This window comes from Ochotona princeps, chromosome 22, assembly GCF_030435755.1.
Source record: "Ochotona princeps isolate mOchPri1 chromosome 22, mOchPri1.hap1, whole genome shotgun sequence".
Classification (NCBI taxonomy): domain Eukaryota; kingdom Metazoa; phylum Chordata; class Mammalia; order Lagomorpha; family Ochotonidae; genus Ochotona; species Ochotona princeps.
This window is the reverse complement of record NC_080853.1, coordinates 10,894,347-10,960,810: the sequence shown is the minus strand read 5'-3', so window position 1 is coordinate 10,960,810 and position 66,464 is coordinate 10,894,347. Positions and strand designations below refer to the sequence as shown.

General features: G+C 53.4%; 1 protein-coding gene across 1 annotated transcript; it reads right to left on the bottom strand.

The window, feature by feature from the left end:
- Positions 1-8,282: 8,282 nt before the first annotated feature.
- Positions 8,283-64,873, bottom strand: JPH2 (junctophilin 2). Its single transcript, XM_004585820.2, has 6 exons — positions 64,030-64,873; positions 41,738-42,527; positions 13,278-13,396; positions 10,557-11,272; positions 9,847-9,941; positions 8,283-8,581 (listed from the first exon to the last, which is right to left on the bottom strand). Exons 1-5 carry the CDS (start codon positions 64,406-64,408, stop codon positions 9,861-9,863), a joined length of 2,085 nt encoding a protein of 694 aa, XP_004585877.2. The 5' UTR covers positions 64,409-64,873; the 3' UTR covers positions 8,283-8,581; positions 9,847-9,860.
- Between the last annotated feature and the right edge of the window lie 1,591 nt (positions 64,874-66,464).

Genomic DNA, 66,464 nt, shown 5'->3' with positions numbered 1-66,464 from the left:
CTCCAGTTATGAATCGCTGCCAGTTTTGCTCGATGAGGTCGTCCACTGATTGATATGGTCCATTTAATTTTAACTTTAAAAAAAAATTAATTGAAGTACAACTTGAAATTCTAATCCTTTAAGTGGACAGATTAAAGAGTTTTGATATTCATATGTGTCGCTTCCCTCCCACGGAAGATCTAGAACATTCTCTTCCCCCCAAGGTTTCCTCACACTCCTGCCCTCACTGCCCTAAGCCCCACCACTCTGGTTTATGTCACTAGAGCTGGGCTTTTCCTCTTCTAGAATTCTCCGTCCATGTTCTGAATGCGCTACATTCACCAAGCACCAGGGCTGTGAAGGCAGCCCTGAGCCACCTGGTTCCCTGCAAGGTCTTCATTCCTGCGTCGGCGTGGAGAGAACGCAGCTGAGTGTGGGATTTGGCTTGTTTGTTGTTTCTGTTTTCCATTTTCATCCTCCCTCGAGAGAGGCAGCACTGGTAGTTTTTGGCAATGGCGCTGCAGGCTGCATGAACAATTCTGCACAAGTCTTTTGGGACATATGTTTTCCTTTATTTTGGGTGCAGACGTAGGCGTGAAAGCGCTGGATCGCAGAGTAGAATATGTTTCACTTCAGCAAAAAGTGCTCTAGCGTCTGGCAAAGTGGGTGAACAATCTGCCCAACGACTTTTAAGCCAGAAGCCAGAACCAGGACCCCCTGAAATCCTGTTAGCACTCTCCACTGGGCTGCAGGACAGGGACTGGCGGGTGAGCCCCAGAAGGAAGGGAGGGGCCAGTGGCTGCTGCCCTCCTGCTCAGGCGCCCTCTGCAGGCAGCCATGATGCCCAGCAAGGTGCCATTGTGAAGAAGGTGACCCAGGGTTTCTGGGTCTCCTGCAACAGGTGTGGCTGGGAGGGAGGAGGGATCGATCTCTCAGGGTTCTGTTTTCAATGTGTACCCCAGATCTGAGGGAGCAAACGCCTGAGCTCACCAGTGTGGCCAAGACCCCCACAGGCAGCCCCAGTCTGGTCTGTGTCAGAACCCTTCTCTGCACCTGAGGCTGGTAGCTTGAAACAGCTCCCTATACTCATGAGGGTTGCTACTGCTCCCAAAGATGAGGGGGGGAGGGATAAGGACACCTGAGCTGATATGGACTGGGACACCTGTGGGGTGACAGGCAGCCCTAGCGGCCTGGGACACCTGTGGGGTGATGGGTGACCCTAGTGGCCTGGGACACCTCTGGGGTGATGGGCGGCTCTAGTGGCCTGGGACACCTGTGAGGTGACGGGTGGCCCTAGTGGCCTGGGACACCTCTGGGGGACGGGCAGCCCTAGCGGCCTGGGACACCTGTGGGGTGACGGGTGACCCTAGTGGCCTGGGACACCTCTGGGGGACGGGCGGCTCTAGTGGCCTGGGACACCTGTGAGGTGACGGGCGGCCCTAGTGGCCTGGGACACCTGTGAGGTGACGGGCGGCCCTAGTGGCCTGGGACACCTCTGGGGGACGGGCAGCCCTAGTGGCCTGGGACACCTCTGGGGGACGGGCGGCCCTAGTGGCCTGGGACACCTGTGGGGGACGGGCGGCCCTAGTGGCCTGTCTCTGGGGCCAGCTTTGGCTTGCTCATGGCATGGTGGTGTTGGAGAGCTAGGACTTCCTATGTGTTATGGGAGGATGCATTGAGTCTCCTCCAAGTTCATGTCCATCGGGAACCTCAGAATATGATCTGACCTGAAAAAGAGGGAATGACCCAAAAGAAGGTCATCTAGGGTGAGGGCAAACTCCAAGTCCACTGCCAAGTGTCTGTCCTTCAGAGAAGACCAGAGGGCACACAGATGGAGATGGGCAGGAGGCTCCGGGCAGAAGGAGGCCAAGCGTGGCCAGTAGCCACCAGCAGCCGGGACAGAAACCCAGCCAGGATTATCCCTCAAAGCTCCCAGAAGGAACCAACCCAGCCATGGCTTGGTGGCCAGCTGTCCCACCTCCGCAGCCAGAGCATGCGTGGTGGAGTCTGGGTTCCCAGTACCACTGCTGCCCTGCCCCACTCACATTGGGGCTGTCCACGCCAGGAGCTCAGGATGCCTGACAGGGCTTGCTCCTGCATGGCTAGAAGGACATTGTTTGGGACATATCAGGGTGTTTCTTCTTGAAAAGATGTGTGCTTGCATGCATTTATTTAGAAGGCATGGCAACAGGGAAAGAGACAGAGAGAAACCCACAGGTCTTCCATCTGCTGATTCATTCCCCAAAGGACCAAAGCCAGAGCCAGGAACTGCATAGAGCTTTTGCATGTTGACACAGGAGTCCAAGCACTTGGGACATCTTCCACTGCCTCTGCGGGTGCATCAGCAGAGAGCAGATTTGGAAACAGAGCAGACAGGGCATGGACAAGCACTCTGACATACAAGGCCAGTGGCACAAATGGCAACTTGACCCATTGTGCCACAATACCAGCCCCACGCCATCTTCAACCAAACTTCTGGCCTCCACCCCACCTCCTTAGTGCCAGCAGCACACATACCACCCTCAGTGCCAGACAGGACAACTGAAAGTGTCCCCAGATAGTGGTCCGTGTCCCCTGAGAAGCAAAACTAACCCAGTATTGAAAACCACTGGGTTGGGCCTGGAGGCGTGGCCTAGCAGCTGGGGTCATCGCCTTGGAAGCCCCAGGATCCCATGTGGGCGCCGGTTCTAGTCCCGGCGGCTCCACTTCCCATCCAGCTCCCTGCCTGTGGCCTGGGAAACCAGGAGAGGACGGCCCAAGGCTTTGGGACCCTGCACCCGCGTGGGACACCCGGAGGAGGTTCCAGGTTCCCGGCTTCGGATCGGCGCGCATCGGCCCGTTGCGGCTCACTTGGGGAGTGAATCATCGGACGGAAGATCTTCCTCTCTGTCTCTCCTCCTCTCTGTATATCCAGCTTTCCAATAACAATAAAATCTTTAAAAAAAAAAAAAAAAGAAAAGAAAACCACTGGGTTAAAATAGTTCATCAGACCAGCCTGCATTTTACTAGACAAAACTGCAGAGGTATGTGGAAAGCGGCCAGCTCCTTGAGGGTCATGATGGGGCAGGCCGTCCCCCATAGGATGCCTCTAACTTGGCTTGAGACCTGCAAGCTTGCCCGGCTAAGATCACAAGACATGGCTCTTGTAGCTCTGAGCCCTGGTTCCAGCACCTTTGGCGGCCCATCCATCACAGATCAGAGCTGGAGAATCCAAACCAAAGTACAGGGGTGCTGTACTTTGCAGGGATGCTGCAAAGTGGCCCGAGGCCGTGGTGTGCCCTGGATGGTCTTTGGATTCCAACAAGTAAGACTCGGTGCCTAGATGCCCACTGCAGAATCATCTCCAGACCCCTGGTAGGCATGGGCTGACTTGTACAAATACCAAAGGTCAGGACCTCGGCTCAGATCCCATGTGATCCCAGGGCAGCACAGAAGAGCCTCTGTCTACTCAGTGCGAGCTGACAGCCTAGCTATGCCACAAGTTTGACACGGCAGTTTCCCCAACCCCCATGCCACCCATAATCCAACTCTGAATCTGCCCCTCATGGCTGTTGAGGATGTGAGGCCCCTAGGATGTAGGTAGCTGTGTGTGCAGCTCATGGGTTGCTGGCTTCCAGAACCTTGTACATGCCCTGGGCAGTTGGTACAGCAGTGAAGACTGCTTCGGAGGCCCGCATTCCCCACCAGAGTGGCTGGGTCCAAGCCCAGTGACCACTTCCTGGGAAGTGGCACATGATGGCCCTGGCACTTCAGTGCCTGCCACCCAGGTGAAAGACCCAGATGGAACTCCAGGATCCTAGCTTCAGCCTGGCTCAGCGCCTGGGATGTCTCAAGCATTTGAGGAGCTCACCAACAGATAGGAGCTCGCCCACGACTCTGCCCCTTAAATAAATGTTAAAATAACGGGACAGGTTTGCATGCACTTGTTTCCAATTGAATTTTCACAAGGAGCCCTCTGCTATCCCCGCCCTGGGACTGGACACGGCAGGGTCACTACCCTGGGAGGCCCCATGTCCCTTTTGCATCGAAGGCTCCATGCCTCTTTCCACTCCACCCCCACAACTGCCACTCTGACTTTTATCATTCTAAGTTGAACATGCCCTTTCTGTAGCTTTATATAAATAGACTCTCCTATTGTTCTTTTGAGTCTGGCTTATTTTTTTCAAACTCATTTTTTGAGATTCATTTTCATAGTCAGGCCTATGAGTCATTTGTCGTGTGTGATAGGACAAAAACACCAGATTGATTAATCTGCTGTGAGGATGCTGGAGGCTCAGGTCTACACCCCAGTGCCTGGCCCACCATGACCTCTCCTTCTTCTCCCCTGTCTCTGGCCATGACTGAGGTCACTCAGCCACCCCTTTCTCCAGGGCTGCCTTTGGCTGGCCACACTGGGTTAAATAAGACAATGCTGGAGGGGTAGTAGGTGCTTGGTGCAGATGTTAAAATGCACAGGTGTCCTGTTGGAGTGCCTGGGGTTCAGAGGTGACGGCTCCAGCTGCTGGATCCCACAACCCGGGGGGCAAGCAGGATTAGGCTCCTGGCTGCAGACTCAGGGCCTGCCAAGCACAGGCCTTTGTGGAAGTGAGCTAGCCCATGGGCACTTGGGTGTCTTTCTGTCTGTAGCTCTCAGATAACACGAGTTTTAAAGAAAACAACTAAAAGAAGAGGTACCTTGTTCCTCACAGCCATTGAGCTCCAGGACAGGCAGGGATTCCAGGGGCTCCTCCATTTCCAGCAACCTGAGCCCCTGAAGAGCCATCTCTCGAATTCAGGTCCAGGCTCCTTCATCCTAAGTGCTCGGAACCCGAAGTGTTCTAGACGCAAGATCCTTTTCTCCTCTTTGGGGATACATTGCATATACATAATGAGAATATTTTAACAGGAAGACCCAACTCTAAATGTGGGATCCACTTACATTTCTCAGACATCTAACACACACAGCTAATCCTATACGACATTGCTTGCAATTCTGCTCATGGTGTGGAATTTTCCACCCGGATGTCACATCAGGGATTGAGACAGTTCTGATCATGGAGCTTTTTGAATTTCAGATTTTGGCTTGGGGACACTTATTCTGTTCAAACAGAATGATGGGTCAAACAACTTTTATGTTTCTCTGAAATATTTTAGGCAACTAAACAGCAAAGGGAATATGATTAGTCTCCAGGTATTTAGCCCAACAGGTGGCACACTGCTGGCTCAGGCTCCTGGCTCCAGCTGCCTACCAACACAGACCCCAGGACACAGCAGCGAGAGCTCAGCTTCTGGGTGCCTGCCACTCACATGGAAGTCCTGATCCCAGCTCTGGCCATGGCCTTGGGGCAGTGAGATAGCAGACAGGAACTCCCTGATCTCTCTTCCTCTACTTCTCAAATAAAGAAAACATGATACCATTTCTGTGCCTTAAAATAATCTGCAAGTATGTAAATATCCACAATTAATGTACAATGTGGCTGTGCCTATTTTAAAACTTTCTGTAAACCTCCCGTACCATGTACTTCATTCCCTAATCAGCAGTTTTTCAGATGCATTTGCCGTTGATCTCTGTAGCTTATTCTCATCATTGTAAGAATTGCGAGAATTCTTGTGCACGATGAGGAGAGTACTAAATGCAGTGCTTTCGACGTTAGCTGTCATTACTACCAGTGTTATGCTTTTAAATTTTTAGATAGTTATTGGAAAGAGAGAGCTTCCATTTGCTGGTTCACACCCCAAAAGGCTCAATGATTGAGGATACGCCAAGCAGAAGCCAGGAGCCTGGAACACCTTCCTGCAGCCAGGACATGACAGTGGACAAGTCCAACTTCCCAGAGCTGCTGGCCATCTAGAAGGAAGACAAGGCAAGGCCAGGGAGCGTGCTGGTCCCCACCCACCAGGGAGCGTGGACTCCAACCCACCTCACCTGTCTGAGTCCAATCCCGGGGCTATGGGGCCATTTCCAAGCACCTGCGGGGATTCTAATGTGGGCATCCCGAGCATGCGCACATGTGTGTGCACATACACACACACGCATGTACATGCACACCAACGTACACACACACAGCCAGCCTGCTCCCCTGCCCACCACGCTGGCTGCCTAGCCCCTCCCCATCTGTGAATTTTATTAAATCTCTGCAAATTACAACACTCGCCTTGTCCCCACTCCCCACACCCCTCCCCCTCCTGGGTTCCCCCAAGCCCACCCTTCCCCCTGGGGAGGGCAGGGGTGGTCCCTGGGTCATTCCAGGGTCATGAAAACTTTGGTTTATCTCTTAGAATTTGGCCCATAAGGGAGACCGTGGGGCGAGGATCATAGTTTCCTTGGCATAAATGGAAACTGAGGCACAGAGGGAGGGAGAGAACCCAGAGAACACATGGCAAGTCAGAGGAGTCACTGGGGAGAGAGCCGGGGTTCACAGTAAGTCAGCGGCATCACTTGGGAGAGCCAGGCTCCTGACAGCCAGATCACTCTTGGGGGCAGCTGAACTGGAGCCTCCCGATGGGCAAGGACCTCCTCCCCTCCACCCCCCTCCTTGAATGAGGGCTTCGGAAGGACTTTAATGGCCACAATCTAGAGAACTGCTCTCCCACTCACCCTGGATTGCTGTGGGTGTGGCCTTGGGAAGACCCTGCTCTTCTAAGTTCTTGGCGGGAGGGTACAGCAGGTGGATCCCCTTCTAATCGAGACCTGATGTGTCTGGACCACCAGTGCTTGAGTCACCCCCCAGCCCTTGGGGTCTTTGGCTGAGAGTCCCGTGGCTGGACAGAGACGCAGAGACCAGCGCCCCACTGCCTTCCACAGCAGGGCATTCTGCAAGCTGCAGCGTGGATCAGGCATCTCTATATCCTTGGGAGGAGGGCACTGCAATGATGCCCATCTTATAAAGAGACTGAGGTTCAGAAAACTGAAGACAGTGGCTGGACCATGACCGAGGCCCCCAGGGACAGGGTGCAAGTTGGTGGTGGGTGGCGGGGGTGAGGGAGGAGTTCCATGTCAAAGGGCAGGCTCTGGCTTCCACTGTAAACAGTATAGACTGTTCTGGAACTCTGCTTTAGAATTTCAGACTTACAGGAGGCAGGACCCAGCATGCCCCAGCCTCCTGGCTGCCCTCCTCCTGCCCGTGCCCTGTTCTGGGCCCCCAAACAGCCACTGAAGCCCAGCCTGAGCCCGTCAGCAGATGCGGGTTTATTATCGCCATGACTGCAGCAGCTGGAACCTTATCCAGTGCCAGTCCCAAAGCGTGGCCAGGAGCTCTGGCAGCCCGAGAGCCTGGCCCTGCATGGGACCCAACGAAGCAAACTGGAGCGTGTGCCCTGGAGCTGGGGCTTGGGAGGCAGAGAGCCCCGAACAGGACCCCAACCCTAACCACCCCACTCCCTGGGCTTCGGCAGCAGCCCAGGCACAGAGGCAGAGCGGGCCGGGCTGGCAGCCATGGGGGCTCTGCAGACGTCTCACAGCAGAAACACAGTCCAGAAGTCCATCCCAGCCACGGGCCCCCAGCAAGTGGGAGGCTGGACAGGAGGATCTCCACGCAGGGAGTGGGAAAGCTGTGGTCCAGGTCCCAGCGCTGGCCTGAGGAAGGTGCAGCCACCATCTGCAGCCTCCAAGGTCCCAAGCAAGTCAGGCCACGTGGCAGCAGCTCCTCTGGGCCACCATCGCCACCTCCTGTCTCATTATGGAGGGACCCAGAAGCCCTTTCCCTCCAGCCTCCTGGGACCCAGAACAATAGCACTCAGCCCCTGCCCCTCCCCAACACCTGAGGAACCAGAGACCCCATGTGAGACCAAACATTTGTAAGTGAGGGACATGCATGATCACCTTTTGCCAAGCAAACCCGAGGGGTTTAGTGCCACACAAACTACACCCGGCTGGATCGCTAGACTGCTCCTCTCTTCTTGGGAAATCTCCCTAGCACCCAGCCTGAGGTGGGCACCTGCCTCAGGGCACCACAGTGATCTTGTTGTGCTGGGCTCATGCATGGTGACACCAAGTCTGCAGTCTCATGCTTAGAGGCCACCAGAAAAGCGCCCCAACATTTCTCCCAACACTCCTCAGCCCTGGTGCCAGACACCTGGCCCCCAGCTTCCAGGCTGAAGTTTCCTGCTTCTGGCAGTGGAAGGTCAGGGAGCACTCTATCCTTGGCCGGTCCTGCTGAGCCTCACCCAGATGTCCGTCAGCCAGGGGCATGGTGCATGCTGGGCCAAGGCTATAGTAGTCTGGGGAGAGGGGGTTCCCTGGCCCACTTCAGTCCCTCTGCTCCCCAGCTTTCCCAGGAGGTCTCAGGTACAGAGGCGAAGGGGTGAAGGAAGGAGGAGGTATATCATGAGCATCTGGGTAACTTGTCTGGAAATACACAAAAGCCCAAGAATGGGTGACCTGGGTCAGGCGGGGGTGGGAGGACAGTGGAGGAGGATGGAGACTGGGACCTCCTGCAGAGTTCTGGCACATTCTATCCTTCAGGATACGGTCACCAAGCAGAGGTGCCACGGGAGGCCTCCTTAAACATTGTGTGGACGCAAGCTGGCCCAGAGTTCCAGGTCCAGAGTTCAGTCCTCCTGGGCCACCGGTGAGGCAAGGTGCAATGATGGTCCTGGCATCCTCAGCAGGCTCCTCCCGGCTCTGCAGAGACAGTGACAAGTTCAGGCTGGGGAGTCCAGGCAGCCAGGACTGACCGGGACAGGCCTCCCAGCCTGAGGGGTAAGCTTCATGCTGGAGCTGTTCTGGGGTGAGGACCCACTGCTACCTCCTGTCCCGCACCCTCAGGACTGTCTTCTGCTCTGACTCTGAAGCTTCACAGCCAAGTTCCCGAGGCCTTTCCCAGCCCCAGGAAACCCATCTCTGTCCCATGCGCTAATGGCACACGCTCCACTCCGTCCCAGGCTGAAGTCATCAGGGCCCTCAGCAGGTGCACTCAGGTCCTCCAGGAAGCAGCAGTGGTACCAGGCTGATGATGTTACTGGGAGGGATCCTAAGCTGGGATCTGGCAGGGGACAGGGCAAGAGGCAGACACCCCACAGGCCCCAGCTGCCAAAACTGGTCCCCGAGCAGGGTTTCACTGGTTTGCCGCACACTTGATCCTAAGACCAGCAAGGGTCACTCTCCTCCAGCCTAACCTAGCCCTTGTCACTGGTCCCCAGCCTCCTCAGACTAAGGGCACAGACGTGGCACCAAGTGACAGGGTAGGGCTGAGGGGTGTGAGGGAAAGGAGCACTCGGAGAAGGTTCCAGCGTCACAGGTGAGCCTGGTCTAGACTGGGGGCCTGGAAGAGGCTATACAGAGACCTGTGACTCAATGCTGCTGTAATAGCCGGACTTTTTCATGATGTGCTTGAAGAGGAAAGTTTGTCCTGGCAGGGTTCACCCAGTGTCTTTGGGCCAGAGCCCCTGCTGCTCCCCCGCAAGCCCAGAAGAGCAGCTGCTCAGTAAATGCTGGCCAATGGAAGGAAAGAATGAGGGAATGATGCCTGCACGTTCACCTGGCAGAGATCAGGTGCTCTACAAACGGCCAGCTGATGGAGGGTGCATGTGTGTGTGTGTGTGCGTGTATATTGCGGAGGGTCTATTCCCTGTCACTCCCACTCTGCCTCCCTGCATCCCCCACTAGTCCCAGGACAGAAGCTGGGTGCACAGCCCACCCATTTCCCCTTCTTCTGTTCCCAGAACACCCAGCGGGGCAGGGAATCATTTCCTGCCAAGGACCATCTGACCCACAGTCTCAGAGTTGTGGGTCCTACAAAACCAGCAACTGAACAATGAGCCGGGCAAGGACGGGGCAGATGGGATTATCGAATTCTGAGTCCCGCCTGCAATTGCCTTGGGACAGCCAGACCAGATGTGCCCCACCCCCGCCCCAGAGGCTCCCACCCAGCCCCTCCATCACCACACCTGGTGAGCAAGGCTCAGGTCAGCAGGTGCACAAAGAGAATGGCCAGGCCAATGTTCAGCAGGATCACCATGCAGATGAGGACGGTGTTGGGCACCTGGAGGAGGGGACAGAGGCTGCCTGAGTCCCCAGGGTTGTGGTGTCATGCCCCCCACACCCCGCCCATCACCTCCAGGCTGGGCCTTTCTAGGAGCAATCTCCATCACAGCCAGAAAGATGCTTAGAAATAATTATCCAGACAGATTCTTCTGGGCCACCGGGACAAGGGCACATCCCGAAACACTCAGCAGGCAGAACAGCCTGGGATCTTCCTGGCTGCCAGCTACTCCCGGAGGCATCACTCTGTCCCACGAAGCCTCCTCTCTGCTGCTGCCAATACCAGCTCCCAGCCACCCACGAGCCAGCAGCCCTGCTGTGCCCTTGCCCCACCCCTAGGAAGCCCTCCCTGTTATACCTGCTGCTGGGGGTACCCAAAGCCCCCTGACTGGGCAGAGGAGGTTCCAGCTGCCCTGTGCTCCAAGAATTGCTCAGGCTGATGGGATACCAGGTGCTCAGGTATTTATCTGGTCCAAGGTGGGAGCACCCTATGTTGTCCCTTAAGCCCAAAATCCTTTATGATCAAGCCAGACTCTGCTACCCACCACCACCAATCACGGACACCCAGTCCTGCCTGCAGCTCATGTTTCCCACCCGCCACAGTTCGCAGCCTCACCTCCTCCACCTCCACCTCCGTCTCTGCCGCCTGCGCCGCCTCCTTCCGGGCTTTCTTTTTGGCCCCGGCCTTGGTCAGCCCTCGGGCCTCAGTCTTACGGGCCTTGGCCTTAGGCTCGGCTTTGGGCACGATGGGCTTGGGCTCCAACTTGGCCGGAGTCTCGGGCGCAGGCTCGGGGTTCCGGAGCGCCGGGGCTTGGCCGGGAGCGGCCGCGGCAGGGGACGGGGGCGCGGAGTCGGGTCCAGCGGCTTCAGGCTGGGGCTCGTCGTCGAAGGGCGGCGGCGCGGACGGTGTGGTGCGCACGGCGTAGCTGTGATAGCCGCGGTACAGGGCCACCTCGGGCTCCCGCGACGGCGCGGGTGGCGCCTGCAGCGCCTCGATGGCCATGTGCTCGCTGGCCGGGCGCGCGGGGCTGCGGCGGCCGGGGCCCGCCGGGGTGGCCGGCCGGCTGCCCTCGCCGCCAGGCTCGCCGTTCCAGGCGCCGGGGCCCAGCAGGCCGTCCGGGGACGCGCCGGGTCGGGGTCGCTTGGGCTGTGGGGGTGTCCCGGCCGGTGACGGGGGGCCGCCCTCCTGCCGAGGGGTCTCGCGCTCGTGCAGCTGCGGGCTGTCGCGGGGCCGCGCGGGGAGACCCGCGGCGCCCCGCTCCGGCGGCTCCAGCAGGCTCTCCGAGTTCTCCAGGATCTCTTGGAGCAGTCTGCGCTTCTGATACTCGGGACCTGCCAGGGGCAAGGCGGGGAGGCTAGGTGGCACAGCCGGGTCGCGGACCGGCTCCTGACTTCTCTGCCTGACCCTCCCTCGCTACACCCAGCGGCACTCGCGCAGCCCAACTGTGGTGTCAGGCTCTGTTCTCATTTCCGGACCCCAACTCACTGACCAGCTCCCCCACCCCAGGTTGTGGCTACTGCGAACCCCCAATTCCTAGAGGCAGGAAGGGGAGAAATAGAGAGCCGAACCGAAGTACCCAAGGTCACACAGCCAAGGGTGGAGCCACACTGCCTGGATGATGCCCATAGGTGTGTTGCTTGCCTCTCCTAACTGGACCTACCTGAGCAACCTGGTACAACCTGGTACAAGCAGGGGCAGCCATGACTCTGACCAGCAGAGGGAGCGCTGTGACCAGAAGTGACCCAGCCCGCGATCCAGGGTGTACCTCAGGTGCCCCTTCCCTGTTCTTGTCGGGAATCCCAAGTGTCTGCCCGCTGCACCCCTGAAACTTCTCGGTTGAGGAAGTTTCCTTCTGGTTTTCGCCCACCCTGCAGTGACAGCCTGAGTCGGAAGGGGCTCTGCCCCCTCACCTCCCTGCCCCACCTAGACCTAGTTCTCCACCTGGCCTCTGCTGGCCACCCCCTGCCTGCACCTGCCCTCTGCTGGCCACCCCCTGCCTGCACCTGCCCTCTGCTGGCCACCCCCTGCCTGCACCTGCCCTCTGCTGGCCACCCCCTGCCTGCACCTGCCCTCTGCTGGCCACCCCCTGCCTGCACCTGCCCTCTGCTGGCCACCCCCTGCCTGCACCTGCCCTCTGCTGGCCACCCCCTGCCTGCACCTGCCCTCTGCTGGCCACCCCCTGCCTGCACCTGCCCTCTGCTGGCCACCCCCTGCCTGCACCTGCCCTCTGCTGGCCACCCCCTGCCTGCACCTGCCCTCTGCTGGCCACCCCCTGCCTGCACCTGCCCTCTGCTGGCCACCCCCTGCCTGCACCTGCCCTCTGCTGGCCACCCCCTGCCTGCACCTGCCCTCTGCTGGCCACCCCCTGCCTGCACCTGCCCTCTCCTCCTCTCAATCCACCTGTCCCACCCAACCTTCCTGGGGCAGCAGTTCTGAGTGTGGCCCTGGCCAAGCCACACCTACAGCCCTTGATCTCCCTGCGGGGTGCACACTCCAGGCTCCCCTCAAACCTGCTGAGTCAGAGACTCAGGGTGCGTGTGCGCTGAACCACACATGTCATGCCTGAGACCCACTGGGCCTGCGCTGGCCTTCGGGATTCCGGTGCAAGTGGCCTCTCCCGAGAGAAGCCTCCCCTAACACTCGCTCTTGTCCTAGCAGGTCAAGAACTTCCCACAAGTTCCCAGGAACTTGTTCCCAGCTCCCAGCACCCAGCACACCTGGGACTGTGCAGGGTTTGTTCCTCACGGCGTTACAGCCAAGAGCAACCTGTGGCCTGGGCATGCAGTCCCGTGCACTGCCCCCCCCTGCAGGGCAAAGCAGGTGCCATCCTTCCTCCCATTTACCAGATCTTTTGAGCTGAGGGTCCTGGAGGTGATAGCATTTGCCCTAGGTCTCATGACTGCGAAGCCCCAGACTCAGGGTTGGATCACCTGTGATCTGGTGCCTCACCCTGTCGCTTTACCGTCCACTGCAATGCTTTCTCTGGCTCTTCAGGATTCTGGGCTTCGCTATGTCCCCCTGGTTGCAGCACATGCCTGATACCCAACACTCAACAAGCCAACAACCAGCAACGGCCTCCAGAGGCTCCTTGGTCCTCTAACCTGGCCTGCTCCATCACCCAGAGCAGAGAGAAGAACCAGGCTGGCCTGCACCAGTCCCAGCACCACTGCCAGCAACCCAGCATGAAGTTGAGATGTGTCTGCCCCACACCTCACATGGCCCATGCCACCCCTGCACCATGCCCCAGAGTGGTGCATGTGAGCAGCACAGCTGACCTACAAGCCAAAGGAAGTCCGCACCCCAAGGCCTGCCCACCCCACACCCGGCCGGTCCTACCTGGCTGGTAGAAGTCCGGAGCCAGCTCCCGGGCCAAGGCGCGGGCGATGTTGGACTCCTGGTTGGCAGCGAGTGCAGCCTGCTCCGCGGCCTCAGCTTTGGCCTTGGCGTGACTTGTCCTACGAAGACAATAGGCAGGGGGCTCAGGACCCAAGGAAGAACCAGCTCCCAGCTCCTCTCCTTGGCCTGCAAGGAAACACTCCACAGAGCATTCCTTCACTCAGACTGCCAAGGAGGACTGAACAATTTTCTTTGAGAGATAGAGAGAGAGAGAGAGAGAGGGGGAGGGAGGGAGAGCGAGCACTCCCATTCACGTGTTCACACCCCAGATACCTGCAGTTATCAGGACTGGGCCAAGTCAAAGCCGGGCACCTGCAACTCAATCCAGGTCTCCCAGATGAGCGACAGGAACCCAGCTACTTGAGCCACCATCGCTGCCTCGCAGGGTCTGCATCAGCAGGAAGATGGAATGAGGAGCTGGGTGTTGGAACCCAGACACCATGATGTGGGATGTGTCTTAACTGCTACACCAAATGCTCACCCCTACAGTGAATTGTTTGTGACCCAAACTGCTGTACCACACTACATTCCCCAGGATCCTCTGCACTTGCACTTCAGCAGGGTCAGGTGTCTGAGTTCTGCTCAGGGAGGGCAGGCAGGGACATATGTAATTCCAGGCCTGGTCCATAACAACACCTCTATCCTCTGCTTTTCCCCAGCTGCTGGCTGAATGCAGAGGAGGCCAAGCCCCAGAATAGGACTTGGAGCCTCTTTTTCCTCACAGGTCCCACATGAGCCCTATGAGCCCCTTCTTGGAATAATGCTTTCAAATGCATAAAAGACAGACTTTCAAAGGGGTATGGATACATCCACACACTGCTACCAAATTGTTTAACAGAACAAACAGGTATGCTCTTTATCAATGCATCAAATAGAATACCTAGCAGGTCTATTAATAACTATTATTTTATTTTTAAGATTTACTTTTGGGCTCAGCATGATAGCCTAATGGCTAAATCCTCACCTTGCATCGCCAGGACCCCATATGGATGCTGGTTCATGTCCTGGCTGCTCCCCTTCCCTTCCTGCTCCCTGGTGGCCTAGGAAAGCAGTCCAGGATGGTCCAAAATCTTGGGACCCTGAACCTGAGTGGGAGACCCTGGCTTGGATTGGCTCAGCTCTGGCTGTGGTGTCCACTTAGGGCGTGAACTAGCACACAGCACAAAGATCTTTCTGTCTCCTTCTCTCTGAATATTGGCCTTTCCAATTAAATATATAACTATATATATATATGATTTATTTATTTGAAAGGAAGCATTACAGAGAGACAGAAAGAGAGATCTTCCATTTGCTGGTTCACTACCCAACTGGCTGTCTAGAGCTGAACTCATCCAAAACCAGAAGCCATGGGCTTTCTGTCTCTTTCTCTCTTTCATTCTGCCTTTTAAATAAATGAATACATCTTTCAAATATTTAATTACAATTAAAATTATGAGATATCTCATGGAGGAAGAATAGAGAATAGCATGAGAATATGTTAATTAATATTTATTGATCTAAAATTAGTATGGATCCATGATATGGTGTGCTAGTCAGGGGATATGACACTTTTAAGTTGCAATCTGCAGGAACACAAACCTTGGGGCTGTGGGAAGTGGATGGGAACAGCTAGTCAGGCAGTGAGGGGAGCATGTGCTAAGGCCTAGGAAGGCCCCAGAGCTTGGTGCCTTGGCAAACTGCAGGGTCAGGTCTGAGTGAGCCCATGTGCTTATCTCTGTGTCCAGCACAGAAGTGGGCCCAGACGGGGGAGCTGACCACCCCATGCTGACCCCTGCTAGGCCTCTGAGACCTCAAGGGACTTCTAGCAGCTTTTTCCTGCTCCACTTGGCTGGGGGTGGTGGTGGTGACAGACTCAGACAGGTACCTACTGAAGGACACACTAGCAGGGACCACAAAGTGCCAACGGCAAGCCAAGGGATTCTCCAAAATGAACTCACCTAATCGCCCCCGGAGCTATGTGATGGAGGGAAGCCGAGCACCATGGGGGAGTGTGAAAGAACGCTGTCCTTGCCCCCTGACTCCCATTCCAGTTACATAACTAGTGACTGAGTGAGGAACCCAACCAAGGCCTTCTGGGCTCCAGGGTTTGGCTCTAAGCACAACAGGATTTCTCTTCCCTTCCATGATGGGTTTGGCGTGAGATGCCCAACCCAGAACTGCCGTCCCATTTCCAAGTCCCTCCCATTACACTACTGCCTCCCGAATGAAGGGGGCATGCAAGAACACGCATAGTCCCACGGCCATGCACTTGTGGGCAGCTGTGAACACAGACACAGCCACGAACACACTCACACACTCTCAGGCACAGAGGCAGCAGAGCGGAGAGGCAGAGCATGGTTTGGGGATCAGTGGCGCAGGATTCCAGTGTTGGCTTTGTCTGGGGATGGTTTAAGATGATTCGGGGGCTCACCGTAGCGACAGAATGTTTGGGGAGGCCAAGAAAGGCCAGGAATCAAGATTAGTCATATTTTAATACAAGAGTTTTTCCCTGGTTGCAGTCAGAGGAGTTTGTTTGCAAAGTAAACAAGTTGATATGAAAAAGAAGGAAGTGGAAAGCACCTCCTAGGAGGGACTCAGGAGATGGGATGTCTTCTGAAAGTGGAGAGAGAGAGAGAGAGAGAGAGACCCTTAGTGTAGCAGTTTTACTAGTCAAATCACTGCCAAAAGAAAAAAAAAACTTGATGAACAAATCATGAACTCTTAGCAACAGACTGGCTTGGAGCCTGAGACTGAGTCGCTTCCTCACCCCACCTCACCCTAGTTCTGACTCCACTGGGAGTACAGGACATGGCTCTCGCCACTCTGTGCCTCAGTTTCTCCTTCTGTCATGTGGAAATGATCCCCGTCCCGTGGCAGGCAGCTCCTGGAAGTGCTCAGCCCATGTGATGATGGTGGTGGTGCCAGTCATGGGAAGAAAACAAGGTGGGTGACTTGGAACCCAAGCCAGGATGGCACCCATGGTGCTGGGCACGTCTCCCTTTCAGCCTTGCCAGTCGCTGCCTGTCAGGCTAAGTCCTTCCAAGCTGCTTCCCTGGGAACCTGAAACCCAGGTGGGGAGGAGGGCCAGCGCCTAGCCAGGCAGCCCTGGCGAAGATGGCCTTTTTTGGTCATGTGAGCTGAATGACGCTCATTTTCAGTGCTTTGGCAAGCCGTGTTGTGGGCCAGTCTCCACCCAGAGTTCTGGACGATACTGGGGGATCAACTGTGGCAGCCAGACTGGGATGTAAGGGGGAGGGAGGGCAGGGGTACTGCATGGCTATAGCATGCACACTTTCTCCTCTCTGCCCACGCTGTCAGCCTGGCCCCACACAAAGCCCCCTTGGCAGCCCCCTTCTGCCAGCCCCTGCCTCTCAGACTTTGGGCAAACTCCCAGTTTCCAGGCTTGCTCATTTCTCCCTCCGCAGCTCCTGTCTCTCCTGCTCTCCCTGCAGCTCCTAAACCTGCCCATCTCCCAGCACCCCTGACAGTCCCTATGAGCCCTCTCCCAGCTGTCCCCGCACACCGTAAGCAGGTAGCACAGGGCCCGGACATTCATGACCTCACCTCTCACTTCAAACTTTTGCCAGGCTTCCTTGCACCCTCAAAATGAAGTCCTGTGGTTCTCCAAGTCCACCTGCCTGCCGGAGGTAGTGTCCATGGGGGACGGCAGGTGCTCAAGGAGCCACGGACAGGCAGAGGTCCTGGTGTCCAGCAGCTGCCATTCTAGTCCAGACCCACTCATTGTGCCGTCCATGCGCCCTGCCCCAGCGCAGCGTCTCCAGCTGGGGGCTTCTCAGATGGGCCCATCCCAGGGCCCCCTCCCACTCTACTGAATCACAGCAGGAGGGGAGAGAGCCCAGGAATCTGTGTGTCCTCAGCCAGGTGCTCAGTGAAGTCTGAGAAGGGAGCAGATGTGTAGCCGTTGGAAAGCCCAGCTCTGTCAGTAGATGCACAGCCGTCAAAAGGCCAGCTCTGCCTGGGGCCGCTCCCTGCCTGCTCAGCTCCCTGAGAGCTCTGGGAGAAGACCCTGCCTGGGAAACATGTCAGCCATTTCTACTGGGACCACCGGCACATCCGGCCTGAGGCATGCAGGCCAGGGTCTCCCAGGACCTCTGCCCCTGCTGGGGGCAGATGGAGAGGGCGGGGAGCAGTAACTAGGGCAAGGGGAGGGGCAGGGAGAAGTCATGCTGCTTGACTGTATTCGGATTAGCTTTCGTCAGCAGGGTTAAAAATAAGGCTAGTGGTTCTGGGAACAGGGCAGAGCCTTCACTCAACAAAACCACTTCTAGGGGCTGGCAATCCAGCCTGACCTGCTTTCCACACCCTTGATGGCCCCACTGCCACCACCAGTCACTGGTACTCCAGAGGACCCCAGAGGGGAACTTGGGGTACTCTCCCTGACTCCAGGCTTTTGCCACAGCTGCTCCCTGCCTGGAATGCTTTTCCTGTCCCTACACACCCCCAGCCTTAAAGGGCCAGCACCTCAGTCCATCTGTTAGATACAAGGTAATGCCTACCATGAGCTCTCCCTCTTTGGACACAGAAGCAAACCCAACATCCAAACATCCATGTGGGGGTTCCCGTTCTAGTGCAGGGAAGCACATGATTTTGAATGGCTGGACAAAATGAAAACAATCTGTTTTGACATGTGAAAGCCACACGGAATTCACACAGCAGTGTCCATATCAGTAAAGTTTTATTGGCACATAGCCATGCTCACTGATACTGTCCAGAACTGAGTTGTTGCCACGGAGACTATGACCAACAAACCCAAAAACATGCACCAGGCCATGACTTACAGAAGAGATGTTCTGACCCCCTGGTCTAATGCACTCATTCAACAAGCATGTCTCTCTCTCTCTCTCTCTCTCTCTTTGCAACAAGCACCTCTTTTGCTATTCTTGTTAACCAGCCTCGATCACCTATCAAGCGCTTGGTACTCAACTCTGCTGCAGTGTCCTTTAGAAATGCATGAGACCTCAGAGAGGTGGGGTTCCACCAGCAAGGCCACACAGCAGCAACCGAAGATGTCCAACTGCTGCTGTCTCCCTTCCAAGCACCAACTCTGGTCCAGGTCCTCCATGTGTCAAGATTAGAGAGGAAGAAGACACAGGAGCTCAGGCTGCGGAGCGCACAGTTTGAAGCGACCCCACCAGGCCAAGCAGGCCAATCCCCACAAGTCCGTGGGTGAAGAGGGGCTCAGAGCAAAGCCTGGCTGGGTTTCTGGGGTGCAGGTTTTGGCTTGACTTTGTAAACCTCAATCTTTTTATCTGTAAAATGGAGGCAAAGCAGCACCCAGCCCAGAGAAACTGTGCAGGAGTGAATAGGTCATAGTCGCATGGCTCCCTGGGGGCTGGGGCACAAAGCATGCTATTTAGTGCTCGTTACATAAAATGAACAACAAGGGACGAGTATGGTGAGGCATGTTAAGCTGTTGCTTGCAGCAGCGGCACTCATAAGGGAACATTGGTTAAAGTCTCAACTGCTCCACTTCCAATCCAGATCCCCGCTAACATGCCTGGGAAAGCAGCAGAAGATGGCCCAAGTGCTTTGGCTCTTGTCACCAACATGAGAGGTCCAAATGGAATTCTTAGCACCTAACTCTAGCTTGGCTCAGATTTGGCTATTGCAGGCCTTTGGGGAGTGAACCAATGGATAAGAGATCTTTGTCTCATTCTCTTTGTCACTCTACCTTTCAGATAAATATATACATTTATATGATATATATACAGCCAGGGGCTGATATGGTGGTGTAGTGGGTAAAGCTGCTGCCTGCAGTACCAGTATCCCATATGGGCACAGGTTCAAGTTCCAACAGCTCTACTTTTGATCCAGTTCCCTACCAATGGCCTAAGAAAGCAGCAGAGGATGGCCCAAGTCCTTGGGTCCCTGTACCCATTTGGGAGACCTGGAGGAAGCTCTTGGTTCCCGGTCTCAGAATAGCCCAACTCTGGCCTTTGTGGCCATTTGAAGCATGAACCAGTAGATCTGTATGTATTAACTTTTTGTTATTAAGTACTAAGTATTTATTAAGATCTCTCTCCCTGTAACTCTGCCTTTCAAATAAATAAATGTGTTGCATCTCACTCAGTTGTTCCTCTTAGAATGAAAAGGAAAATCTTTCCTTAGGAGAGGCCGATGTGGGGCAGAGAGCGCCTGTCTAATCAGTCCACTCCCCTGTCCCCAGCCTTTCTTGGCCTTCTGGGAGCCTGAAGCTGTGGTTACAGCACAGCACTGCCAGGTGTCCTCCTGGGATTGGGGATGTTTCAGATGCCACTGCCCTGCCCTCTCCCAAAATAGGCCCTGATCCCCACACTGGCTGGCCGTGGCCACTTCCCCAGAACAAACAGGATCCCACTCATTAAGACAAGGAATCCCAGCTGGGCTTCCAGGCCTGGCTCAGAGCGCTCTCAGAGAGCAAGTCCCCTCCAGCCCCTGGGACGCAGGCAGGGAGCACCTGACCTGGGATTCCCGTCACCCCCATTCTGCAAGCCTTGCTGAGCCCCTGCTGTGTGAGGCCCTGTGCCAGAGGGGACAGGCAACACAGGCTAGGAAAACCCTCACCAGGGGGGCGGGGCACATGCTCAGCTGTGTCCTAGTCTAAGGATCTGGTCTCAACAACCCCAGCTGCGACATGGGAATAACTCTCTCATGCAAGTACCGGTCCTCTGAAATGAGACAACAGCAAAGTACTCAACATACACTAAGCATGTCACAGAGGCTATGAGCATGCTTAGGAGACTTCCCTCCCAAAATCCCACCCTCTGCAACACACCAGAACATGCCACTAAGCACTGTACCGCCTGTCACCCATGTTGTGGCAGATGGTCAGTGCTTCACCCTGTGTTGGAGCTAACCTTCCTGGTCGAGCCATCTGCACCTGTGGCCTCGCTCAGCAAAGGACAACACCCAGGCTGCTTCCACATTCGAGTTGTGGTGGAGATGGCAGCTGTGGATGTCCACACACACAATGCTGGGTGGACGTAGCATGTCACTCCTTGGGGGTGTGCACATGCGGGTGGAAGGCTTTCCAAAGTGGCCGCACCATTCTGTGACCTATCCAGTAACACAGGAAGGTTCCAGTCTCTTTCCATCCCTGCTGCACCTGTCTCAGGCCTGTCTGGTGTTCGAATGCTGTCTCTACATGACAGTCTGATCTGCATGTCCCTGAGCGCTGAAGATGCTCAGACAGCGGCCACCGTGCATCTTAGTAGAAGTATTTATTAAGACCCTCTGTCCACTTGCATGCATCTGGGATTTGTCTGGGTTGTGGAAGTCCTTGTATGTAGTCTAGATACCAGTCCCCCCTCATAGCAAATCTTTGAAAATAGTTTTCTCGGTCTGTGGGCTTTCACTTTCTTGATAATGCCCTTGAAAACACATAAGTGCCACATTTCAATTAAGCCTGACTGTGTATTTATTCTTCCATCACCCATGCGTTTGGTCACAGAGGCTTCCTCCTACGTTTGCTTCTGTCAGGCTTTCGATTCTTCTGCTTAGACCCAGGGACACTGCTTCTCATAAGATAAAAATGACAAACAACCCACGAACTCACACTGTCCCATAAGGAAGACTTATGGCCATCTCACAGATGGGAAAAGTGAGGACAGAGAGGCAAAGTCACTTACCCATTATTATTATTATTAGGAAAGGACCCTCCCCTGGAAGGCTGTAGAGTCTGGTGGGAAACAAAACAAGGTGAGAGGTCTTGAGAGCTACAGGGCAGAGAAGGTTCATCTGGTGGCTCTAAATTCGTCATTTGCATTTTATAATATAGAGACAAATATACAAGTACATTCTGTTATTCCTATATCTGATATTATAAAGTTACACTATCGGGGCGAGTGTTTGATGCAGGTGAAGACACTGCATGAGATGCCCGCATCCCATACTGCAGGGTCGGGGTTCAAGTCCTAGCTCTGATTTACAATTCTGGCTTCCTACTAATGTGCACCCTGAAAAGTAGCAAATGACGCTTCTAATACTCTCCTCGCAGACTTTCCTGCAGCCTTGATGAAGTGAGGTGTACACAGGAAGTACCCACGAGGTGAGAAGCTGAAGGTGGCCAACAACCAGGAAGGGGCTGAGGCCCTCAGCCTAAAGATGTACAAGAAACTGGATCTTGGGCCCGGCAGCGTGGCCTAGCGGCTAAAGTCCTCGCCTTGAAAGCCCCGGGATCCCATATGGGTGCCGGTTCTAATCCCGGCAGCTCCACTTCCCATCCAGCTCCCTGCTTGTGGCCTGGGAAAGCAGTGGAGGACGGCCCAAAGCTTTGGGACCCTGTACCCGCGTGGGAGACCCGGAAGAGGTTCCTGGTTCCCAGCATCGGATCGGCGCGTACCGGCCCGTTGCAGCTCACTTGGGGAGTGAACCATCGGATGGAAGATCTTCCTCTCTGTCTCTCCTCCTCTCTGTATATCCAGCTTTCCAATAATAATAAAATCTAAAAAAAAAAAAAAAGAAAAGAAACTGGATCTTGCTAACAACCATGTGGGTGAACCGGAAGCAGATCCCTTCTCCTGCTCCACGACCACCACCATCCTCTGTCCCATTGAGCCTTCAGACAGGACCACGACCATGGCTGACCCCTTGACTTCTGTCTCATGCATGATCCTGAGCCATGGGACCCCGCTGAGCCATGCACTGAACTCCCACAAAGGCTGTGGACTTACATAAATGTTGCCTTCATTGGCTACTTTGGGGAAAACTTGTAAGGCAGAGATAGATAACAACTACTGGAGCTGGTATCGGGGCACAGCAGGCTGAACTGTGACGTCAGCATCCCATGTCACAGAGCTAGTTCACGCCCAGCTGCTCTCCTCAAGATTCACTTCCTGTTGATGTGTCTGAGAAGGCACAAGATGGCCCAAGGGCTTGGACCACACTGGTGGGGACGCAGATGCAGTTTTGGGCCCAGGGATCAGTCAATGCAAGATGGCCCAAGACGCCCTCCCAGGCTCACCCAGCAAAGCAAGCGAGGATGTGCTAAAGCTTGGGTCTCCCGGGCTGGTTCAGTCCTCTCTGATGCTCTCCAATGCCTCCTTGGAGCTGGAAGGCTTGCCTGGGAGGTAAAGAGGGACAGAGAAGACACTCAGGATTGGATGTGATGGGGTAGGCACCCCCGCATTGAGGCTGGTGTGGAGGTTCCCCTGGGAAAGACAATGTCCCAGGCAGGAGTCCAAGGGCATTGAGCAGGTGGCAGGGGAAGGGGGCTCTCTGAGGGACCCAGGACAGTTGCTACTTATCGATGAGCCAAGAACACCTCAGCATTGGCCAACTGGCATGGGCGACCTACTGCAGGTTGACAAGAGACTGAGCCTGGATGTTTCCTACGACAGCAGGGCCAGCCTCCCTACTTAGCCCTTCAGACAGGAGTTCCCAACTCCTCACCTGCATCCAAGCTCTCATTTCTACCTGTGGGGCAGTTTCCTTCCTGGGAATTCTTGTCCACACCTCCAAGCCACTTTTTTGTTGAGTGAACTCCTACTCATCCCTCAGGACCCTTCCCCAGGACAGTTCGCCCTGATTGCCAGCTTTCTGCTCATGCAGACCCTCACACTCAGCTGCCGGGTAACACCATCTTCCTTTGATGAGTCTGTGATCCTGTGCCACAAGCCAGAGGCTGGCACACAGCACACCTATTGAATCCACAACTATTCAGGCTCACGAAGTGTTTGTTGGATCAACCTTCTGTTATGTGAGTTGCAAATATTTTGACTGTGAGACTTGCATAGTGCTGGAGGAAATGTCAGAAAGCATCTCATCTAATGGTGGTGATGGAGTGACCAGTGGGGTGCATCAAGGCTCAGGGAGGCCCACTGGTCAGTTTCAATGACCAACCCCTGAAAGTCAGGCATAGTGATGACTATTGCACCACAGACACATCTTAAGGGTTGTGTGTTGTACAACTGACTCCGTTCTTTTTTATTTTTTCTATATATTTACTCACTTACTTGAAAGGCAGAGTTATGGAGAGGAAAGGAGAAGCAGAGACAGACACAGACAGAAAGAGAATGTGTCTATCCACTGGTTTGCTCCCCAATAGGCTGCAACAGCTGCACTTGGGCCAATCCAAAGGTCGGAGCCCAGGTACTTGGGCCATCTTGCACTGCTTTTCTAGGCCATTAGCAAGGAAGTGGATCGGAAGTGGAGCAGCCAGAACTTGAACTGGTGCCCATATGGGATGCTTTAATCACTATACCACAGTGTCGGCCTCGACAGGCCCCTTTCTCAGGGTTCATACTTCCTACAATTCCACTCCAACATCTGATGAGACAGACATGGTCACCATAGCTGTCAGTGGACAGATGACACAATTGGACCCTCCACATTTCACTTATGTGCCCATGGGCACAGACAGTTAGGGATGGGGTTCCAGAAGGTCTGACACACAGCAGATGCTCACAGAAGCTGTGGGCAACTAAGCTGATGCAAGAGAGCTCATGTTCCAGCTAAGAGGAGAGGCTCAAACCTTCTTCTGGGCTTTTGTTCTGCAAAACTGGTGAGCTTTCTGTGGCCTATGACGCAGTGAATGTTTCTCTTTAGGAGACTGGAGACAGGGCAGTAACTCTGGCACCCCCTCCAGAGGACCAGGGCTTGTCAGGATTCCAGGAGGTGGACGGAGTCTGCTGGAATTCTGCTACTTGGCTGCAACCAAGCAGGAGGATGCTGAGTGCTCTGAAGCTCACCCCCACTACCACCATCTTCATCACCATTACTGCCATTACCATCACTGCCATCATCAACATCACCACCACCACCATCACCACCACCACCATCACCACCAACACCATCACCCCACCACCATCACCACTAACACCATCACCACCACCACCATCACCATCATCAACATCACCACCACCACCACCATCACCACCACCACCATCACCACTAACACCATCACTAACATCATCACCATCATCACCATCACCACTAACACCATCACTAACATCACCACCACCATCACCATCACCACTAACACCATCACTAACATCACCACCACCATCACCACTACCATCACTACCACGACCATCACCATCACCATCACTACCACCATCACCACTAACACCATCACTAACATCACCATCACCACCACTACCATGACCATCACCACCACCACCACCACCATCACCATCACCACCATCACCATCACCACCACCGCCATCACCACCACCACCATCACCATCACCACCACCACTATCACCATCACCATCATCACCACCACCACCATCACCACCACCACCATCACCATCACCACCGCCACTATCACCATCACCATCATCACCACCACCACCATCACCACTAACACCATCACTAACATCACCACCACCATCACCACTACCATCACTACCACGACCATCACCACCACCATAACCACCACCACTACCACCATCATCAATACCACCACCATCACCATCATCACCATCACTAGCAGCACCACCACCATCATCAACACCATCACCATCACCACGGTCTCCATCATTAATAAGCAACACTGGCTGAGCACCTGCCACATGCCAGGAAGTATGCTAAAGCATTGTGCTATCTCCTTTAATCCTCAAAATGGTCTCTAAAGTAGATATCACAGTTGATTCCCATCTTACAGGGACAAAAGTAATTCCACCAACTCACATGGAAGAAAACAGAAAATAGCTAGCACTCCCCTGGTGGTTTCCGTCAAAGTAAGAGGATGGATTACTGGTTTGTGTTGGAGTCAGATGACCTGATTTTAAACCACAGCTCCTCCACTTCTAACTCACATGACCTCCACTTCTCCATTTCCTCATCTGTAAAATGGGATCATGAAAGCGCATAGCTAGACCTAGCACTACTGTAAGGATAAAGTGGATTGGACCGTGGCATATATTCATTCTATTGTGGCGAGTGTTTACTGACCACCAAGTGTGTGCCAGGACCCAGGAGGACAACAGTGACTGGTGAGACCCTCCCTTTCCAGAGCTCTCAACCTAGCTTTGCAGCACACCAGCATATTGTGGACACTCCAAGGCGGGAAGCTGCTATTTTTGCTACTATCACTGAGACATTTTTCTTCCCATGCATTCAAGAGCCTGCTGACTTGGCCCTGGAAGCGCCCTGTCCCCGCCCCACCCTGATGTGCTGGCATCTGATAAGGCCTAAGTCAGCAGCCGCCTGCTGCCTAAATAAGGACAAGGCACCCAGGAATGTGACAGCTGAGCCCTCCTGCCCAGTACCGCCCCCGCCTCGGGCCCCTCCCCAGGTAGGAGCTCCCTGAACATTCCAGCGGGCCCCCTTCCCCAGGGTGCCCAGGGTCACGGCTGCTCTGCAGGCCAACAGGGGCACTGGGAAGGAATCTTATGCAACTCCCTTTGTTCTGGCAGGCTGGCATCCCAGCTGCCACAGGCACAGGGAGAAGAAGCCACAAGGAGGGGCCAGCCCATCCCGGAGCCCTGGGAAATTACCTCCCCTGTGGATAAGTGTCTCGGGGCAGCACAGATGGGGCCCCAGGAGGCACCAAGCACGAGGGCTCCACAGCAGATTTCCAGGTTGCCATCCCGTCACAGCCGTCATGCAGGGGGTGACAGCCACCAACCTTGCAGGGCTGGAAGGACTAAGTGACTTGGTGTCTTCCGAGTGCTGACAGCAGTAGGACGCCATGTTCTCAGGCCTTGTCTGGGGACCAGGGACTTGATCATTCAAAGCAGGATATCTGAGAGTAGCCATCACAGCCAGCCTAGGTCAGAAATGTCCCTGGAACCCATGGGTGTTCAGGCATCACAGTCTTGGTCACACCTAGGACTCAGTTGAGACCAAGATAATTATGCCTCTCTTTCCTTTGCTGTCCCTGTAGCACACAGCAGGTGCATTCAGAGCAAGGGGAGTTGAAGTTTTAACAGATGCAATCTTTAGACTTTCCAGAAAGATTAAGAAATCCATACTATGTAAAGCAGATCATGGGTTCCACATTGTAACACAGCAGTCTAAACCACCACCTACCACACCAGCATCTCACAGGAGCCCCAGTTCGGGTCCTGGCTGCTCCATATCCAGCCCACCTCCCTGCTACTACACCTGGGAAGGCAGAGAAAGACGGGCCAAGCACCTGAGCCCCTGCCACCCATATACACAGGAGATCCAGATGGGGTTCTGGCCTACTGACTTTAACTTGGTCCAGTCCCAGCCATTGCAGTAACTTGGGAGAGTGAACCAGTGGATGCAAGATTTCTCTGTTCCTCCATCTCTCAAATTAATAAATGAATCTGGAAGGAAAGAAGGAAGGAAGGAAGGAAGGAAGGAAGGAAGGAAGGAAGGAAGGAAGGAAGGAAGGAAGGAAGGAAGGAAGGAAGGAAGACCGGCTCCCTTAACAAAGCAGCTCTCGGAGTTGGCTGTCTCAGCACCCACCGCCCCTTCCCCTGCTGAGCACAGCACACCTCTCAGCACGGTCCTGGATGGCTGCATGTCCTAGACAACTTGTCGCAAGCTCAGTGAAAGCGTTGAGGAAGCCCAGGAGCACACTTCCACAAGTCTCTCTTCACCCTGTGTGGGACTCTGAGCACCTGTCGGAATCCTGTTTGAAATCCAGAGCATGTGGTTTTACTTGGCACAGTTGATCGTGCTCTGACCACCAGGGGAAAGAGGACAGCAGAGCAGAGAGAGGGGTTTCCCTTGCAAGATCCATGGTACAAAAAGATGTCCACACATCCTCAGGTGCACACACACCTGCACACACACAGCGCTTAAAAGACTGAAGAGAGTTGAACCCACCAACGTTCTGACTGAATGAAGAGAGAGCATGCAGCAGATACCAAAGGACCTAGGCCACCATGTGCACAAGGCATGGCTGACACCAATTCACAGTTCACTAACTCCTCAGCCTTCTCTTCCCAGGCACACATCTTTTGGCTTCTCCACCTCTTTGACAAGAAGGGATGCTCATGTAACTGACCAATGAAACAAGCCTGCGTCCTCACCCAGCCAATGAAAACTTTCCATGGGCACTGCTCCATGTGCTTTCCAGGTTCCTCCTGGCTTAACTCAGGATAGCATGACGACCATGTGCAAAGGTGGCAGAGCCAAGGAGGGAAGGAACCCAGGTCGCTAAACTGTCACTCAGAGAAGAGCTGTCAGCCAAGGAGAGCACGCATTTGGAACTTCACATAAGCAAGTAAGAAGCTGATCTGATGTATGTATCTGTATGGCTGGATGGGTAAGTGGGTGTGTCGCCTGCTGACATAAACCAGTGCAGAGAAGAGGGGTCACAGTGGTCCAGGGGTCCTCCCCCAGGGATCCTCCAGCAAGCTGCAGCATGAGATAAACTCTTTGCCCCAGAAGGACAGAGGGACAGGAGGTGGGAGGCGTGGCTCACCCTGGACACGACTCAGGCAGGCATCCTCTGAATGAGCCGGAAAAGGCCCATGGGCTACCTGGGGTGTGTGTAGCTCTAACCTCAACAGCCACAAACAACATCAAGGGCCTAGGGGAATAGGTTACAACACAGCTAGATAATGGAATACCATTCAGGTGTGAAAGGGGCCCGGTACGATAGTGTAGTGGTTAAAGTCCTTGCCTTGCACGTGCTGGGATCCCATATGGACGTCGGTTCTAATCCCGGCAGCCCCACTTCCCATCCAGCTCCCTGCTTGTGGCCTAGGAAAGCAGTTGAGGACAGCCCAAAACCTTGGGATCCTGCACCCGCGTGGGAGACTCAGAAGAACTCTTAGCTCCTGGCTTTGGATTAGTTCAGCCCCAGCCGTTGCAGCCACTTGGGGAGTGAACCATTGGATGGAAGATCTTTCCTCTCTGCCTCTCTTCTGTATATCTGCCTTTCCAATAAAAATAAATAAATCTTTTTTAAAAAAAAAAAAAGAAAGTAAATGGGGAAAGTTCTGGATTCAGAAAAAACAATGCAGGCATAGCAAAGAGAAAACAGTAGGATTCAAAAGAGCATCGGCAGGCCTGCACGTTGGCTCAATGGCTAAATTCTAGCCTTGCATCGCTAGGATCCCATATGGGCACCAGTTCGTATCCCGGCTGCTCCACTGCCCATCCAGCTCCCTGCTTGTGGCCTGGGAAAGCAGTAGAGGACGCCCAAAGCCTTGGGACCCTTTCCCAGAACAAGCTGGGAGACTGCCCCCTCCGCCTGATGAGTCAGAGACCTGGGGCCCATAGCCAAAGCAAGCCCGCCCAGCGGGGTCAGGGCGCTGGCACCAGGCTCCCGTGACCTTGTGGTAATAACACCTGCTTCCCAGATAGGGTTGCATAAAGCCAGGGCTCAAGCAATGGCATTTCAGCAGTAATGCAACAGGTCAGCGATATGTGGGGACAGGGTCGTGGCATGCCCGGAGCTGGCCTTGCAGAAGGATCTCCATTGTACCCCTCCTCCTAGGGATGGTTCCAGACAGGGCCTCTGCTGGGAGGATGGGGACAGCATGCACAGACAGCTTACTCTGTCCTGGGAGGCTCTGGTCCTTCATTTAGCAGAAAGAACAGCTGCAAGGAAGAAAACCACCACTGCAGGGTGGGCGCTCTGGTGCACTGAGAACGACCACAGCCCACAGAAAAACACTGCTTTGAGTCCCAGCTTCTGTGTCTCTGATCTAGCTCCCCGCTAACATGTCTGGGAAAGCAGCAGAGAATGGCTTAAGTACTGGGGTCCACGTCACCCACGGATAAGAGACCCAGACAGACTTCCTGGGTACCTGGTTTTGATCTGGCCCAGCCCTGACTGTTGCAGGCATTTGGGGAGTGGATCAGCAATTGGAGGATTTCTCTGTCTCTTTCTCCCCCACCCCCGTAACTCTTTCGAACAAACAACTCTTTTAAAAAAGAGAGAAGAAGGAAAATGCCACATGCTCCTGCTGAGTGGTGTGGCCAGTGCTGTGGTCGATGCTTCACGGGGGACCTGGTTCTGGCCCAGCCACAGCCTCCACAATGAGCTTGATCTCCACCACCTTCCACTGAGGCTTAGGAAGCCGCCTTGCCCAAGGAACATGACTATCCGCTCCAAGGCCAGATTCCTGCCATTAACGATGCTCATGGCCCTGCTTCTCCACTCAGAAAACCAAGACTCAAGAAGGGGGCAGCTGATTAAAATGAATGCAATTCTACCACTTGCAACAATATGGTCCCAACTACAGAACATTATGCTCAGTGAAATAAGCCAATCCCAAAAGGACAAATACTATATTTACATTTTTTTGATTTAAAGCAAACTTCATGCAAAATACAAGATCAATAGATATGTAAATACACATGTTTATACATATATTCACCTGGCAGGCCAAGAAGTGAAGACATATTGCAGTATGCATCTCTACTCCTGAATAAAAGGACCTCCAATGAAACTGCTACATATGTCTTGGGCCTGGCGCGGTAACCTAGCATCTAAAGTCCTCACCTTGCAAGCACCAGGATCCCATATGGGTGCCGGTTCTAATCCCGGTGGCCCCACTTCCCATCCAGCTCCCTGCTTGTGGCCTGCGGAGGCAGCTGAGGAAGGCCCAAAGCCTTGGAACCCTGCACCCACGTGGGAGACCTGGAAGAGGCTGCTTCAGGTTCCTGGCTTTGGATTGCTGCAGCTCCAGCGGCTGCAGGCACTTGGGAAGCGAATCAATGGACAGAAGATCTTCTTCTCTGTCTCTTCTCTTCTCTGTATATCTGCCTTTCCGATAAAAATAAAATAAATCTTTAAAATAAATAAATATGTCTTGACAGTAGGAGCCTGGACTTTCTACCATTATCTATACCTACAATATTACGTTACACTTAAATAGCAGAGTGATGGCTTGTCACTGTTGCTGAAGGACTACACTATTGTAATAACATGAGGGAAACAGTGAGAAGAAAGGGGAAGGGTGGAAGGAGAAACCCCTTGGCCTAAGGAAAAAATTTAAATTTAACTGTAAAATTAAAAAAAATAGGGGGGGTAGCTAAAGAGGTTGTGGCCAGAGAAGACTCCGGACGGGAGGCGTAACGTTCCTGTCTCTGCCAGATGTCAGGAGGGGCAGGTGGTAACTACCACTCAGCAATGCCCAGTCCCCCTCCCAGCCCACCCACGAGGGTCCAGCCTTGCTCAGGGACATCACGCATCTGCAGGAAAGCGCAAATCCACAAGGGGACGCTGCGGAGTTCTGCCCTGCACCTGCAGAGGAGGTGAGGGTCTCAGCTGGCATCTTTGGAACTGGAGGACAAAGGCCACTCCATTAGGTCAGCAGGAGTGAAAGACAGACGGCAGTGGGGCCCAGCTCAAAGCCACACACTGCCTCTCTGGTGCAGGGAGCAGCAAAAGTCAGCCTGAGCAAGGCTCTGTGGGCACAGCCAGCATTGATGGAGCCCTAAATGGCAGGGGCCCGTAAGCAGAAGCCCCAGACAGGCAGGAAGTCCCTCTGTTTTTTGCAAATCCACTTTCAAAGCCTCTCACAGAAGTGCACCTGCTAGCGAGGTCAGGAGCTCCTCATGCCTGCAGACAAAGGGGCGGCAACAGACACCAGCTCAGCGAGGGCGATAGGAACTGGTTGGAGCACGTGGCCCTGTGTGCTTTATCACACCTACTTTGAGAGGTGAGGAAAGGAGTCTGGAACGCGTGCCCAGCTATGCACAGGCAGGCGCATCAGCCACGCAGTGACCTGAGAGGAGAATCTGCGGAGGCACAGACAGCAGTTTCCATCCGTGCCAGCCAATGTGACACTGCAGCTGCGAAAGCACCCTTCCCACTTCTGCATCTCCAGTGACCTTAGGTGCACCTGCTCCCGCCTGCCCCATGTGTGCGCCTCCTCTCTTCCTTTCCACTTCCCTCCACTGCGGCCACCCCAGAGTACACAAGCCCAGAGCATCTCCTTGCTTGATCTGACAGTCGCCATACTCCCTGGCACCTCTGAACAACACTTCCAGCCCCTTCACAGCTCTACTTGAGGCATGGAGATAGCAGACATTAGGTGCCACTGTTCAGCCATCGCCAGCTAGGGGCGCCGTTGTCCTGCCTGGGAGGCAGCAGGTGAAGACCCAAGTAGTTGGAGCCCTGCCACTCACACGGGAGACCCACATAGAATCCCTAAACCCAGGCTGTGACCTGGCTTAGCCCTCAGCACTGCAGGAGTGAACCAGCATATGGAAGCTCTGTCCATCTGTCTGTCTCCCAGGAAAGTCCGTGAGACCTATCATGTCCACTTAGAGAAAATGCCATGGGGGAGGGGAAAGGAAAGGCAGCATAGTGGCTCAACAGGTTAATCCTCTACCTGCAAGTATTGGCATCCCATATGGGCACCAGTTCATGTCCCGGCTCCTCTACTTCCCATCCAGCTCCATGCTCGTGACCTGGGAACGCAACAGAGGATGGCCCAAAGCCTTGGGACCCTGTAACCATATGGCAGACCCAGAAGAAGCTCCAAGCTTCTGGCTTTGGATCGACTCAGTTCTGGCCATTGTGGCCATCTGGGGAATGAACCAGCAGATAGATCTTTCTGTCTCTCTTCTCTCTAAAATCTGCCTGCCTAACTTGAATGGGAAAGCTGGGAAGGCAAGATCTTCTGCTTTTCTTTCTCCATGGACCCAGAATACCATTCGCACAAAGCCAGCTCTCACCACAGTTTTGCCAAATGTGTGTGAGGGCTTAATTGAGTAAAACGATGGGTGCCTCTCTCCCAAGGGGTTTCCCAACTGAAGATGATGTAGCCCTGAAGTTTATTACCCATTCTCCCTAAGCTCTACACAGGTGATAGGGGCCTGGCCAGGTGTTGGTGTCTGGGACTAGAGCATCCAGAACACACAACCTGGGGACCTCAGCTAGGAGGAGATGCAGAGATTCCCCAGGACAGAAGCACTCGAGCTGAGTGAGTGGGCGAATGAGCAGGTGTTAGCAAGGGCGGGGTTGAGGAAAACCCTGCAGGAGGAGCAAGGTGCAGGGAGGGCAGCTTCTGGAGGGGCACAGCTATGGGCAACATGGGGTTGGTGGTGCTGGTGGGGGCTGGAGGTGAGCCCAAGAGCAGACATTCTGATCTTAGATCTGACATCACCCCGGCTGTGGCAGACAGCTCCGTGTGCGATCTGACAGGGCTGGCACTGTCAGAGCCAGCCCAGGTGTCCAGAGCCTGCTTGGAGGTTGCGGGAAGCTGCTTTCATTCACCATCACCCCAAGAGCAACTGCCACCTGGAAGTGGGGCCAGGGGGCACTCCAGTCCCAGGGGAGTTATGCGGTGTTCCTGGGACTGGAACCAAGCCCCGCCTTGAGGGCCACCTGGGAGCACCGAGGTCCCAGCTAGATCCCATCCCCAGGGGCCTGCAATGATGCCTCCCCAGCTACTCCCATTTGCCCTGGTTTCTCCTCCTCTCTCATCCACCCCACCCCTGCCTCACCTCCTCCCTCCTGGCATCACCTCCCCAATCAGTCACCAGCAGCCAATCCTTGTCTCAGGCTAAGAGCTGAACGCTGGGGTCAGGGAGAAGAGTGGAGAACCAGGCAGGGACCCTTGCCAGGGATAGTGAAAAGGGCAGGGCTGCAGGCAGGAGAGGCACAGAGAAATGGCTGGAGGCAAGTGCGCTGGCTCCCCACAGGGCCTGAGGCTCCACGGGCAGGAAGGGCTGACATCCAGGCCTTGTCCAGGTCGAGCCGGGCCTGGAGAACCAGCCTCACATGCCACATCCCAAGGCCCAGCCTGGCTCCAAGACCTGCGGCAGAGGGGCTATTTTTAGCAAGCTGGGTGTTTACTTGAAGGATTTGAAGGCTGGCTTTATTTTTAACTCCCTGCCCGACCGCAGGGATTGCTGATACGGACTTAGGAAGTTAAGTGGAAGTTGGATGAGGCTCTGGAAACCCAGGGGAGCTCAACGTATTTGGAAAAGGGGGAGCTTACAAGAGGCACACCGGCGTCACTAAGTCCCACTGGCCTCTAGGTAAGAAGATGAATGATGACAAGAGTGACCATGACTGGGACCGGGCAAGTGCTTCTCTCCCCACCCCCGGCTCAGACCACGCAACTTCTCAGTCCCAGCTGCCTCGTGTACACCACAAGAATCCTGTTCTGACAGCTCAGGAAATTCTTCCAGCCCCAGGCTTCAGGCCCTGGTGTGAGGCAATGTCATCCATGTGCAGATCTACAGAGGCGGGTCTCCAGGGAGGGCAGGTGTCTGTGGCACGGGCCCTTTGATGTTTCAGGTCCAGGCCCCGTAGTTTCACCTCACTCAACAGGAGCAGCAATCTCTGGAGGCAGAGCAGGGACACTGAGCAAGGATGAACTTGGCCCAGGAGTAAGGACCAGGAGTTGGGGTGGGAGAGGGGTATCGAAGATGGTACTGGGACACCACCTATCTGCAAACAATTGGCAAAACCAGATGCAAGGTCACAGGTGACTGAGTGTCGACCCCCAGGGCTGGAGGGCCATGTTCTTCCAGTTAGCTGGTGGGGGCCGGTAAGTTGGAGAGTGGTTGAGTTCTTACAAGCATTCAAGTCAATAATCTTACGGATGCAGCAAATCCACTGCTAGGAGTTGAAAATCTAACTGTAGATCTGCCTCTCCCTGACAATAATCTTCCTTTTCTTTTTTAGAGATGTATTTATTTGTTTGAAAAAGTTACAGAGAGAAAAGGAAAGACAGAGAGATCGTCCATCCCATGAACTCATTCCCAGTATGTCCACAAGAGCCAGGGCTGAGCCAGGCTGAAGACAGGAGCCGGGAGCTCACTTGGTCTCTCACATGAGTGACAGGGGCACAAGCATTCAGGCCATCCACTTCTGCCTTTCTCAGCCCAATAACAAAACCACAAGTGGCTCAGCATCACTAGTGACCAGGGGAAAAACACACATCAAAATCAGCAAAATAACTCCTCATCTGGATACATCAGGTAGGAATTATGCTGGATAACACGGAGCAAGAATTACTCCTAAAGAACTATGTTAGTGACTGTTTATTTTCACCTATTAGAAGGCAGAGTGACAGGGAGAAAGGAGAGAGAGAGAGAGAGAGAGAGAGAGAGAGAGAATTCATCACTACTTCATTCCCGAAGTGCTCACAATTGCCAGGGTTGGGCCAGGCCAAAGCCAGAGGCACACAACTCCAGGCAGGTCTCCTGGGCAGGTGGAGGGGCCCAAGCATCTGATAAGCTTCCCCTCAGGGTGCATGAGCAGGCAGCTGGATCCGAAGAGGAGCAGCTGGGATTTGAACAGTGTTCTGATATGAGATGCAAGTGTCTCAAGTGATGTCTTAACCCACTGCACTGTTAACACCTCCCCAGGAATGCCTTGATGCTTTAGGAGTTCACTGTAAACTGTTAATACAAGTAGTCTTATGACAGCCAGCATTTACTTGAGATTATCTCAAATATACACATATATGCATGTATCTGATATATAGTGAAGCAGTGATGACAAAATTGTGAACAATTATTGACTTCAGTTAATGAATACACATGGGTACCATATGCCAGTTTACCCACTTTCATAAATGTCCAATTTTTCCTATAATAATAACATGGCAACAGGGGAGATTTTGTATCAAAATGTAAATCCCCAGTTTCCCTTGAAACTCAAGGACTATGCCAATGGCAAGTCCACAGCCATTAGGCTGTGGCCTTGGGCTCCACCCCCAGGAAGCTGTGGTCCATCCCAAGGGAGCCTGGGAAGGTCCCCAACGAACTGGATACATGCCTACAACCTGCCTGAGTACTGCAGTATTTTAACTTGTAACATCAGGCATCGGACACTCAATGCCCATTCTACCCTGGCCGAGGCTGCCTGCCCAGTCCCACTCTATTCTCTCCCCCACCCCACTCTCACACTCAATGACTCATCACTCCCAAAATACACCACACACATTCCTACCTCCAGGCTCTCACCCATCCTAATGCCTCTACCTGGAGCGACCTCTCCCTTTCCCCTACCTGGCAGCCACCTGCAGGCAGCTATCCCCCCAACACACCCGGAAGAGTGGGTTGTTCTTGGCTTTAGACCTATCGCATTCAGCCTGTTCTTTCCTCCACTTCATCGTTGGCTGTGTCCCATCTCCCCCGGTGGGCTGCTAGTGCCTAGAGAATGCTGCCCACGCCAATCTACCACTGTATACCCAGCATCCCCACCTAAAGTGAGAGCTGGTCAAAGCTTGTGGAAGAAAACCAACCAGACCATGGTCAGACCATGGTCAAGAATCTTCTAGAATCAGACCTCCTGGCTCCTCCTCTAGAATCAGAGGAGCCTTTACTCAGCTGCATGCCCTCATGTGACTTGCTTCCCTGTCTGAGCCTCGGTCTCCTAACCTGTTTAAACGGGGAATAACAGCACCTTCTTCATGGGGCTGTTCTGAGAATTAAATATGCTAGCTTAAACAAGGGACTTAGAAAGACAACTGTGTGGACCACGACAGAAGACATAGCCTTCATTTGTGGAGATTTCTGTCTCTACGGAGAATCTTGTTCCATACGGCATCATACATGGGTCATCATAATGGCTTATTCCCCCACGCATGCCTGCAAAGTACCCCCCATTCACATGGGCTACTTCTCTCATTCCTGATGAAACACGAAGCGCAAGGACTTAATACCACCTGATTGCGGAGCAGAGTGAGCCCTGGAGAGGCAAGATAACACTGGTCAAGGTCGAAGGACAAAGGTCACCCAGCTTGTAAGAGAATGAATTTAGACTCCAACCTAGGTCTATCCGGTGCCACAGCCCCCACACTACTGGGGCACCTGACAACTCTCAAAGCCAACTCCACCCCTGTGCTCAACGCAGGAGCTCCACGGGCCAACTTGGGGAGAGGATGAGGGTGAGAGTGGAGAAGGACCAGAGGCCGGGTGGGTGGTGCCACCCTGAGCTGTTGCAACCCCACACCCCAGGGTGGCTCAGGACTCTTCTAGGCACCACTGTGCCCGGCCCCGGAACACAGCAAGAGTGGGAGACAACAACGACAACTACACGTGAGTTTTTGTTTGTTTTTGTTTTTGTTTTTAGTGAGGGGGTAGGGAGTGGCTTCCTGTATGCCAGCCCTACTCCAGGTGTTTAACTGTTTCATATTTAAGCTCTGCCTTAGATCATGTGAAAGTACTTCTGGAAGACTGTACTACTCTCCTTCTGAAAAGGAGATCTGGAGAGAAGATCAGACAGCAAGCCAGAGGCAAAGGCAGAGTGACCTCCGGGGCTCCAGCAGAAGGGAGCTACTCAGCGGGGCATTGGCATGGCAACCAGACAAGCATGGACAACCCTCAACAAGCTGGCACACTCATGACTGTCAAAGGTGTCAGCAGTGCCAAGGTACCAAATCGCAAAGCAAGGATGAAGCTCCCTGCTGACCACTGAATGGCATGGAGTATATCTTTCTCTCTGTATCTCAGTTTCTCTATCTGGTAGAGGGAGGGGTGGCACTACCTCCAAGGGTCCTGGACAAGTCAAGCAATACTATCCAATACACATATAATCTTGATCTTAAAATGTTCTAGTAACACATTAAGGAAAAAGAAACAGGTAAAGGTGGGGGCCCACACAATAGGTCAACTGGCTAATCCTGCACCTGCCTGTGCTGGGATCCCATATGGACACCAGTTCGTGTCCCAAGCTGCTCCACTTCCCATCCAGCCCTCTGCTTGTGCCCTGGGAAAGCAGTAAAGGATAGCCGAAAGTCTTGGGACCCTGCACCCGCATGGGAGACTTGGAAGAAGCTCCTGGCTTCAGATCAGCTCAGCTCTGGCCATTGTGGCCATCTGGGGGCGTGAACTCGCAGATGGACAGTCTCTCCTCTCTGTAAATCTACTTTTCAAATACAAATAAATTTTTAAAAAGAAACAGGTGAAGCAAATTCCCATGTGTATTTTAATTAACTCAATAGATCTAAAATGTAATCACATTCAACAAATATGCAATGTTTTAAGATCAACAGGTTCCTTTACATTCTCCTGATAACAAGTCTGTGCAACCCAGTGTGTGTTTCCACAGCACATTTGCCACACAGGTTTAGCCTCTTGCCCAATCCACAGTCCAGCTATAGGGCAGGCGCCGTCTTAGCCCTTGCCCTTCTCCTGCAAGACTCTGCCGAGCAGAGACTCTGAGCTGACAAGTTCCACGTCCACCCAAGGCAAGGAGCTGGAGGCTGGGAGTGGGTAGAGCCCAGACCTGCCTGGGCGCCAGAAGACTGCTGGCTGCAGGGACACTTGCTGTCCCGCTCTTCTACGCATCCCAGAGATTCCCTTAATTGGAAACTCCACCTCAGCTGGAAACCAAGCCGGGCAGCCGCCCCTCCCACCCACATGGTGCCAGCCCCCTGGGATAGACAGGGTTCCTTCCTCACAGGAGAGACCCAATCTCCACTCCGTGCACAGCAGCACGGCAGGTGAGTCACCAGCACCGACCTCTCAATGCAGGCATGAGCCTCAGATGTGGGTCTGGTCACCTTCTGGTGGGCAGGGGGGGGGGGGTACAGGGAGGGGGAGGAGTTCAGCACTTGCCCATTTGAGGAAATGGCACTGGCATGGAGGACAGGGAGAGGCGAGACTGCACCCCAACAGATGAGGCGAGGAATCCCACCCCACGCTTCCCTCCCTGACCTTGAAACCCAGCTGCTGGATGATGACAATGACCATGTTCACTGCCAGCCTGTGCCAAGCCTTTCACAGGCCTCAACCCATGGCCTTCCCCTGCGAGGGAGAGGGGCCAAGGTTCAGGGAGGTGGAGTGAGTTGAGCAAGTCACACAGCTCATCAGCAGGGAGCTAGGGTTCCAATTCAGTTCTCTGTGTGAAGTACTTGAGCTCTCCCTCCTCCCCACCTCCATGTTCCAGGACAGCTCCGCCTAGCCCTGGCTTATACCTGTCATAACCATACATATGTGGCATGGCTATTTAAAATGCTCCCTGCAGGAGAAGGGATAAATCTTCAGTATAACAAAATTCAAAATAACACCTGCAGGTATCCCAAACGGGGAAGCTTGATCCCAGACCCTATGCCTCTTGGTGGGCTGAATTTAACATCTGCATTCCAAAGAACAAAATGCCTTTACACTATATCTAAGGACTGAGCAGACACTACCCTGAACAAGTGATTACCAGCTGGTGGCACCAGCAGTGAGTCCCCTGTTTTGCAGATGCCCCCACCTAAAAGTAGCCAGGTTTCGACAGAATGATGTGATCACCTGGTCATACGCCCAGGTCTGCTCTCTCCTGTCCCCTTTGTGCTTTTATAACAAAATACTTGTGGCTGGGTACTGTGTGACCAACACAGAAAAGCGTTAACTCGCAGTTCCATAGTCTGGGAAGACCAAGGTACCAGCAGGTTTGGAGTTTGGTGGGGTCATTCTTGTCTCCCAAGATGGTGCCTTGCAAGCTGTGGCCTCCAGAGGAGAACGGGGGGGTCAAGGTGCACAGGGGGGTTGAACTCACACTTCTGTAACAGCAGGAACTCCACCCAGAGCCCTCATGGCCCATTCACCCCTTCATCCCATCACACGGCAGGTGCATTCAGCACGAGCTCCTAAGGTGCCAGTCAAACTATAGCATCCCCAAGCCAAGAAGCCATTAACCTTCTGCCCTTAGTGATGCTAACTATCACACAATCATGACGATGTGATTGGTTAGAGAGAGCAGAACATGCTAGTTAAGCCTTTTGCATCAGAAAACGAGAGCCCAAGGCACCAGCCCTCCAACTTACTTGCCGGTAGTATTGGGCCTATTTCATTCTCCCTCTGCTCTCAGTATCCACATGTGTCAAATACATTCAGTCAAGGATGGCCAGGACTTGTCACTTATCTGTGGCCCTCCTGTGTGTTGTCCAGCACCATAGTGAACACTGTGATTGTATCCCCAAGCCCGAGCAATTTCTCCCTCCTGCCCCCAACTGCCCCAACCCACAGGATTACAGATGGGACCTCTCAAGCCAGCAAAGACACACAACGAAGAAATGGTGGCACCATAGATGAGAAAACTGAGACTCACAGGCCAAGGGATCCGGCCCCATCACTGAGCTCCAAGACGGCAGGGCTGGATTTGGTTCTGGGTCTGCTACATTCTGAAGACCATGCGCCACAGCCCAGGCCTTTCATAGCACCAGCGGTTGCGTTTCACCTCTGCCCTGCCACACCCATGGTTGTCCTTGCTGCTCACTCCCAATTTGTGAAACGGGAATATAGTACTTACCTCGACCAGACTTCAGAAAGATGAAATGAACAAGTACATGTAAGGTCTCAGAGCTGCAGCTGGCACTTAGGCAGCCCTCTAGTGAATGATGGGTTGTCCACAAACAGTGCAAGCAATGTGGGATTGCAACCACCATGTTCTGAGGTTAGACCCATAAGGCCAACGGAGGGTCTGCCTGGGGCTTGGACTTTCTTAGCCCTCTAAGGGACTTCAGCTTGACCTGAGCTTGGAGAGGGGTGGGAGTTACATGGACAGCAGGTGGAAGAGGAGCCATATGGCAGGTGAGTCAGCACAAAAGGCATTTGGCAAGAGCATCTAGAGGAGGGTGACCCAGGCCAGGGTACCTATCACAGAGGAAAAAGACCCAGGCCCAGGGCAAGAGTGCTACAAGGTAAGGCTGCACAGACTGTAAAAGGCCACCCACTCACTAACGGGTAAATCTGAACAAGTCACCTGGTCTCGTTCAGCTCAATAAAATGGAAAATGGACATACAAATAGTATATCTTACAAGGGTTTTCCGAGAGAAACATATGTCGATATTTATAAACCACTTAAAGCTGTCGTACACATACCAGATACTACAAAGGAGACAATGTTATCTTAAGTACAAAGAGAAGATACGGAGGTGTTTGAGAGGAGAGTTAGCACTTAGTGGATGGGAGGATGGGTGGATGAGGATGGAGGGTGAAGCTGGCTGAGTAAATGGAAATGTGATGGTTGTTGCAAGTGTGGATGGGCCGTGGCGGTTGATAGAAGAGTGATGGGTGGGTAGCTGGAGGATTAGACGCGTGGGAATGATGCTGTTCCATGGATGAAAGTGTAGTTGAGGTGAGGGACAATGGCTGGATGTGTGGGCATGTAATTGGATGTTAGGACTGGTGGCTAGGCAGTTGAGTGAATGCCAGTGGTTGGTAGATAGAACAGATAGTTGAATGGGTGTCTGTGCAGTTAGATGGATGGGTGATGGATGAGTGGGCACCTAAAGGAAAGTTTGAAATGGCTGAGTGGATGGGTGGCTACTCATCTGGGTACATTAAAAAATACCAGTAGATGCTGGAAAGATTTCATTGTGCTTGGAATGGCAAGCTTGACAACAATTCAGAACTACTGAACTATCAAAACCACTTGAGCAGTGCCCTCGGAGCATGCCCCACAGCGGGGACCGTGGAATGGTTGGTAGGCTGGGCAGTGCTTCTCCCTTTATCTCCCCCGCTTACCCCAGACACAGGAAGAAAAAAAAAAGAAAAAAATTAGGTGGAGCCCAGCATGGTAGCCTAGTGACTGAATTCTTGCCTTGCAAGTGCCAGGATTGCATATGGGTGCTGGTTTGTGGACCGACTGCTCCACTTCCCCTTCAGCTCCCTGTTTGTGGCCTGGGAAACCAATAGAGGATGACCCAAAGCCTTGGGATTTTGCACCCATGTGGGAGACCTGAAGGAAGCTCTTGGCTCCCAGTTGCAGATTGGCTCAGCCCCAGCAGTTGTGGCCACTTGGGGAATGAGCCAGCAAAGGACCTTTCTCTGTGTCACTCCTTCTCTCTTTATATCTGCCTTTCCAATAAAAATAAATAAATCTTTAAAACAAATTAGATGGTTGGTGGGATTAGATGGATGGGCAAATGGGTTATTACGGAAGGCAGAGGAACAGATGAGGAGCAGATATGGATTATGGGTGGAAAATGGTTTTCAGGTGAATATTAGAAAGGCTGATGGAAGGGGCCGAACCATGGCATAGTAGGCTAAGCCTCTGCCTACAGCACCAGCAAATGGATGCCAGTTCAAGTCCTGGTTGCTGTATGTCCAATCCTGCTTCTGCTTATGGTCTGGGAAACCTTGGGACCCTGCACCCATGTGGGAGACCTGGAAGAAGCTCCTGGCTCCTGGCTTCGGATCAGCTCAGCTCTGGCCATTGTGGCCATTTGGAGAGGGAATCAGCGATAGAAGACCTCTCTCTCTCTCTCTCTCTCTCTCTCTCTCTCTCTCTCTTCTTTCAATAAATATGTTATATATGTGTGTATATATATGTATATATACATACATATAAGAATAGATGGGCAAACAGGTGGATGAGAAAGTCGATGGATGGATGGATAGATGGATGGATGAGTGGGTAAGTGCATGGGCGGCTGGGAAAGCGGATGGATGAGTGAATGGATGTTTAAGCCAACGGGTGGATGAACAATGGGGTAATAAATGACATCCGTTTCAGAATGTCAGAAGGGAAACCTTGGTGGTAAAAGGCAGCAGAAACAGGCCTAGGCCCAGGGCCGCTTCAGGTGCCCTGGTCCAGGTGCCCTTCCGGACGAGGCCATCCCCTGCTCTGGGCCAGCGGTCCTACCTGGAGGCTGCGATCTCGGCCTTCTGGCGCGCGATGGCAGCCGCGCGCTGGGCGCCCTCCACGCTGTGCTCCACCTTCTGCCGGACCTTGTTGCTCTTGAGCTGCAGCATGCGGCGCTTGGTGCCCTTGACCAGCACGTTGTGGCGGTACTTGCCTTCCTCGCGGTGGCCGTCTGGCAGTGTGGTGCAGCCGTAGCCATGGCGCAGATTGTCCAGCCACTCGCCCTCGTAGCGGAGCCCGCTGGATCGCTCGCTCACACCGAAGCCTGAACGCTTGTCGTTCTTCCACTCGCCCATGTAGGTCTCCGTTGTGGTGGCGTCGATGTCGGCCTCGAAAGGTGCAGTTTCATCCGTGCCTTCGGCGCCCTCGCCCAGGCTGGCGGTGGAGGCAGCGTCGCTGGCGCCCGAGCTGAGGTCGCTCTTGAGGAAGCTGACCCGGCTACGCTGGCTGCCCAGGGACGTGCGGGACTCGGCCCGCCGCAGCTTGCCCAACAGTGCGCCGCGCGGGAAGAGGCCGCCGCTCTTGGACGCCCGTGCCGCTGCTTCGGCGTTGGCCAGCAGGCTGAGCGCGAAGCCGCCTCGCGGGATGGTGGGCGAGGGGAGCACCGGGCCGTCGGCGGTGGGCGACGTGGGCGAGTCGGGGGCCACAGTGCCGTTGCTGTGCTCGCTGCGCAGGGACGAGAGCGACGTGCGCAGGGGCGAGCGCACCACCACGGCCATGCCGTAAGGCACACTCTGGCGCACGCCGTATCCGTGGCGCATGCCGTTGGTGAACTGGCCTTGGTATGTCCCTGCGGGCAAGGAGAAGGGCGTCAGGGGGCGACACCAGTGCCTCCACACGTGCACTAGGAGAGGGGTGCGCAGGGGTGGGGTTGGAAGAAGGGGCTGGGTACGCAGTCATGCACAGTAAGTCACAAGAGTGTGCAAGGCCATGAGGGGCGAGCCAGGTGGAACTGTCCATCAGTGGGCGCAGGTGTGCAAGAAAAGGTGAGGTGTCTGAGTCTGTCAATGTGTGAAGCTATGTGCAGGAGTGGCCCCGGGGATGGGGAAAGCTGAACAAGAGTACAAGAACACTAGTAGACAAGCCAAGAGGCATTTGCATGATGAGGTGATTGGTCCTGTTGGTGGGAGCATGCCGTGATCACAAGTGTGTAAGCTCAGGTGCGGTTGATTGAGCCACAGTGTTATCATGTGCAGTGACATGAGCAGGTGAGCTCTCTGCGTGTGCACAGATTTGGCGTCCTGTAAGAAAATGCACAAAAAGAACCAGTGTGTGCAGCAGCAGCAGGAGTGCATGTGAGGAGTGTGCAAAGTAGGATATGCACAGAGGCCAGCCAAGGCTGTGTGAGCAAGAAATGGTGCCATGCAGCTAAGAGTGTGAGAGACTCGAGGTCTTGAGTGAGGGTGCAAGGCTATTACCAGGTCAAGAAGTGCAAAGCTGTGTGAACAATCAGGTCCTGCCAGGACACAAGGCTGAATGTGCTCCCCAGTTATCCTGTGTTCAGGTGATGGGAATGCTGAAGGTCGTGAATGGAGACGAGCAGGTTTGCACTGTCATGTGAATGCTGGGGAGGATATCTGGGCAGCACTAAGTGTCCAAGAGACCCGTGGGTATGCATGGCCATCTGAGTGTCACCATAATCTGGGGCTAAGCAAGTGAGCAAAGCAGTGTGAGACCGTATGTATACAGGAGCATGGGGTGTCTTGGTTGCCAAAGACTGGCTGCTGAAGTCCTGTGTGTGCACAGCACGCGAGCTTCCAGGACAGCGGTTCCATTAGTGCCTGAGGCAGATATGTGTGAGCGCAGAGCCTGGTGGGGAGCACAGACTCCAACCTCCACCTCAGCTCCTACCAGCTGTGTGACCTTGGGCAGCTTCCTTCAGCTCTCTGGGCCTCAGCTTCCTCGTCCATCAAACATGTGACAATTGCCTCTTAACCTCCTAGTGCTGAGGTTTCAACACATTGATAGCACTGAAAAACGGCAAAGATGTGTGTGGATGCTACATGATCAAGAGCTGTGAGAACAAGCTGCTATAGAGTCACCCCCAGACCTCATCCTTCACCGCCATCCTCACGCATACGTCCTCCGGGGGCTCTACCCACACCTGCTCCCCAGGGACTGCATCATTTGTGTCTCTGGGTGGCAGTGTCATCCATGCTGTTGACTCCTCACCTGCAGCCCCAGCAGCTTTCCTTCCCTCTGCCCCAGATGGCAACTAACAGCCCCACCAGCTCCAGCTCCCTGTCCTGGGCTCTCGGTCCCATGGCAGTGCCCTAGAAAGCCAATCTTTGCCTCTATGTCTGAACCTCAGGAAGCAGATGATTCCTGACATGCTACATTCACAGAACTGGAGACCCACGTGTAAACCCCTTTCTCTGCCTCCCATGGATGGGTTCCCCAGCTCACAGAAGTCACATGGCCTCCTTCCCTACTGGGACCCTGGTGGGGAGTCATGCTGGGGAGCCCATAGCAGCTGGCCAGGCAGGGATGCCTACACTCAGCTCAGGAGCAGAACTCTCACTCAGCTTTGCATTTCTGCAGCGGCTGTTCCCTGTGCCTGGACCTCTTGTCCTCTAGGTGCACTCCAAGCCTTGACCTCAATAGACCTGCCCTTAGCCTAGGATGCAGAATGGCACTTGACCTACACTCCTGCCTCCAACCTCTTTCTATGTTTGCCCCACGGCACTCATCCCTTCCTGCACCCTAACACCTCATGTGTTACACGTATGGCTCTTCTTCCCCCAGCCCCGAGAGAACAGGTCACTTAGGTCACTTATATTTTGTACTCAGACACATCCCTAGCACCTGGCACCCAGGGGTGCTCCACCAGTGCTCAATGACTGGTTGAGCCTAATCAGGAACTCTGCCTCCTGGGCACCTCCCCACGTCCCCTCCTGTGATTGCCATCCATCCAACGTGGTGGATGGGAAGCAGCGGAGATTACCCCATCTCTGAGATGCTGGATCCCAGGAATTGGGGCACTGGGACTCCCAAGGCAACATACGCCATGTCCAGATGCCTCTACATGGCCTGGCCCCCACCCAGCACAGGCTTCTCTGGTGCAGGTTCCCTTCTTGCTCCTGCCCTTCTGCATTACAAGCCACCCTAAAGAGCACATGCAGTGTCCTGGGAGGCAGGTCCCATGGTTACCCTCATGTCCAGGAGGGGAATGTGTAATCTGTGAGATTCACCAGCTTGACCAAGCAAGCAGGAGCCAGCCCCAAGCCCAACTCAGGCCAAAGCCCCTGACCTGAGCCCATGTTCCTGACCCTGGCAAACATTAGCAGTGCCAGAGAAGCTGTAAAAATAAGAGCAAAGCTGATCCCTGGTTTGATCTAGTGAGAAGAGTCCCAGCCCCTCCATACCATGGCCAGGATAGCCAGGGTTGAGGGAGCTAGTTGAGCTCACCTCCCTTCAGTGACAAGCAACCAGTGAGCATTGATACCCAGCTGCACACGGGCCAGAGGGAAATGAAGGGAGACAGAGAGAGGAGACGAAAATGCAGACATGGCCTTCACTTCACAGGTGGACCAATGCTTGGAGAGGATACAGGACTTGCCCCGAAGTAACACAGAGCTGAGGTTTGACCTGAGGTCTGCCTCCAGCTAGGAAGTGGGAAAATGGGATTATGAGGCTGGCACAGCAGGTAGAAGAGACTTGGCACGAGAGCTGAAAATTGGGGAGATGGACAGATGGACTGTGAATGGCTTCTGTTTTCCAGTTCGTTCACACATGACCACATTGGATTTGGCAGGTGGCAGGATGCAGCATGGAGCTGACCTGCTTTTGATACCTAAGCTGTGGAATCCTAGACCATTCCTTCTTCTAATTCTCATTTTCCTCATCCAAAAAAGCAAAAATAGCCCCCACTGCTGGGGTCTTCTTGAGCTTCCACAAAAAGGAAACAACCCAGTATCCGTCAACAGTGTATGGGTAAATTACCACAGCATGACCACACACACCATGGGATAGCCACACACACCACAGGACAGGCACACAGGCCTCTACAGTCAGTAGTAACAGGAAGCAGATGACCATGCATATGACCACACAAGGCATCTCAAGAACCTGCCAAGACAATGATGTCAGAAATAAGAAAGAGAGAAACCCTGTGGTTCCAGTTAAATGGAGGCCTAGAAGAACCTGCCCACAGTCACAGAAAGTCAACCTGTGCTTGCCAGGGGTCGGGATGGAGGGAGACCTGTATCCTCATGGCGCTGGTGATATACATAGGTGTATATAATTGTCATTCTCTGGACCAGCGTTCGGCCTTAGCAGCTAAACCACAGGTAGGGATGCCTATATTCTGTAGTGTCCTGCTGAGGTCAGCATCTGCCTCCAGCTCCTGCCTCCAGTTCCCTGCCAATGGAGAAGCAGCAGGCAGTGGCTGAAGGACCTGAGTGCCTGACATCCATATGGGAGACCTGGCTGGAGTTTTGGGCTCCCAGCTTCAACCAGGCCCAGCCATGACTGTTGCAGGCCTTTGGGAAATGAACTAGCAGATGGAAGCTCTTTCTTTTAAGTGAATGAAATACAAAATGAACGTATTTTATATTGTTTGGAAATGATACTCTGATAAAGTTGGTTTTTAAATTTAAATGATGTGAAACAACCAGCGCAGTGCTCTACAAATATTCATGGAGAAATCTCTCCCAAGCGGATGTAGTGCCCTGCCCCTCCTTGGGCTCTCCTAGCCCTTGACCTGGGGATGGGCTGAGCCACTGGCCCCACGTGGATTTTCCTGCTAGCTGCCACTGGGCTCCTGCCTCTCTGCTCTTGTCCCTTTGATCTGGTCCCAGCACAGCACCCGTGGGACTCTGTTCAGATGCACTAAGTCAGATTGCAATGTTGCTACGCTGCTTCTCATGCAGAGGAAAAGCTGGCATTCTCTGTGGCCCGCAAGACCCTCCCTAGCCCCTTCCCCATCACTCACTCCTCTCTCCTCCTGTCTGTTCCCGTTCTCTCCTTTGCTGGTTCACTTCTTGCCACAAAGATCTCTTTGCTGTTGCTCCCCCACAGCTTTGCCCTGGCTGTTCCTACTGCGCACCACACTCTTCCTCCAGGAATGCTTGGGGCTCACTCCCCTCACCACCTCAAGCCCTCACTCAGCAATCCGTGCCGCCTCCCCTGACCACACTACTGAAAAGTGAACTCCTCTTCCCCTTCTTCCTTCTTTGCTTTATTTCTGTCTAACTCACTCTAGGTTTTGCTTTTCCTCTTCTTGCTAACTGTCTCCCTGGCCTGTGCCCTCCACCCTACCCTCAGTACCCAACACAGTGCCAAGCAGGCACACGATGCACACAAGAGCACAAGGGCAGTGTGCCTTCTGTCACAGCTCAGCAGCTCTTTGCTACTTTATCTGTCTGAAAACTGTGCTGCAAAAATCTCTGGAGGTGCATCAGCTGGGACAAGGAACAAATGAGCCAGCCTAGCTCTGTCCCCTCCCCCGGCTGCTCAGAAGCAAGAGGGGTGGCCTGCGAAGGGGGAAGGTGAGCAGCAAGAGAGCCAGGAAAATGATGATGGGGGAAGGGACAAGGCTATGACACTAAATCCAGCCACTTTCCTTCAGCCTCAGTTTGACGTGAGACGGGCTAACATGGTCCCTTTAAGCCCAAGAGAAACTGGGCTGGAAACAAGCAAAGTTCTTGGCCACTATCGGGGAGGAAACGGCCAGACTATATTAGGAAACTCAGCAGCAGCAAGTGGCAAGAGACGTGAACACCCAGGGGAGGCTGGGAGCTCCGGGGTGCTGGGCAGTGGGAAGAGCAAAGTGCTGGACCATCCCCAGCCTGCTGCTCCCTAAGACAGGGCAGTCCTCACAGGCAGACAGGAGGAAAGTACCCCGACGGGGGCGTGGGGAGGACAGCAATGAGCCTGCCTACAGCCATCCAGCCACCAAGGGCCTCTGTGAGGGCAACAAGCAGCACCATGCAGCCTGGCCCTCTGCTCCTGCCGCAGCCTGAACTTCTCTGTCACACTCATCTTGCGACCTCAGGGCCTTTGCACCAGCTCTCCCCTTTCCCTGCTTCCTCCCTCCTCCCCCTGGCTAACTTACTGATAAGTTTCAGCTTCACTGAGACTTCATTCAGGCTTCTTGAATCTTGTCCCCTACTGGGGACAGCTACATGCTCTCACCTCACCTTCTTCATAGCCTTCTCCTGGATGACCCAACACACCTCCCCCGTGCCCACGTGGGCTTCCAAGAGTGAGGGAGCCACACCGAGCTTTTTCTCAGCATCCAGCACAGTGCCCAAGCCCAGGGAACACCTGGTCAGTTTGTGAGTGTCACTTCCTATGGAGACCCTCTACATTCTTCAAGGGGTGAGAACCAACCTCCTTTCTCTCATAACTCAGTATACAGCAGGTGCTCAACAATGAATAGCATTGACCACCAAGGGATCCATCAGCTCAAACTACGGGAGCTGCTGGGCTCCCTGTGAAAGGCTGGCAAAGGCTGTACCCATGGGAAATACAGACCTGTCACACAGACCACGTTCCTGATGGAACAGATCAGGTTGCTTTTTGGTTTGTTGCAGTGTAACCTGGATTGAAACCTCAACCTTAACTGATGCTGAATGTTTCTAAAACATGCATCAATCACATACGCCTGCTGAGCCTCAGTTTGCCCTTCTGTAAAATGAAGATAATGACAGCTACTTCATCTGGTTGTTTGTTCATTCCTTTATGTTTGACGATACACTCCCCAGGCTGGGAACGGCAGACTTAGCGCCGGGCTGGAGACACAGCTCCCCCTCCCCATCTTCAAGGTTAAAGTCTAGTGCCAGGGCAAGATGGCATGTAAGTCCTAGGTCAGAAAATGAAAGGGATGGCAGCTACAGCCAGGGGCCTGGGGGTGGGGGTTGGGGGACGGTCCTGGGATTGAGTGGCATGGGAAGGGAGGGTTTGCGGGGCTGAAGATTAAGTGAACTTTGTGAGAAGTGGTTCACACAGTGCTCGGCACACAGAGGTTCTCGAGACAGGCTTACCCATTGGCAGGTCAGCCTGCGAGGAAAGCTGGCCCGGAAGGATTAAGTGGAAAGATGAGGATGAGCCAGGCAGGACATGGAGCCCTGGGCATGGCGTGGCGCCGGGCTCCAGTTTCCTGTCTGGGTCCAGGTGCTGGTGGGCAAGTGTGTTTGTACTCCGGGACGTGACCCATGGCCCCAGCTCAGGGAGCAGACCTCAGAGCCCAGAGCCCTAGCAGGAAGGAAGGCAGGTGCGGCTCCTTGGTCTCCCACCCCCACACGTACAGCACAGAGTGGCTTCCGTGGCACAATGCTCCTTCCTGGTCTGCAGATGTGACCACCCTGAGGAAGAATTCATATCTTCTTTCAAGCAGAGAATTCCCAAACACAGCCTCATCACCTCCGTGCTGACCTCCAATAGCCTAGCATGCTGCATTCCCACTGTCACAGGTGCTAACCAACATTCTTAGCACACGCAGGCTCCAATCCACAGTCACACATTCAGTTTAATATGATTGGTTACATCAGCGGTGCCTATTATTCAAAATAGATGATTGGGGGCCTGGTGGCGTGGCCTAGTGGCTAAAGTCCTCGCCTTGAATGAGCCGGGATCCCATATGGGTGCCGGTTCTAATCCCGGCAGCTCCACTTCCCATCCAGCTCCCTGCTTGTGGCCTGGGAAAGCAGTCGAGGATGGCCCAAAGCCTTCGGACCCTGCACCCGCGTGGGAGACCTGAAAGAAGTTCCTGGCTCCTGGTTTCAGATCGGCATAGCACCAGCCATTGCACTCACTCAGGGAGTAAATTATCGGACTGAAGATCTTCCTCTCTGTCTCTCCTCCTCTCTGTATATCTGACTTTCCAATAAAATAAATAAATAAATCTTTAAAAAAAATAGATGACTGGGGACCGGTGCTGTGGCCTGGTGGGTTAAGACACTGGCATTCCATTCAGGTGTTGGTTTGAGGCCCGGCTACTCCACTTTTTTTTTTTCTTTTTTGTCATTTAAGATTTATTTTATTTTTATTGGAAAGTCAGATACACAGAGAAGAAGAGAGACAGAGAGGAAGGTCTTCCATCCACTGACTCACTCCCAAAGTGGCCACGATGGCCAGAGCTGCGCTGATCCGAAGCCAGGAGCCAGGAGCCTCCTCCAGGTTTCTCACACAGATCCCAATGCTTTGAGTCATCCTCGACTGCCTTCCCAGGCCACAAACAGGGAGCTGGATGGGAAGTGGGGCCACTGGGACTAGAACTGGCACTCACATGAAATCCCAGTGCGTGCAAGGCAAGGACTTTAGCCGCTAGGCTATCGCACCAGGCCCCACAACACTTTTGATCCAGCTATCTGTTAATATGCCTGGAAAAGATGGCCAAAGAGCATGTTGGACACCTAGATGGAGCTCCTGGCTCCTGGCTCAGCCTGGCCCAGACCCGGCCCAGACCCGGCCATTAGGACCGGGCAGTGAATCTGTATACAGATCTCTCTCGCTCGCTCACTCTTTCTTTGTAACTTTGTTTTTCAAAGCAATAAATGAATCCTTTTAAAAAGTATGTGATCTGGTAATACTTACCATTTACATCTATGTGGTATGAGTGCATACTCTTGGTTCTCTAAACACAAGCTAAGTCCCAAAAAGACTGCCCCTACCAGCTTCAGAGGAATATGATAGATACGAAAGACTGGGAGGGAATTGGTGAGAGGCTACGTATTTTCTCCACTCACTTAGCTTTGTGTGTGTCTTTTATGTCTTTAACAAAATGGAAATTGGAGCCTGGAGTAATGACTCCATGGCTAAATCCTCATCTTGCATGTGCTGGGATCCCATATGGGTGCCAGTTCCTGTACTAGCTGCTCTACTTCCTATTCATCTTCCTGCTTGTGGTCTGGGAAAACAATAGATGATGGCCCAAAGCCTTGGGACCCTGCATCCACGTGGGAAACCCAAAAGAAGAAGCCCCTGGCTTCAGATCAGCTCAGCTCCAGCCACTGCAACCACTTGGGGAGTGAATCGGCCAATGGGAGATCTTTCTGTCTCTCCTTCTCTCTGTAAATCTGCCTTTCCAATAAAATAAGTATTTTTTTTAAAAGAAAAAGAAACAAATTTGTAGATGATACATGAGGGGGATGCAAGAAAGACAAGGTGGAACTCCATCCAACAGGAGCCTGGTCAAAACCAACTGAATGACCATACATTATATTATACATGGTGGAAGTTATCAGAGAAGTTAGAAGATACGTGCACCACTGTTCACTGCTCTGCTTTTACTGACTTAGTAACTAACTTACAACTGGCATTGATGACATCAGAGAGGTCTAAACATACTTGATTGTTCTTAGATGTCTGTGTCCAACCCAGGAAGAAAGCCAGATGGATCACCAAGGAAGAGGCAAGTAGCTATCTGCCCTTGGCCTTGGGTGTCCAGTTTTGCCATGAGGTGAGGATCCAAGGTTTGGATGCAGTTAACCAGGGTGGGGACTGCACTTTTGTTCTTCTTTGGGGTAATGATGTTCCATCATCGCCAGGGTCTGCAGGACTCCCGGCAGGAGCAGCGGTCACTGGGGCCAACCAAATGAGGCCACGTGGGTCGCATATGTCAGTGCAAGCCTTTCCCTGCTGGACTAACTCAGTGAGGCAAGAGCTACACAAATGTTTGTAAACCGTGTGTGAATGTGTTCCAACCTTGGGGAAAGGAAAAAGTCCTGAAGTCAGAGAAATCTGAGAAACTCCCAGGTAAGTTCCCATAAGGGCCTCATCAGAGACCCAAGGACACGCGTGGGTGCCGAGGCTTGTCAAGAAGTGGGCGCTGTATTTAATCACGAGACTCCTGTTGCGAGGTAGTCCAGGCACAGAAAGAGAAAACATATATGATGCAACTTCTGCAGGTTAAGCTCATGGCAACAGGCAGTAGAAGCATGGTAACCCGGAAGCTGGAGATGGACAGTTGGGGACCAGGCAATATGGGACTCAGGCTGGAGGAGGAAGCTGCCGTGACCAGGCACACTGTGGGATGACCAAGTTTGTAGATTTCCAAGTCACTGAAAGAGAGCTTGCAATGTCTATTTCCACCACCAAAGAAGAAAGTCAGGGATGGGGATGGGGGGGGGGGAGATGCATATGCTAATTAGCTGCCTTGGGTCTTCCTACAATATACATAGCACAAGACAATATACCCAATGAAGAAATAAACTGATTTTTCTACCAGAATCTTTTTTTGAGGAGCATCTGTTGGGATTTGTGTTCCAGGGAACCCAGTTTGGGGAAATGCCCAGAGCAAGTTATCATGTTCACACGAGGCAGCCTGGCGCGGGTGGTGAAGCGGACGCTGCGCAGATACGGTTGGCTGCTAATCATTCACCCAGCAATTCCCCACATCTCAGCGGAGTGTGCCCCCGCTTTATTCCGACGTCCGCCTCCTCCATGAGCTCAGGGAAGGGGCAGCCCGTCTGACTCGGGGAGAAACCCTATTCTCTGAAACCTGGACTTTGAAGTCCACTCACCTCGCCAGGGATTCCATTAGATGTGAGTGTGTAACAGAAGCTGACATGGAGACCTAAGGGAAAGTTAGCCTGGTGGGGAGGCAGCAAAGAGATACACACAGCAAAACACAGCCTCTCCCTCTGCTAGAATTGGATGTATGCTGCAGGTGACGTGACTCTGGGAACTGTGGCAGCTGTGTTGAGATCACGAGGGGATCTCACTGGGAGGAGAGGCGATGTGCTGTAGACAGCTCAGAGAAAAGGTGGAGCAAACTGAAGCCCTTGTTGATGCGCCTCCTAGGGCTGCCCCAGCCCGAGGTCTTTGTTCATACTAAATCATAAATATCCCAATTGCTCTAACTCTGTGCTGTGTGACACGGTATCTTCCAGCCACATCTGGTCACTGGGCACGAACTTTCAAAGAATCAGTACAGAAAATAATGTAAAACAGCTCCATTGATAACAATGACATCCACTGATAACAGAGAATTAATAATAGTTTTGGGTACTGTGCTAAATAAAACATATCATTAGAATATATCTCACCTTTTTAACCACAAATACTAGATAATGTTAAATTATACAGGTAGCTTCCACTACATGCCAATTAAAAAAGGCTGTGTTAAGAGTCATTTGGAGTTAGGGCTTTCAGTGAATTGTGGATTTAAACAACTCACAGACATGTACAGGTATCTCTTCTAACCTCACAGCAGAAAAACTGACAGTTGCTGACGAAATAGCTGAAAGCCCTGCAGAACTCACACATGGGACAATCCAAGGAGATCCCTCCCACATCCTCACCTGAAACCCAGCTCTGCATAGAGCACACAGACATTGCAGAGACCCAGGGGAAGGCAAGGAGACCGAGGGGCAAACCAAGGACTCCACCTCCAGCCACAGAGCGGACACGCCAACACCCACCCCATCTGGCTCGCAGCGCCTTCTGATTTCTAGGAAAGCATCTGAGCTTGGATCGTCAGTGTCCCTTGAGAAGCGACAGAGATGCAGGGACAGGAACCAGGACCGCTCCTCCCGGTGTCCCCGCTGCCAGGGAAGTCCTGCCTGTCCCGGTTCCAACGCACCAGCCAGCCTCATCTGCCCAAGCCTCGGAGCACCTGCCTGCCTTGGAACTCTCCTGGCCGGCCATCCTGTTCATTCCCCACCTGCCGTGGACGCTCATGGGTCTGATCTCATCAGCTTGGTCTAACGGCCATCCTTGCTCCTTTTGGGCCCCCTCCCACAGGTCAGCATGTGTGCTCTGGACGGCCCCCACAAGCGTCATCAACAGATCTCCCTCCCCCCAACCCCCAGGGATTCAGATGGAGCTCAACAGGTATGGATTGGGCACCCCAGAGCCCAGAGCTCACGGTGCTTGTCCAAACACACCAACGCCAGTGACACACAGGGTGGTGGAAGCCCATGCTGGTGCCACAGGTGCTGAGTAGCTGCTTCTGTATAGAGACACACCCCAGATTAGCTCTGTCCCCACTGGGTAAAGACTGGGACCTAGTGTCCTGGAGAAACCAAGACAGAGTTGAGGCATCTTGGGACAGCAGAGAATCACGGGAACAGAAAAACCTGTTCTAGAGATCTGCAAGTATGTGACATGATCATAGAGAACCTCAAGACTGCTGGAGTGCAGCTCAGAGACCATCTAAACCAAAGCAATGAATAATCTCACTGGCCACCTTAACCCATCCTGTGTCCTCAACAGACATTACCAATCACGACACTCAATCTTAATATAGTCTCACAGTCTCCCCTCATTACTTTCCCAACAGCTCATTAGCTAGTGTTGTGTGTGGGCAAAAAGTACCCTGCTTTTATAGGTAAATGTGGCTCAGCATCCTCATAATATGGAGGAGGAAGCTGAAACCCAGAAAAGTAGGGGGACCTGCCCAAAGCCACACAGCCAGGCGGTAGCTCAGCTGGGACCTCAGAACAGACCTATCCCCCACTTGCCCTTTCCCTCCTGCCATTGGTCTTGAGTGAAGAGGACCAAACGGGGAGCCAGTTGAGATTCTGAGCTTCGCTGCTGGGAGCTCTATTTAAAACCCTGCAAACTCTTTGTGTCCTAAGGTCTTCCTTTCAAGTCTACATGTAAATATTGTGTGTACTTCGGGGAAGGAAACTTGTTTGGAAAAACATCTGAAAACCTAAGTCCTAAATGATCATTGCAAAATGTTCAAACATAAAAAGACACCTCCATCTTCCCCACGGGGAACCACTCTTAACAACTTAAATCCTCTCTAGTCTTTTCTACTCCCTACAGCATCTACATAAAACAAATAGATGGGGGCCGGCATTGTGGCACAGATTAAGTCTGCCACCCCACCATTCTATGTAGGCATTGGTTCAATGCCTATTCCATTTCCAGTTCAGCTCTCTGCTAACGCACCTGGGAGGGCAGTGAAGGATGCCCCAGGTATTGGAGCCCTTTGTCACCTATGGAGTTCCAGGCTCCTGGTGTCAGCCTGGCCCAGCCCTAGCTACTGGGAACATAATGGGAAGGAAATCAGTGAATGGAAGATGTCTCTCTCCCTCTCTCACACTTGGCCTTTCAAATAAACCGAATGCATCTTTGAAAACAAATCAAAGGGTGGCTGCTCCTGACTTCACCCACACCCCACCCTGAGAACATGCCCCAGTGTACACAGGCACCCCAGACAACGTGGATGCTCTGGTCCCTCTCCCAACAGGATGCCTAGGTCTCCCTAGGTCTCTCCAGTGCTTACAGCACTCCACAGCTGGCCTTGTGGACAAATCTGAGAGTCCCTTCAGTGAGCGCATAGATTGCGTTTTCCCAGAACAAGCCTCAGGCTTCACTCTCTGGCCTGCCCCACAACGCTGGCCCCAAAATCTCTCCCCAAGGCTCCCACATGCTGCTGTCCATCAAAGCTCGAGTCTCTGGTTTCCTGGGATCACAGACAGACAACCCTGAGCAGAGGACTGGGCAGCATTTGTGAGCAGCTCCAGGGAGCCGGGTTGGGTTGCAGTGAGAGGATGAGAAGTTCTCGCTCTGCCAGCAGGGCTCTGCCGCCCCCACAGCCAGAGGCTGCTGCCCCGGATGCCACCCCACAGCTCACACAAGAAGCAGAGGATTAGCCAGGCCCTGTTGCTGACAGCTCAGGGCAGGCAACCTGGGGCAGTGCCACAGCCCTGAGGCTGTCTGCAAACCCAAAGGTTTTGGAGTCCAGAAACAACTGGGTGGGAGTGCGGGGGGCAAATGGGGCCAAAAGGAAGGTCTGGGTTCAAAGGGGGCTGCCCATGGGCATGGAGAACAGGTACACACACACACACACACACACACAGTGTAGCCATCTCAACTCAGGCCACACCTTTCTTCTACAGCCCAGATCAAAGCCCTGGTACCATCTTGATCCCTCTTATTCCTCTGATTCAACTACCAGCAAAATCTACCAGCTCTTCATTGGCTGCTACGAAGCAGTCACTTGGGCCATTGTTTTCTTCTGTGTTATGACAATGAACTCACTAAATAGTCTCAGTACTGTCTCCTTCCCCAACCTACTCTATTCTTTATCCAGGTCTTCCACGTGGGAGGCAGGGGCTCAAACTCATGGGCCATCTTCCATTGCTTCCCCAGGTACATTAGTGGAAAGCTGGATGGGAAGAAGAGCAGCTGGGACTCGAGCCGGCACCCAGATGGGATACCAGCCTGACACAACACATGTCCTCACTCCAGCCTCTTCTCCACGCAGGAGCTAAAGAATCCCACTCCACAGTCAGGGCCTCTCCCTTCCAGTCCTCATTTTTCCCAGAGTGAAGCCCCAAATCTCACCAAGCCTAGCAGGCCAGACATAACCCTCTAACGTTTGTGGGCAGGAATGTGACGTGGAGGGTGTTGTATTCTCCCCTGGGTACCCCATCTGGGGTACAGACTGTCAGGCTGTTGTATCATTGATGATGCTAATTCTGACCACCTGCTGAAAATGCTATCCATAAAATATCCCAATGAAATTAAAAATCACAGACATGAGAGCCCAGTGTAATTGTTCAATTGGCTAATCCTGCCTTTGCAAGTGCCAGGATCCCATATGGTCACCGGTTCATATCTCAGCTGCTCCATTTCCCATCTGGCTCCCCACTTGTGGACTGGGAAAGTAGTCGATAATGGCCCAATGCCTTGGGATCCTGCACCTACATGGTATACTCAGAGGACACTCCTGACTCCTGGCTTCTGATCAGCTTAGCTCCAGCCATGGTGGCCATTTGAGGAGTGGACCAGTGGATGCAGATCTTTGCCTTTCTGTAAGTCTGCCTTTCCAATAAAAGTAAATAAATCTTTAGAACAACAAAACCACAGATGTGAGACTAAGCAGCACACTTCCTACAGGCTGCTCAGCACCCTCAGGCCTCTAATACAGTCTGCAGCGGTGGTCACTGGCAGACATTCAAACATCCCTGGTCCTAAGAGCTCATGCCTGGCCTGCAGGGGGAAAGCTCTGAGTCTCTACAGCCTCAGGCTGCTCCATGGCTTCTGCCAGGTGTGTACCTGTGCCACTCAGCTCTTATCACCTCCACCTTACGCAAGGAGTGGGAAGCTCCTGGGAGTGAGGAGGGTCAGGCCTCACCACCCGCCAACTCTGGCAGCTCTGGCTTACGAGGACATGGGCAAAAACAAGAATGTCCCTCTAGTCTATGGCAGGAAGCCAGCTGTCCCCTCATCATGCACCCCGCCCTCAGCCAGGGTCCCAGGCAGTGAATGACACTCAACATTCTTTTCCAGGGTGTGGTGGGACAGCTGGGCCTCCAGGGACAGCTGCTGGAGGCCCAGAATCAGCAGGCAAGTCATGAATGACAGGGCCCCACTTTGGACAGGGTCGAATCTGCAAACACCTGCTCCATCCGGTCCCCTGAAATGCAAAGCAAGGCCGTGGGGAGGAAGGACTCAGGATGACCACTTCCTCCTCTCGCTGCTGGTCCACTCTGCCCCCCGGGGGTCTCCAGATAATGCAGAGAAGGCGTTGAGACATCAACTCTGCCAGCTGTCACGCTGATCCCTGGCTGTGAACGTGGCTGTGAGCCTTCCAAGATGAGGTTCAATTATGCTGATTCCACATTGGAAATGGAACTGTGCCTGGCATGGTTTCTGCTATGCTGGCAGGACTCAAGGCAGAAGCAAGCGCATCAGAGACTTGGTTTATTCATGCCTCCAAAACCAAAAAGCTGGGTTTTGTACTCAAATAATCTCCTGAAGTTTAATAAGGATGGCTGTGGCTCTGGCCATCCTGGGTTAATTTACCCTTTGGAGTGTGAAGACAATACAAGAAAGGAAGGAGAGACACTACACTCGGTGTTTTATATATAACATCTCATTTCACACTTCACGTTTATATTGAGGAAGATTTTGAAATCCCTATTGAACAAAAAGAAAATATGAAAGTTCAGAGTTGCTTATCAATGAGCCTGGGAGGGCAGTGGAAGATGCCCAAGTGCCTGGATCCTTGTACCCACGTAGGAGACCAGGAGACGCTCCTGGGTTTGGCCCAACCCAGCTCTGGCTGTTGTGGCCATTTGAAGAATGAACCAGAGGACAGATGTCTCTCCCTTTCTCTCTCTTTCTCTGTAACTCTGCCTTTCAAATAAAATAAAATAAAACATTTAAACAGAATATCAAAAAGTATGAAAACCTTGCATTCATTGACAAGCTGAGTGTGTCATACATAAAGAAATGGAAATTATCTAGAATACTCCCATCCTGAGTGAGAAGAACAAAGCTAGAGGATTTACTCTGATTCCAAGATCCACTAATAGAGACTGCATAACCAAGACAGCACAGTACTGGCAAAGACAAATACACATCAACAGAAAAGATATTCCTTTGGGGAGTAAATAAATGAATAAATTCAAAGATTAAGCTTCTTTAAGCTCATGTCTCCTTGGCACACATATTACAGGACCAGACAATGGACACCAGGCACTGCCCAGTCCTCCTTCCTGGCAAATTGACTTAGCTTCAGGGGCCACGCACTGATGTTGTTAGCTGTGGGTAGAAAACAGAGCTGGCATAATGGTTCAATGGCTAAATCCTCCCCACCCCTTGCAAGCACTACTATCCCATAAAGACACCAGGTCATATTCCAGCTGCTCCACTCTCCACTCAGCTCCCTTCTTGTGGCCTGGGAGGGCAGTGGAGGATGGCTCAAAGCCTTGGGACCCTGTACCCATGCGGGAGACCTGGAAGAGGTTCCTGGCTCCCAGCTTCAGATCAGCTCAGCTCCAGCTGTTGCAGTCACTTGAGTAATAAACCAGCAGATGGAAGTTTTTCTCTCTGTCTCTCCTTCTCTCTGTATATCTGCCTTTCCAAAAGAAGGAGAAGGAGGAAGAAGCCTAAACAAGATAATGCGCATGGGATTCCTAGCTTGGAGCCTGTACACAGTGACAACTCAACACATGGCAGGTGCAGTTACCATGCTTGTGAAGATGGGCTTCACTGGTTCTGGACCCGTGCAGATGCCAAAAGCCTGGCTCTGTGTCAATGCTTACTGTGATCATCTTGAACTTATTACATGGTGGGGCTGGCATTGTGGCATTGTAGATTAAGCTGCTGCCTATGGTGCAATCATTCCATATGAGCACCAGTTCAAGTCCCAGGATCCCACTTCCAAATCAGCTCCCTACTAATGTGCCTGGGAAAGTAGTGAATGATGGCCCAAATACTTAAACCACATCCAGCACAGTATAGGCACTCTCTGAATATTATTATTATTATTATTATTATTATTATTATTATTATTATTACTGCAACAGGTCTACCTTGGGCTGGTTTTGCCATGGTGCTTTTAGGAAAGGGGATTGTAAAACTCTATCAGGGCTCTGGAACAGATCAGAATACAAGATGACTCTTAAGAATCTGATGACAGGCCTGGCATGGTAGCCTAGCAGCTAAAGTCCTTGCCTTGACTGCACCAGAATCCCATATGGGTGCTGGTTCTAATCCCAGAGGTCTTGCTTCCCACCAGCTCCCTGTTTGTGGCCTGGGAAAGCAGTCGAGGACAGCCTAGAGCCTTGGGACCCTGCACCCATGCGTTGGAGACCTGAAAGAAGCTCCTGGCTCCTGGCTTCAGATCGGCTCATCTTTGGCCATTGCAGCCGTCCGAGGAGTGAATCATCAGATGGAAGATTTTCTTCTCTGTCTCTCCTCCTCTCTGCATATCTGACTTTCCAATAAATATAATAAATAAATATTTTTTAAAAAATCTGATGACATGCTAAGAGAAAGCCTGACAGCAAAGCCCAGCTGGCCCAGCACACAAGTATACAACCTGCCAGTTAGGGGACGTGCCAAGCCTCTGAGACTAAGGCAGGGGCCCTGGCTACAAAACCCAGAAAGCAAGGGTCCCCAGTGGCCCCTGTGACCATTGGACAGGAATAGCTGGCAGCCACACACACCACCTTCAGGGCCAGGGCAATGGGGTGTGCCAGTTTTAAATCAGCAGCTATTTTTAGCTTGGCTATATATGGCCAGGGAGGAATGAGGACCACAGGAGGGGGAGGGTGTCCAGGGGCTTGGGAGGCAGGTGCCCACATGTCTTCCTCTCCTTCCCCTTTCCACATGAGAGGGGGGACCTTCACCTGCAGCCGAGGCCAGGTAAGGGAGAGAGGGCAGTGGGGAGGGCAGCAGAGCCAGGCACAGCTGGCACTGTAGTCTGTTCAAGCCCCTTGAGATCTGTGACTGTCAGGTTCTTGTCCCTGACTACAGGATAAGAGCTGTATCTTCTATCATGACACACACAAACACACACTCATGTACGTACTCTACCCCTAGGCCCTAGGAGCAGCGGGTGGGGCGATCATACCTTCTCTTATTCCCTGTGAAACATTCTCACTTTTTCTAGCCTATTCTTTCACTTTAAAAACCTGTGGGATCTTTCCCACTAAGGTGAATCTGCCACCTGCACTGCGGTTTGCAGCTCCTGTGACCCATAAGAGCTCAGGCTCCCCGCCCCCACCTGTGGAGGAGGAGAGGCAAGGGTCAGTCTACTCTCCAGCTCCTGTGCCGCCCCGGGGTGCCCGTTCTTTCCTGCACACACCAGAAGGAACAGATCCTACCTTGCTCCAGGAGGCACTCTTGGGCTCCTGCCCATGCCTGCGCCCCACCCAACCCTGGGCTGTAGCACAATCTCCCTGTTGGCATCTCCCCGTTCTGTTCATTTCACCACCTCCTGCTACAGTGCAGTAGCCTGGTAATCACTCAGTAACTTCACAACTAGCTTCATCATCAGTCCATGAATACTTAGGGAATGAATGAATATAAAGCAGTAACATCCCCTATCATTAGTGGCATGCTCATTTACTCCATGGAAAGTCTTGTAAGAGGTTTAAGAAGAATTCCATGTTATCCTTGCTAAGGAAATGAAGTCTGACAAGAGATGAAACGAGGGGCTGGGGTAGCCTGCGGCTACCGACACCTGCCTATCCATAACCCCAGCATCTGATCTGTTGCCATTACCCTCAGTGCCACCCAAGGACCGCTGACAGACTGATTGAAGAGATTTTCCGAAGCAGTGGCCATATCTAATTTTGGAGAGTTACACGTCGTGTGTGGCTTGGGACAGAGAATCAGGGAGTTTTGCAGGTCCCCTGGATGTGGAACTGTCTCACTATGAAGAAGTCTGGGTCTTGGGCGACCCCAAGCAACAGGTGCTCTGGCAACCTGACCTAAAGAGCTCTGGCACACCAGAAATAAAACCTGGAGCCTGCAAAGCGAGGTGACCTGGTCCCCCTCCACAGTTCCAGCTGTGTCTGCTCTTGCTGGAAATCGCATCCCCTCTGGGAATTCTTGCTGTTCCTCCCCCACATGCTGAGCCAGTCCTGCCTCAGAGTCTTTGCATCACCACTCTCTGCCTGAAGATCTTTACCTCCTCTCTAACCCTCCCCATCTTGCTTCTGCAACCAACCCATCTACAACCGCCCCCCTTCCCTCTGCTGCTTTCTCGCACACTATTAACTTCTGACAATCTCATGTGTGTTTTGTGAGTTCTCCTCTCCTTGTCTTGCTCATTAGTCCCTAGAACATGAAGTGAGACAGTTTCTGGTGCAGAGCACAGGCTCAGTAACAACACATGAATGAACGAACAAATGAATGGGGTTTTCTCTTTTTCAACATGTTGGCACCTGCTTAGCACTCTCCATGCTTGGCTCAGCCCAGATACATACATCCTCGTGACTCACAGCCGCACAAGTTCCTATACTCGATGTGGAGAGAGGGAGGAACAAAGCTGGAAGGGGAGGGGGCATTTGGCGCATGCCTACTGGCACCGCATTGCACATAGCACCTCTGAAAGACTCAAGGGTCACCTGCAGTGTACAGCCAGGGAAACTGAAGCCTGCTTTCGGCTTGAACCCCAACACACAGCACAACACACAGCAACAACATCTGATGAATGCAAGAGCATGGAGCTACCACAAATGACTTTAGGTCACAGAACCAGTGAACAGGAGAGCTGGGCTTTGTCCTCAGGGCTGCATAGTCTTAGCCAGGACCCTGCAGACCCCACAGGCGACCTCAGAGCCCCAGGTGCACAGGGGCAGCACTCAGCCAGGCATCCGCCCCCTAGGGAAACTCACATCTGCACCCCAGGGTGTTTCAGCAACCCCAAAACCTAAGCAAGAATGAACCTTGCACCCAGACTTTTCACACCCCACACACCAGGCTCCCACCCTGGCCACGGCCCACTCTGGGACAAAGAGGGGAGACCAGTGACAAACGCCCTTGGCTAGAAACGCCTCTGAGACAGAGATCATGCCTTCCAGGAGCCATGGTTTCCAGCTAAACAACCTGGTAGAAAGATCCCATACAGGACCCTGTGCCATGGCCTAGCAGCACCTTGAACGCGCCAGGATCCCATATGGGCGCCAGTTCTAATCCTGGCAGCTCCACTTCCCATCCAGCTCCCTGCTTGTAGCCTGGGAAAGCAGTCAAGGACAGTCCAACGCCTTGGGACCCTGCACCTGAGTGGGAGATGCGGAAAGAAGTTCCTGGCTCCTGGCTTCGGATCAACGCAGCACCGGCCGTTGCGGCCACTTAGGGAGTGAATCATCAGACGGAAGATCTTTCTTTCTGTCTCTCCTCCTCTGTGTATATCTGACTTTGAAATAAAAATAAATCTTACAAAAAAAATAGAAAGATGCCATACAATCACCCTGGGTCCAATGTTAACACCATTCATGGCCAGAGGGGCAACCTGCTTCCACTTCCACAGAAGCCACACAGCCAAAGCACCAGGCTTAGCCAGGTAGCAGGCCAACTGGGGCATCCTTAGGGACCATGAGAGTTGTCACATGTCACAAAACACTGTTCCTCTTTTTACTTTTTTCCTCCTCAACATGAAGAAGTGTGTAAGCACTCTAAGATAGACCCAGCGCAATTGACCAATTATCCCCTTGCAAGCACTACTATCCCATATGGAGGCTGGTTCATATTGCAGCTGCTCCAGCTCCCATCCAGCTCCCTGCTTTGGCCTGGGAAAGCAGTCGAGAATGGCCCAAAGCCTTGAGACCCTGCACCCATGTGGGAAACCCAGAAGCTCCAGGCTCCTGGCTTCAGATCAGCTCAGCTTCAGCCACTGTAGCCCCTTGTGGAGTGAAACTCCTTCCCTCTGTATATCTGCCTTTCCAATAAAAAGAAGTCTTTTTAAAAATGAAATGTTAAAAACTGAGAAAGAAGGAAAGAAAGGAAAGAAAGAAAGAAAGAAAGGAAGGAAGGAAGGAAGGAAGAAAGAAAGGAAGGAAGGAAGAAAGGAAGAAACCACTCTTAGTCTCCACACTGTACTGAACAGGCAACAGGCTCCCTGGGCCTGTGATCTACCCCTAGTATAAACTTAAACATGTTTAAAAATCACCTAACAAGCTTGTTCAGAATTTCTTGGGGCCCCTGCTCAGAGATCGAGCCTCCGGAGGCAGGGCAGGACCCTGACTTCACATCTCTAACTGGTATCCAGACCTGTCTGCCACCCACATTTTGAATTGTACCTAAATTTAAAGTGTCCCATTCTATGGATGAGAAAACTGAGGCCAAGACCAGAAAGTCACATCCAGCAGGGGAGGGAACAACAGCTGCTCTGCCACACCTACACCAGGCTCCTGTTGTGGGTCCCCACCCCACCGAGTGCCCATCCTGCTTCTGAGCCCTGCTGCCCTCCCTGCTTTGCCTATACAGCCTTCACTCTCGCCTGCACCAGCATGCTTCCCAGTCAAACTCCAGCCCCAGTTCACCTCCTCGTAGAGCAACCCCACCCCCCCACCTCAACCCGCTTGCCCAGCCTCTTCCCACTCACTGTTCATTCCTGCGCCAGCACTCGGCACACAACTGGGGTGTAACAGTTGGTGTGCTTGTCTAGGTTGAAAGGCAGGGACCAGTACCTATTTCTCTCGATACCTCGTTCTTTGTATCATACCTAGCCAGTAGGATATGCGCTGAATGGAAGAAGGCATGGGGGCATCGTGAATAGGTGGGTGGGCAGACAGGTGGGTGGATGAAAGAACACCCATGCTCTGTTGCTTGAGAAGAGTAGTAACTGTAATGGCAGAGTTAGGAAGGAACCTGACGCTACACAGCAAAAGCTGACACCTGCTGCCCGGCTACTGAGCGTGCCAACATTTTGCGTTTACATTCAGGCCTGTGAGAAAAGTCCCTGCCAATGTTCTCATGAACCTTACCGCCACCACCTTTGGTAACAAGGAAGTGAAGCTCAGGGAAGCAGCATATGCGCGAAGCCACACAGCCAATGCTATCCTAGCCCTCCTCCCCAACTCACGCCAAGGACCCTTGGCTCTCGCCACCCTCCACGCCTTCCTCATTCTGCAGCCCCCCGCCAGGCTCACCTCCATCGGCGTAAGTCTCTGTGCCATAGCCGTCCTGCAGGCCATTGTTCCAGGTTCCCTCGTACTTGGCACCGCTGCTGCTGCTCTGCCGGATGCCATAGCGGCCCTTGAAGCCATGCGTCCACTCGCCCTTGTAGAACCAGCGCCCCTTGGTCTCTACGCCCAGCCCGTGCCGCTTGCCCTGGCTCCAGTAGCCCTCGAAGGTGTTTCCGCTGGGCCAGGTATAGACGCCGGCCACTTCAAAGCCAAAGTTCCAGGAGCCAGAGTACTCACCCTGGCCCTTGGGGCCTGTGCACAGTCCATGTCCATGGGCCTTCCCCCCCTCCCAGCCCCCGCAGTACGCCCCTCCATCATCAAAGTCGAAGCGGCCCCCACTCATCGCATCCTCGCGCCCAGCCACCTGCCCGTCCTCCAGCTTGGGCGACGCCCTCAAGCCTGGGCCCCAGACTCACCACTGTGCCCTCAAAACCTTGCAGCAAGTAAGAGGCCAGCACGGGTGCCAGGAGCCCAGGAGCCAGGTCAGCACCACTGGGTGCACGCTGGGCAGAGCCATGCCTGGGCGGCGCCCCTCAAACAGCCAGGGACAGGTCGCCCCTCGGAACGCCATCAGGCGGGGCAGACTCCACGAAGACCCCACAAAGCATCCCCAGCTGGGCTTCCATGGGGTCCGACGAAAATCGCTGCGGCCCTGGAAGAGGCACAGTGCAAGGAGGTGGGCAGGCGGGGTCCTCAGTGCTTCCCCTGCAGCGGCAGCCCCAGCCCCCAGCTGAGCTCCGCAGCCCGCTGGCCCCCTTCTCCTGCACCCCAGTGGGTGTGTGGGGCTGTGGCTCTCCCGCCGCAGCCCCGCCCCTCCTCCCTGGCTGCCCGCCCCCTGGACGGAAAGGTCAGTGTTGCCCTAACAAGGCCATTGGATCTCCGAAGCTGCTCCCAAAATAGCCCCCCGGGCAGCCCAGCCTCCTTCAAAGCGCCAGGGACGGGGGAGGGGCCGAGGGGTATTTCCACCCTGGCGCTGCTAGGGACTGAATGCAGACGGCGGACGCAGCCGGACTGGGGGTTGCAGCACCCCTGCTTGCCCCAAGCCGGTATCCTGTAACCTAGAAGGAAAGGAATGGGTGCTCTCCCAAGCAGACGTGATGAGTGAGTCCAACGCTCCTGCTCCACCCACAGCCCCCCAGAGCCCAGGAACCCTGGAGGTGCCAGGGTGGGGCTTGTGTCTGCCTGTGGGACCCTCAGGATTACTGGCAGATCACGGTGCTATTTTGTTAAATTTCCCTGTCTCTCCTAGATGCTAAGAGTCTGCCAAGCCAGACTTGGTGGGAGTGAGGGGGTCAGATGGGTGACCCGAGTTTGATGGCGACAATTCTGAGCAAGGTCAGAAGCTGTTTGTTGGGTATGTGGGTGACACAGGTGGGGACCTGGCCACTGAACAGCCAGCACAGAAGGCACAAGAGAGCACGCCCAGCTGCTGACTGACTTTCGGCTTCCTCATCCATTCCTGAATCCCTTGGTGACTTAGACTGCTTCACGTGGCTGCCCAGTTTTGTTCTTGAAACTGTCTCCCCTTGGGCCCGGCACGATAGCCTAGCAGCTAAAGTCCTCGCCTTCCACGTGCTGGGGTCCCATATGGGCACAAAGAGGCTCCAGGTTCCTGGCTTCAGACTGGCTCAGCTCCAGCCATTGTGGCCACTTGGGGAGTGAACCATCAGACAGAAGATCTTCTCTGTCTCTCCTCCTCTCTGTGTATCCGTCTTTCCAATAAGAATAAATAAAGCTTTAAAAAAAAAACACTTCCTCCCACACAAGGACCAGTCCTGAGGACTTGGCAGTGCCCACAGCTGACTTTGAGGGAGCCCCTTCCTTGTGAAGGCTTCCCCATGGGGAGGAAGCACCCAGACCCTTGACCTTGCTTGCTGTTGTGGGTTGTGTCACTACAGCGGTGACAGACCCTTGACTCCCAGGACAGCCTAAGGCCTCCCCCAGGGCATTGTGCTTTGGTCACTTGTCCCCTGGGGATGTTTGTTTCCTTCCACTCCACTGTCACAGGAAGCTGGGGTAACAGGTGCCTGAGCTCAGCACCCTGTAGCATTAAATGCCCAGCAGGAGCAGGTGTGTGGCCTGCGAGGCAAGATGCAGGGTGAGATGCCCACGACCCCTCCCCCCATCAGAACATCTGAGCTTGATTCTCAGCTTCAGCTCCAGACTCCAGCTTCCTGCTATTGCAAATCCTGGCAAATGGAAGGAGGCTCAAGTATTGGGCTCCTTCCCTTCATGTGGGAGACCCTGATGGGGTTCCCAGCTCCCCACTTCACCCTCAGCTCAGTTCCCACCACTGCAAACATTGGTGGGGGTGGTAAACAAATAGATGGGCGCTTTGTGCCTCTGTTTTCCTCTGTCTCTCTGCTTCTCAACTTCTTTTTAAGATTTATTTTCTGTTT

Excerpts from the sequence above, each read along its gene's own strand:
- JPH2 (XM_004585820.2), bottom strand. The coding sequence starts at position 64,408 with ATGAGTGGGGGCCGCTTCGACTTTGATGATGGAGGGGCGTACTGCGGG. Across the intron at positions 13,397-41,737 it reads GCCGAGATCGCAGCCTCCAG|GACAAGTCACGCCAAGGCCA; the intron begins GTAGGACCGCTG and ends TTGTCTTCGTAG. Across the intron at positions 9,942-10,556 it reads CGGAGGTGGAGGTGGAGGAG|GTGCCCAACACCGTCCTCAT; the intron begins GTGAGGCTGCGA and ends CCCCTCCTCCAG.